The sequence below is a fragment of the Amphibalanus amphitrite genome, unplaced genomic scaffold (assembly GCF_019059575.1).
Source record: "Amphibalanus amphitrite isolate SeventyFive unplaced genomic scaffold, NRLGWU_Aamphi_draft 000837F_arrow, whole genome shotgun sequence".
NCBI classification, from domain to species: Eukaryota; Metazoa; Arthropoda; class Thecostraca; order Balanomorpha; family Balanidae; genus Amphibalanus; species Amphibalanus amphitrite.
Window position 1 is genome coordinate 1 of NW_024882331.1, and position 53,656 is coordinate 53,656.

The 53,656-nt window shown below is 49.0% G+C and overlaps 3 protein-coding genes across 3 annotated transcripts; 1 reads left to right on the forward strand and 2 right to left on the reverse strand.

The window, feature by feature from the left end:
* Positions 1-17,900: 17,900 nt before the first annotated feature.
* Positions 17,901-19,337, reverse strand: LOC122366888 (skin secretory protein xP2-like). Its single transcript, XM_043339541.1, has 2 exons — positions 19,099-19,337; positions 17,901-18,234 (listed from the first exon to the last, which is right to left on the reverse strand). Exons 1-2 carry the CDS (start codon positions 19,335-19,337, stop codon positions 17,901-17,903), a joined length of 573 nt encoding a protein of 190 aa, XP_043195476.1.
* An 834-nt stretch (positions 19,338-20,171) lies between these two features.
* On the reverse strand, positions 20,172-21,044 carry LOC122366889. The gene has a single exon (XM_043339542.1). It carries the CDS (start codon positions 21,042-21,044, stop codon positions 20,172-20,174), a length of 873 nt encoding a protein of 290 aa, XP_043195477.1.
* A 3,814-nt stretch (positions 21,045-24,858) lies between these two features.
* On the forward strand, positions 24,859-42,732 carry LOC122366894 (facilitated trehalose transporter Tret1-2 homolog). Its single transcript, XM_043339548.1, has 7 exons — positions 24,859-24,993; positions 30,418-30,599; positions 33,849-34,001; positions 38,782-38,931; positions 39,491-39,708; positions 41,943-42,092; positions 42,541-42,732. Exons 3-7 carry the CDS (start codon positions 33,942-33,944, stop codon positions 42,629-42,631), a joined length of 669 nt encoding a protein of 222 aa, XP_043195483.1. The 5' UTR covers positions 24,859-24,993; positions 30,418-30,599; positions 33,849-33,941; the 3' UTR covers positions 42,632-42,732.
* Positions 42,733-53,656: the final 10,924 nt, after the last annotated feature.

Here is a 53,656-nt window from a genome sequence, read left to right on the forward strand (position 1 = left end):
TTATGATGGTTCCATGACATTATGTAACTTGATTTGTGGAACTCCAGTAATATTGCGGGTGATTTTCGGATGTAAACAAAAACACACTTGAAGGCTCCGTCTTGGTAATGAAAATTATTAAGATGTCACGCATGTGGTGTATTTGTATTTTGTATTTATTTGCGTACGGTCTCCATGTGATGGCTTTTCAGACCGCGCATGTACGGATTTGTAAACACAAATACTACATTTAACATTGCCCATTACACATCATGAATGCATACATGCATAGTCATTAGTCACACACGGCTACCCGTTACGACTGGCGTTCCAGTGGGCCGTTGCACGGTAGTTGAAGAAACGCTTTGCGAGTTCCGTACGCACGCGGGGCAATTGTAGAAGGCCAGCTGAAGTAGAACGGGTACCTCTATCAGATACATCGTGCCGGTAAACAAGCGACTCTTGTAGGATCTGTGGTGCATGTTGGTGGCTCATCAGTCTGCTGATGAACGACATGTCTCTCTTGCTTATCAAATCGTCAATGGTGGACCAACCAAGCGATGCCAGGAGTGGTGAGACATGCTCTGACTTCCGGCTGCAGAAGATGATACGGGCACAATGATTAATCACACGCTGAATGCGACGCTTCTGGGTGATACCACATCCACCCCAGACGCTCAAACAGTATAAAATGTGCGGAAAAATAAGCGCCTCTATCAGAAATGTTTTAACTTCAGCTGATAGACCACGACAGAATTTTGATAGCCCATGAAGTGTTGCATAGCACCGTTTCACTACAAGAGAAACTTGCGCTTTCCATGATAAGTGTTCGTCAATGTCCAACCCTAGAATTCTTGCTGAAGGGGAAGGACGCAAGATAACACTGTCTAAGTCAACAGAGAACTCTTCAATCTGACGACGCTGGCGTGTCTTAAACAATATGATTTCTGTTTTCTTCGGATTAATTTTAAGACTATTGTTGACGAACCAGGACTGCGCTTCACTGAGGGTGTTCGCCACCCGCGCCTGCAGAGTAGCTAGGTCGGCACTGGAGTGAGCATGCAGAAACTGGACGTCATCTGCGTACATGACGACTTCAGCATCGCTTATGTACTCTGCAAAGTCATTTGCGTACAGCAAGTAGAGTACAGGTCCGAGCAAGGACCCTTGCACCACACCGTGGGTTACATGGGCAAGAGAACCTTCATGAACTCTCTGTTTGCGACCGCTTAACCAATCTTGAAACCAATGCGTGTCAACCCCATACCAGCCAAGCTTATTTAGGAGACGGTGATGGGGGACGCTATCAAAGGCTTTGGACGTATCTACTGTCGCCAAGCAAGTGACTTGTTTCAAATCTAAGCTTTGAACAATAAAGCTGACAGTATGCATCATTGCGCACTCTGTTGAGTGTCCTGGGCGAAAACCATACTGGCGGTCACTGAGAATGTGGTGAGCCATTAAATAGTCCATGAGTTGATTGCACACCACTCTCTCAGTCAGCTTCGCTACAGTGGGTAGTATTGATATTGGTCTGTAATTATTTGGATCGGAGCGTGATCCTGACTTGTGGAGTGGTAGAACTCTTGCGATTTTCCAGACAGCAGGCAGCAAACCGGATCCGAGTGAAGAATTGACAACATGCAGCAGTATGAGACCAATCACCGAAAAAGTCATACGAATCATCTGGATAGTAATTCCATCATCCCCAGATGCCTTTGAATCAGACATTTGTCTCAGTGCAGTGCTTAGCTCAGTTAGTGTTGCTGGACGCACACGGAAGGCTCCACTCGGCCCCCAGTCAATGGCATTGGTAGCTTCACGCTCTGGTGACGTAAGCAGAGCGTGAAGGTTTTTTTATTTTCCCTTCACTAGTGCTTTACCTATGGGAGATACCGATTTCGAAGGCAAAACTAAAAGTCGATTTTTTAACTTATTAGTCGAGATACGTATAAACCGAGTGTACCATACGACAGCCTGATCTTTCTTCTATCGATACCCGCATCCACTTTGGCGATGGTACATACATAAAACGCTGAAATTTGGCGATAGGCGGGAAGGTGCAATCCTAAACGGTATCATTCAATTACATCTTGATGGTTGCTTTTTCTAATGCTCGGAACATACCGAGTGGTGATGAACCTGACCTTTGATTCAAGCCGGATCTTGCAATACCAGCAGCTTTTTCAGGTCAGGTCAGGTCACTGACCTTTGACGTCATAAGTGAACCTCTGCACGGTCCTCAGATACCGCAAGTTCGCAACGCCCTCAGTGTCAGAGCAGATTTCACAAGGAGATGAAACTTGCAGGACCTAGTATCCTCCAGAAGTCTCACAACGTGTATATCTCGCTTTTTTATTCAAGGTCACATGAGGTCAGGCCGGTCATATGAAGTCACCATTATAAGCCAATGGGGGAAACTTATAAACAGCTATTTTGGAGCCCAGAACGATCTCAGACTAGCTGTAACACACGCAACCGTGATTATTTCATGCACTCTTTACAAGGTTCGATGCTTCATTTTTGCACCAAGAGCTTGCATGACGTCATTGATGACGTCACTAGTGTCATAAGTTTTTCGACAATAACTTCTGATCAAATTGAGCTAGCGAGTCGGGAAAGCCACCAATAGACTCGGGAAGACCTGCCAAATCGAATGATATGTGACATGACCTCATTCGACCAAGTTCGTGCCCTTGGGATCTCTGACCTCACCGTGACCCGGGGTCAACACCCAAAGTTGGCCTCACCCAAATGAAAAAGAATACCATTCGACGCGCCTGAGCAGGGCGAATACGATGCTGTCAAAATCGCGGCTCTGCAATCATTTTTTTTTTTTGTGAAGTTATTCGCCAAAACCGAACCCGTACCTTGGGCCACTTAACCTGACCTCAGAGGTCACCGGTTGACCTGAGACCTTAAAATCGGGTACAAAACGCTTCATCTCGTAACGACACACACGCTCGTCTTTTCTGCGACGTTCTAGCTCCATTAGGGGCGAAACGGCGAGATGGGGTCGTACCTCCCGCCCCCCCCCCCACACCCCGGCCCCCGGCCGGCGCGTATGTAGAAAACCAATAAGTCCGGCGAGGGTTAAGCGGGTTCCACTGTGCACAAACAGCTAAGGGTTGTGCATTTAGTATGGTCATTAGAGAATCCTGTTTGATTTGGGCTTATAATACAATGCATGATCACTTCTTGTTCATAAGTTTAATTGATTTTCTTCTTCCCAAAAACAAACAATAAATGCTCTTCTTCATATTCCCCTTCACTCAACAACTTTTGATCACTTTTCCCTAAAGGCCTAAGGTAAAACTAAACCTAAGGTAAAACTAAACCTAAGGTAGTGTCATCAGTTTTTCGACAATAACTTCTGATCAAATTGGTAAAAACACAAATGGATGGCTCATCTCAATAGTCAATACTTCTGTCTCCTAATGCTCCTAATGCCTTTGATCATGGTGGCAATGCAATGTGATGATGACAGCATTCCATTTATCACCACTGAAATACAACTTAGCTCAAAAACACTCATATACATTATAATGGCATTATATACATAAATTTATTTATCTCCATTTGTGCAGAATTACTTATCACATTCTTTGACTATTGCTTCAGAAAGACATATCAGACCATAATATTGTGTGAAACAAGAAAAGATTATCAGGCAATAGAGTTGATATATGTGTAGATGAAGTCCAGATTGTAGACTTGAGTTTGGTAGGTTGTAGGAGTTAGGTTGTAGGTTTTAGGCTGGTGGGTTCATAGGTAGTATATTGGTAGGTTTAAAGCTTTGAGTTAGAAGGTAAGGTTAGGTCAGGTTAGATGTTCAAAACCTTCACTGGACTTCATCTTCACATTTACCACAGAGTTGACACTTGACAAGCTGTGCCAGCCAATCTAGCAACTAAGTATTCCGCACTAGCACGCACATAGGCTGGAAATGTGCACAATCACATGAAAAAAGGCTGCAAGTTTGAGAACTCTGCACTTATATGGAAACTACACTAATATTCAATGATGTCTCATTTGCCTTCTGAAAATTTCTTAGATAGCATTGCATCAACACTCAACAGTGTCAGCTCATATCACAGCACAGCCATTCGGCATGACATTTACCACATCATGGCACGCATTGTGCACTGATGAACACAAAATTCACACCACAATTAATCTGCACTGCATTTTGCATTGGCTAAGTGCCTCTGCCTGCACATACATCTTGCTGAACTGCCATTCTTAGCAATATAATGTTGCAGCCGCAGGCATTGTAAGCATCAGAAGAGAGCCTGATGTTCTGGAGCAGGGGGATGTCACTACTTTGCTTCGCCATAGGTCCAGTACTGATATCGTCGGTTTCGATCCCGGTGACGTCAGTGCTGACTACATCCGGGAACTTATTGCATTTGGTTCTCATTAGAGGTGGCCTTATTGATTTGTCTCGTGACGACACATTTGCGTCATCGGGATCGAAACTGGCTGTAAACAAATCGCTCAGTGTCGCTACCTACTATATATGGCCTTGTTCTGGAGATAAACGGAGCAGTTTGAACATGCTTGCAAATCTGATGTTATTCATAGGTCTAAGCCTGACTTCGAGGAAATTTGAAGAATAATTTGAAACCAGTTGCAATACTGTTATTCCAGCCGTTTCAGCGAGGTTGTGCAGGGCCATAACAAGGCCTTCTTCACCTCAAATAATAATTGCCATTGCAAATCAGAGGCAGAACTGAATACCACAATTATTGAAGAAAATTCTAAAAGTGAAAATCACTGCGACGAAAAAGTACTGACGGCAGGAGACGCGATTTCAATAATAGAAATAGCATATCACCCAAAGCTACCTATACTGTAATTTGTTTACCTCGGCCGCCGAAAACACGTGGTTTTTCCGACCGACTGCATTCGCCGACTCGCGGCCCCAGATGACGTAATCAACAAATAATTGGCCAATAGAGATAATAAAAATGATCATTGGAACAATATAAGAAAAAAACAGGTAACACAACATAATTTTGTTATTTAATAATGTCAAAAATTCGTCTTACCGACCTTAGATCGGGACTTTTTACTTCATGACGTCATGTGTGCCAACAGTTTTCAAGAGGAAGTATAATAGTGGAATAAACCTACCTCTATTTGTAACTCGTTCGCCATTTCTGTCGACATTTGACTGCTACCATATCCCAAACTCTGACTGTACCCGGTGTTCTATATACTCTGGCTCCACTCACGACACACCGTGGGCGGGGTTCATCTGGGGTGCGTCCCTCTCTCTGAGTCTCTGTCTCAGCGGCCACCCGAGGGCCGCAGCTGGCGAAGTGGTTGTTCAGCTGGTCTGCCATCTCGTGGCTGGTGGTGTCCACGGGATCGGCGTTCTTCTTTGATGAGAGGAAAAACTGTTGCAGACCCTTCCATGCTGAGCCTCGTGAGTCTGTTAGGGAGCTTGCGAAGAAAGACGAGCGTGCTTGCTGGAAATCTTTCTTAACAGCGTTTCTTCTGTCTCGAAATGCCGCTTGGTTCTGTGGCGATGGGTCTCGTTGATAGGCCGCTCGCGCCTCGTCTCGAGCACGCATTGAGTCGCGCAGCTGTGCGTTGTTGACAAGCCAAGGACAGGGGGAGTGACGAGGTCTTACTTCGGTCACCGGCATGTGCTTGTCAATTATAGGAGACCAAATTGACAGCCACTCGGACCACTTCTCATTCATGTCTGAGGCGTAAAACACACCACTCCAGTCGGCCGACATCAGCTCAAGGCAGAGATCGTCAACTGACAGAGATCTCGTTGAACGGATGGTGACCGCGGGTCGCGGTTGCTTCTGACGGTCAGTTGAAATCTGAGTAATGATTAGATTATGGTCGCTACAGCTGTTTGGAATCACCATGGCAGTCGGAGTCCCATCCTCTGTAGCTGGTACCAAGATGTGGTCGATCAGAGTTCCCGGACTGCCGTTCTCCGTCTGGCAAGGTCTTGTCGGCCGCGTTACTATTTGCTTGAGGCCAAAATCGTGTAGCATTTGCTTATAATGCTCCACTCCAGGCTTCTGCGGACTCAGTAAGTCAAAGTTCATGTCGCCAAGAACAAAAATCTTCCGTCCCAAGCTGTGCAGGTGAAGCAGTTGATCGTGCAGGTCGTCGGTGGCGGCAGCGGGGGCGGCTGGAGGCCGATAAACAGCACCGATCACCACCGAATGGCCGCCGCCCAGGCTCAGCCATAGGCTCTCCAGCGGCGAGCCGGCTGACGGCACGTTCAGCGTCTCCGCGCGCAGATTGGACCTGTACAAAATGCAGATACCGCCACCTCGCACGCTCCGGCCATCAGCAGCCGGACGGTCAGCTCTGGCTACCTTGTATCCGGGGAAGATCAGGAATCGGGAGTCAAAATCTGGCTGTAGCCATGATTCTGTGACGCACATTATATCAATGCCATTATCCATTAGTAAAATGTTGACGTCGTCTAATGATGGCACAAGTGACCGGACATTTAAATGTGCCAGTCTGAGCTTCTTGCCAGCTGAAAGCTTCGATCTACAGGTTTGCTTTGCATTCGATTCCGACGGGGCCAAGTTCTGTGCAGCTAACGAAAGATCACGAGCGACTAATCTAAAAAACCGTCCACTTCGCTGAGGAGCAGTTGTGCCACGTTTCTGGCTCCTTCCCAGGTGTATTGCACTCCGGTCCTGTTGATCCCGTTGTGCATGCACTCACTCAGCCGATACCGGAGGTCTAAAAATCTTGCTCCATTGGCGTCACACAGCGCTTGAAGTCGGTCGTTCACGAAGCGTGCTGTATCTGCCGCCTGCTGGCCTGCATCACGCCTTTCAGCGACGGAGCAGACAACCACATCACGTGTGTTCGGCTGCATCTTGGCCACACTGATTGTCTGGACAAATCCTACCAGGACATTGTCTACAGTGGAGTTCAGTATGTCCTTGTAGATCCTGTAGATCCTGTACGTGTAGATCCTGAGCTGTGCAAATAACCTAGATTTCTATTGGCTATCTCGGCAAAACGCACGCCTGCAAGTTGCAGGACTATTGCAGTCATGCGCCGTTGTTTGTAATTACTGTTATACTAATAACCACGGTAACAACCCCTCGACGCTTGGGTAGGTCTGAGTTGTTTCATTTGTGTTAGCACTGGCCTCGGTTGACTGAGCAAACCCAGCAATAAATTCGTGTCTTGCACCCTCCCTTGACCTACCACGGTATGGTCAGTTCTGTTGAATCATCAAGTCATTCACCTGGATAAGTAAATTACTATTTCCTTAGCCTTCCACTTTCGCTTCCATGAAGTGTGAAATTGCTTCATGATAAGAGCTTACTAGAGCTTTTCTTCACGAATAATTTCCACGGATCCTGCAATGATCCGACATTAGCGCTACCTTGGAAGTCATTTTGCCGTTCAATGACGTATGATCACGACTTACGATTAGTCGGTGACCTTAAAGCCGCGATTTTCCGGCCGGACGGGTGGCCACGCCCGCCGTGGCCACGTCACGTGGTCAGCCAGCCGTGGGTATAACGCTCGAACATGCCGTGTCACGTGACCTTGCGCTAGGGTAGCTACTGCAACGGGAAGGGGAGCCCATGGACCAAGCCAGGTATGCAGTGAATGTTGGAACAAGAGGGCTCCAGCTAGCCGTGTAGTGAATACCGCTGAAGTACGGCAAGACGGAACACAGACGCCTCGGACAGTCACATGGCTTTTGGCAGCGGACTGGCTAGCCAGCTGACTGTCGGCGGTTTTGGCCACGGTTCGGGGTTACGTCAATGTTTGACGCGCAATGCATGGGACCGATATACTCCAGAAGAAATGCTATCCGCAGTTCTTAATCAACCTGTGAGCCGTTTTATCACATGCAGCAAGCATCGAGAGCACACTGTACTAATAAAGGACTTTTAGGCAGCATGCACAGTGCACAATGCACATTGCACATTTTCCATCACAAAGTAGGTATCTATTGGAAACGACAAAGTTTCATGAAAATGCATGTCAGCCAAATCAGCAAAGGAACTGATCGTTAATTTCCTACAAAAAAAGCATAGTTACGGAGCGAGCGAAGCGAGCGGAGTCTTACGTAGAATAAAGGAAATTTCTGAGTATGAGCGGCCGGCCGGCCGCCCGGCCGTGGTCTCGCTTTTGCGACGCTTTTATCTCAGCAACCACTTGACCGATTTACATGCGGTAATTTTTGTAGGGTAGTTTCATTCCTTCTACCAAGTATTGGACTATTCCCGATGCATGTGGGTGACCCCTTATGCACGTGCCACGTGCAAAACGAAGAGGTGTCAGTTTTGTAACAATTGCGATATCTCGGTAACTACTGGGCCGATTGCGCTGAAACTTGGCATGTAGGTAGGCACCCACTAGGCAATGCATTTGCATGTGCCACAGTTGGGGTGCTGCTGCACGTGCGCACGTGCAGGGGTCGATTCCAGATCTCGAGAACGGCTGGACCGATTGCGCTCAAATTTGGTACGCGGTTAGGGACCGGTTAGTAGGGTGCCGTGCAAAAGTCAGTTGTGACCCAATTTGCACGTGCGCACGTGCAGGGTGCCGCTTCCAGATCTCGAAAACGGCTGGGCCGATTGTGCTCAAATTTGGCACATCGCTAGAGACCGGTTAGTAGGGTGCTGTGCACAAGTCAGTTGGAGGTACCCCTCGAGATTTCGCACGTGCAAGGCCCACCCTCTCGCTCGCTCCGTTAGTCGCCCCAAAAGGCGTTATACTGGTTATCATGTCCTGAACAGATAGAAATATGAACAGTCCTATACCACACTGAACGAGGCCGGTGTAAGTACATTTTCAAGACCGAGGTCCTTACTGGATTTTGAATGAAGCCAAAGGCCAAGTTAAAAAATTAGTGAGGACTGAGGTCTTGAAAATTATCACCGCCCGAGTTTGGTAAGTGTTTTACTGTATGCCAACTATAAGTTAAAGGTAGACTATGACCTTGTTCCACAAAATCTGAGTTAGGACCATTTTCTGATAAAACACAACAAATTATTATGTAAATTAAAACCATTTTACTCCAATCAGTACCTAACCGCCAATAACTCATCTTGAGGCCTGTTTCACTAAAAACTTGCAATTACAAGTGTTTGAACGTTACAGTTCATAAGTATTTTTACAAACCAGTAAAACGCCTTTTAGGGCGACAAACGGAGCGAGCGAGAGGGTGGGACTTGCACGTGCAAAATTGTGAGGGGGTACCTCCAACTGACTTGTGCACGGCACCCTACTAACCGGTATCTAGCAGTGTGCCAAATTTGAGCGCAATCGGCCCAGCCGTTCTCGAGATTTGGAAGCGGCACCATGCACGTGCGCACGTGCAAGTTGGGCCCCAACTTACTCTTGCACGGCACCCTACTAACCGGTCCCTAACCGGTTACCAAATTTGAGCGCAATCGGTCCAGCCGTTCTCAAGATCTGGAATCGACCCCTGCACGTGCGCACGTGCAGTTGCACCCCAACTGTGGAACATGAAAATGCATTGCCTAGTGGGTGCCTGTCTACATGCAAAGTTTCAGCGCAATCGGCCCAGTAACTACCGATATATTGCAATTGTTACAAAACTGAAACCTCTTCGTTTTGCACGTGGCACGTGCATAAGGGGTCACCGACATGCATCGAAAATAGTCCAATACTTGGTAGACGGAATCAAGCTACCCTACAAAAATTACCGCAAGTAAATCGGCCCAGCGGTTGCTGAGTCTCTCAGCAGCGTCAGAGTCTCTAAGCATCTCAAAAGCGTGACGGCCGGGCCGGGCCGCTCATACTGAGATTTTTCCGTTATATGAAAAGACTTCGCTCGTTTCGCTCGCTCCGTAACTATGTAAAATCAGATGTCACTAAACTTCACCACCACTTCCGATAACAAAAGTTTGTAAATAAGCTTGTAGACAGAAAAATTGTTTTCATTCAAGAACTATAGCATAAGTATGTAACTGTTATCGATGTTGCATCTTTTTATCACATTATGTCTAGTTTTAATGTCAGCAATTACTCATTTAAATTATAAATAATGATGCTGTTGCAAAATAATATAAATGATTGTTTACAATATCTTATTATTGAAAGAAATTAGCATGCAAAACATTTGACAGCAGAAAACTGTTAGATGCAATGATGGCGCGCGAATGACAAAACATGACGATATCTAAATATTGAATATCTTGCTTCATAGGGAATGTGCTAAGTAAAAACAAGCATAAAACGACTCAGCATAGCATATTTGCTCGAAATGCTCCATTGTTTTGAATTATTACACAAACAGTAACAGAATTCCAAACGTCAGGACCACTGGAATTTCAGGTTTGTAATTACAACGTTTTCTTTCAAGATTCTGGTCTCTGTGAAACATAAAGTTTTGCGATTTCGATGTTTTTTCACAAATTTGTTCTTTGTAAAAAAAAAGTAAAATGTAAACCCAAAATTCATGCTCGGAGGTTTCGTGAGATCGAAATATCAAATGTTGGTAATTATTTCTTGAAAACTCAAGTTTTTTCTTTGTAATTACACACTTTATTTGTTAGTGAAACAGGCCTTTAAAGTCACGTAAGCGGTGAGCGCTGAAAATGACCGTTGAGCAAGCATTTATATCACTTTTTGGTACTTAAATGAAATTCTCTGAAACGAGCGTATTCCTGACCTTTGAGCTACATCACGTCTAGTTAACCCTCGCCGGCCGAGGGGGGGGGGAGCGAGTGCCGCCCCCCCCCCATAGGGTTTTTTCGGGATAGCTCCGAACACGCCGAAGATAGAGAGCTGAAACTTGGCATACCTGACCTTTGATTCAAGCCGGATCTTTTGACACCAACCGCATTTTCGGGTCAGGTCAGGTCACTGACCTATGACGTCATAAGTGAACCTCTGCACGGTCCTCAGATGTCGCAACTTCGCAACGCCGTCACTGCCAGAGGAGCTTTCACAGGGAAATGAAACTTGCAGGAACTAGTATCCATGAGAAGTCCCACAACTTGTATATCTCGGATTTTTCCTAAAGGTCATATGAGGTCAGGTCATTTTCGTGACCTCACCATTATAAGTAAATGGGGAAAAACGAAAACTGCTATTCTGGCGGCGGGAACGATCTCCAACTATCTCAAGCACACAGAATCGTGATTTCATGCACTCCTTGCAAGGTTCCATGCGTCACTTTTGCAATGTTGACCTTGCGTGACGTCATTTATGACGTCATTAGGGTCATATTAGTTTTTCGTCAATAACTTCCGATCAAATTGAGCTAGCGAGTCGGGAAAGCCACCAATGGACTCAAGAAGACCTGCCGAATCGAATGATATGCGATATGACCTCCTTCGACCAACTCCGTGACCTGGGGGCGCTGACCTGACCGTGACCTGAGGTCAACACCCTAAGTTGACCTCACCCAAACAAAAAGTATATCATTCGACGCGCCTGAGCAAGGCGAACACGATGCTGCCAAAATCGCGGCTCTGCGGCCGTTTTTTGCGAAGTTATTCACCAAAAACCGAACCGTACCTTGGGGCACTTGACCTGACCTCAGAGGTCACCGGTTGACCTAGGACCTTAAAATCGGGTATCAATCTCTGCGGCTTGAAACGGCGCACACGCTCGTTTTTTCCGCGACGCGCTAGCTCCACCAGGGGCGAAACGGCGAGGGGGGGGGTCGTACCCGCCCCCCCCCCCCCTCGGCCGGCGCGTATGTAGAAAACCAATAGGTCCGGCGAGGGTTAATTACCAGTCGTCTAAAGTGCCTACAAATGATGTTCCTTGTTAGGAAGTGTTTTATGCCTAAATTTACGCAATTATTTCCCTTTTTAAGAATGTCCTGCCATACGCGGCTATTTTAGTAGCAACGACTCAATTTTGAATCGGTTCCGCCGACTGCACAATCATAGAAGATGGATAGGTACAGCACTTTCGCAGCATAACTGAAAACAAGTGCAATACTGTCATCAAACTTTTAATAACATGGTTCGGCAAACCTAAGGTGTTTTGGAAATAGAGATGATTGCATTTTTCGCTTGAAGCTGTAAGTCTGGCATACTGAATTTCGTAGTCGCGATCGAAAATTTCACCTCGTTTTCTGGCGCATGCCATTGCCGTTATATAGGTTATATGGCTGTTATATATCAATATTATTGCTGTTAACCCGGCAGTTGCTGGGGTATTTCGCCACCCACCGTTTGCTGGGGGGGGGGGGGGCGTTAAACGCCCCCAGCCGATAACTCGAGAACCAATAGGCGCAGCGAAACGCACGAGGCGGCAAACGAAAGAGCGCGACGAGACACTTCAGATGAGTATTTAAAAGTTGAATTTTGAGGTCACAGGTCGGGTCAAGGTCAGGTCAAACACCTGAAATCGGGCTTTCAGTAGCATGGACTTCAGGACTTCGCAATGGGCGCCTCTCGTCATAAACTCTGTCAAAACGGTGCACAATCCATCATATAGGGCCTACAAGAGTGTCAGCTCCATGTAGGGGTCAGTCAAGCATAGGTCAGGGTCAAGGTCAGGTCAACCGGGTAGGCACATATCCCAGAAAATCAAAACTGATATTCGCAGCCTGTGACACATGTTTTATAGGTAATTTGGGGCGTAGAACACGATGGAGACATTCATTTTATCATATGTGTACGTGTTTGGCTCAAAAAGTTCAATTTAAGATATGCATGTATCATGGTCGTGAAGTAGTCACGAAAAATTGCCAAGATTCAGTTCAAAATTATGGAAAATGCGGAACGATAATCAATAATCAAAGATAACCATTTGATTGATCATGGTATTGGCCATCTAATGGCGTTTACGGCATGTCTGTATGTCTGTTCTGTGATTTTATATGATTTTTTGAACATATGCCGTTTTTGGTCGAAAACTCAGAAATCATGACGTCACTAAAACCTCGATATCTCAAAAATTTTCCGATTGATTTTTTTGAAACTTTGTCACAATAAACTTCAATCAATTCCCTACAGGTACTCAAAATTTGGCGCGCCTGCGGCGCGCCGTTTTTATGCTATGGCCCGGCGAAAAAAGTGGGGGCGTTTAACGCCCCCCCCCAGCAACTCGCGGGTTAAGCCCTTTAGCCTCGCAAGGGGTGATAAACAAAAAACAAAGCGTCCTTATTTGTAACAAAAGCGCCATAAAATGCAACTTTTTAATAGAGAAGTACAAAGTACTTTCCATAGGTGCAACAAGTACCGCTTCTCTCTTGCTAAAAAAAATGCGATTTGACAAACGGAAATGTGTGTTTTTGATCATATTTTATCCCGCGCCGGGCCGGGGGGTGTTTGAACACCCCTGCTGCCGCCGTTTTTGGCACACCTGTTTGTGCATCTTTTCCGCACATGTTGTAAAAATTTCAGACCCAGGTCACCGAAGGTCAGGTCACCAGGTCACGCCAAGTGACCTCACCTCTGAAAAATAGGAATGCTCGTCATAGCTACACCAACTGAACGATTGCCTTGAAACTTTCAGCGATTGATAAGAGTAACAGTATCTATAAAACGTATATCTCGGAATTTTGATACCGGTGACCTAAGGTCAGGTCAATTTTGCGGACTCTCCATTTTAAGTCAATGGGAGAAAATTGAAAAGCGTCTGTTTTGCACGAACGCCATTCTAGACACTCTCAAACATCGAGATGCAGATAAAATTGACACACTGAACCGGAAAATGGCAACTGTGACCTCTCGTTATGTCCCCGAGGTCATCTCAGGTCACGAATAGTTTTTAACCGGTTTTCGCTAATAATTTCTGATAGAGGCATGCTAGAGCGATGAAAACGCCTTATAGATGTGTTTGGCTCGACGTTGCGGATCGACTGATATGCAACATGACCTTTTCCGGCCAAGTCATGACCTTAACCCTCACCCTGGCAGGGCATTTTTCATAACACGGCCTGGCAGGGGGGGGGGGTCGATGCGACCCCTCTCGCGATTGGCTCCTATGGCACCTAGAAACACCAAATTTGGTAGTAGGTGGGCCCCCTTGAGTTCTCGCTCCTGTGCAAATTTGGTTGCTCTAGGTCAACATTTAGGGGGGGGGTTGGGGGTTATAAATGTAAAAAATTTGCTAAAACAGGCCAAAAGTTTGTCGCTTATTATTTTTTATCTAATTAAGATAGAGCAAAAACAAAAGCACCAGTGAACTCAGCACGTCAAGGCGCGTCGCATGATATACTTGTTTGCTTGCTTAAGTGTACTTTCAAAGTTAAGCACGTCTTAAGTACATCTTAAGACTTAAGAATGGTCTAAATGCTTAATGTTGCATATCATTCGACTCGGCTGTTTAAGAGGAACAGAATGATGCCATTTTGAAAGCTTTATCTTTATTATGTGACAAATTATTGGCACAAACGTCATTTGACCTCAGTTGACCTCATTTGACCTGACCCATGGATAAGTATACCAAACAAAGAAGCACGAAGTGACATAATGTTAAGTACTGTGGTTTCAAAGCACAAAAGTGCTAGAACGAAGCGGATATCTCCAGTAGTTTCCGAATTGAATATTTTCCCATAGGCTTAATATTACGATGTAATGACCTCTAACCAGACATGTGCTTGGATCCGGGAAAATGGATCTGAGATCCGATCCCATGGATCCCGATCCGAGATCTATTCGGATCATAGATCCAACCCCTCAATTTTGTCGAGAGATCTACTGGGATCATAGATCTGACCCTTCCATTTTGTCGATAGATCCACTCGGATCATAGATCTGGCTCCCCAATTTTGTCGACAGATCCACTGGGATCATAGCTCATAGGTGCTCAAAATGTTTACAACTTTCTTGCATAAGAAGTTATGAATACCAAGGTATGGTTAGAAACAAACAATCTTATACAAAGGCCATATTAGTAAAGGGCATCCAGTTACATTATACAGAATATAAAATAAAGGAGGCTCATGACAGTCACAACTCACAGCTTAAGTGAATTGAGTGACGTGCAGATTGTTAACATAACAACAGAAAAGTTTGCATTAACAAATAGGTAGGTAAGTAATGACTAATGAACAATACATTACTAGCTACCACATCAACATCACAATTCATGATAGAATCTACATAAGACAATCTTGCATTAGACAACCATGAAGCTTTCCAGCTATCAATTGATTGATAAACAATAAAAGATGACATTGGCACCTGTGGCTTGGCTAGGTAAAGGTATCAATTGAAACAAATATTTGATATAATAAACTGAGATATAAACAAAAGTATCAGTCTTGGTCTGGGGAAGCGAAATATCAATTGTAATGGCCTTGGATATATACCGTGATGATTATTCAGTCTCTAAATAAGACTGGTGACGTCATTTCGAATAACTAATGAGCCAAGTGCTCTACCTTCAAGTATACCTAATGAAAATAAAAAAAATCAAACTGGAAATTCATAAATCTGGAAGTACTTCAAAGGGAAGTTCGTTTTTCTCCGCCTCACACAATTTTACGATACGGTTGTTCGTGAATATCATCTTTGTAGCGTTGAATTTAATGACGTCTCCGCAAGCTGAAATGGTATTACATGACTCTGAGCCGCGTGTATATCAAATGTGAGACAATGTATTAGTGCAAATGACTTTAAAAAAATTACAATATCTTACGTCATTAGTCCAAAGGGCTTACAACGAGGAACCTTCTGGAATCAATATGGCATGAGTCAAAATAAGCTTTTTCATTGGTCAAACGATAATGACGTAATAAAACATGTGAGCTGTGAATTTCGTTTGTCTTTTTTGGGAGGCCCTGGCACCGTCATGGCACAATGCCAAAAGTAATCTGAAGTAGTTGATGCCTCTTTTTGAACTTGAAATTTTATTATGAAAGTATTAGAAGTTGGTTGCTATTCTTACTAAATCAAAATTGTGTTGCGCGTACCAATAGCTGATACGAACATTCTGGATTGGGTTTTCTTACCTGGTAGAATTAGTGGATTGCTGGATTATTTTGAGCAAAACTGACTTATTAGGCTTCCAGGTGAGGTTTGATTTCCCAACATCTGTCAGTACTGTTTGTTCATTGAATTAAAGTGGCTGTAGCTTGTTAATAAGATTGTCATCAGTGCTGTCATGTAAAAGTTATAATTGGTCACACAAAGTTGCAATGTGGACATGTTCTTGGTTTATTTTAAATGTACCTACGTACAAATGTTTGGAAGTTGTAAAGCATGCATCACACTTCTTTTTGCAACCAAGGAGAGGCGCTACACCCAGAGATGCTTTATCAAACCAAACCAAACCAAACCTAACCTTACCTACAACCTAAAACCTAGCATCTAAAACCTACAACCTACAACCTAACCTACAGCACCTCTCCTTGGTTGTAATAACAAGTGTGACACCTGGTTTACTACAACCAAATGTTCTTGATTCAAAATCAAATTTATTGATAATAATGATTACAACTGGTGTTAACCATGCCCACAAGTGACAATTCACAATTGTATTGCACTGTAAGGTGTAAAATTTTGTAGGATGGTTCCATTGGCTACATCTTGTCGTGAGATCCATACAGATCATAGGTCCTCCACAAATTTTTGCCCGCCGGATCCACAGAGATCATAGATCCGACCCCTACATTTTGTCCAGAGATCCATTCAGATCATAGATCCGACCCCTGAATTTTGTCGTGAGATCCACTTGGATCATAGATCCGACCCCTCCATTTTGTCGAGAGATCCGCTGAGATCATAGATCCAGCTCTCGGATCCATGCACATGTCTGCCTCTAACTGACCTCAGGTAAGTGACATGAAAAAACGAACTATATGTTATACAACTCGGTGAACTTAGCACATCCTGAAAGTTTGAAGGAAATCAGTCCAAAACTGTGAGTGGCACAGGTGCATAAAGAAAATTGAAATTTGACCATTACCTTGTACCAGTTTTTCTGACCTGGTGACCTGACCCAAGGTCACCCGGACCTGAAATTTTGAGGTCATATGTAAAAAGGTTGTCTCATAGGCTGTGCAAAATTTGGCGGCGCTGCGCGCCGCCGTTTTAACGCTATCTTTGAAAAACCTTGGGGGGGGGGGGGGAGAGGTCGCAACGACCTGCCAGGGCGAGGGTTAACCTGAGGTCAAATTTTAAAGTTGACCTTTCAAGGTCAAATTATAGTTCATTCGAAGCAACTCGACGAGAGGAACACGATGCTGGCAAAAGAAATGTCGTGGCTCTTTTGAGTCAAAAGTTATTGCCGAAAAACACTTTTCGTAAAAACGGCTACTTTTGGAGTTTTTGCCCTCTGGGGGCTAAACCGTTGACCTGAGGTCAAATCTGGGGACATATTATCGAAAGAGCGTTAAAAGAGCTATCAAATGCGCTTTTCTGCGGCGCTGTAGCTCTATTGGTTCCCGAGTTAGCCATTGGCAGTTTCCAAAATGTTGAAATAGCCAACATTTTACCTTTGGTGACCTCTGGTGACCTGACTTTTGACCTGACCTAAAAAATGGCTAGAGTGTTTTCGTCCTGATTTTGGTCATTCTTTCGAATGCCACTTACCGCGTGTCGCTACGTTTTCCAGGAGCCGAGTTAGAAGGGGGGTGTTCAGACCCCCCCCCCCCGGCCCGGCGCGGAAGTCGCGGAGCACCGGCCCGGCGCGGGTTATAGAAGCTACAGTAAAAATAGCATAACGCTTCATTAATTTTTTCTTTAAGAAATAAGAAAGGTAATATTCTCTCTTTAATTTTCTAGCCCGAAGCTCAGAGCCGATTTTTCAACGAGGTCATCCCAAAATAAGGGCTGAGTGCAAACTGGCGTAACATTTTTGACCGTCGTGAGCTTGTTTACACCAGTTCACACCGCACCTCTCCGGCTAATGTGTTTGAACAGGCCAGGCATACAGTAAGTAGTATAGCAGTGTTTGCAGGGGGCCTCGGCACGATGGAGCAGCGCGCGCACCTGACCCTAAAGCCGGGCGCTGTGCCGCGGCGGCTACCACCGCGACCCGTACCGTGTGCGCTGCTGCCGCAAGTGGAGAACGATGGAGCCGGTGGGCGCCTGGACGCCAGCGGAGTGAGCAGCGGGCGCCAGGACGCCGGTGATGAGGGCGGGCGCCGGAGCCCGGAGGCAGGCGGGCGCCGGGGCGCCGGCAGGCTCCGGACCGATGAAGTCTGTGGGCGCCGGGATGCGGCTGGGCGCGGGCGCCGTGACACCTACGGAGGAGGCGGACGCCGGGTCGCTGGCGAGCGCCGGGACGCTGGCGGAAACAGCGGACGCCGGGACACGGCAGTCTGTGGGTACCGGGTCGCTGGCGAGCGCCGGGACGCTGGCGGGAACAGCGGACGCCGGGACACGGCAGTCTGCGGGTACCGGGTCGCTGGCGAGCGCTGGGACGCTGGGGGGCGCCGGCGCGCTGGTAGGCGGCGGGACGCCAGCGGCGCCGGGAGGTCAGGACGGCGGGACGCCAGCGGCGCCGGGAGGTCAGGCCGGCGGGACGCCAGCTGCGCCGGAAGGTCAGGCCGGCGGGACACAAGCGGCGCCGGGAGGTCAGGCCGGCGGGACGCCAGCGGCGCCGGGAGGTCAGGCCGGCGGGACGCCAGCGGCGCCGGGAGGTCAGGCCGGCGGGACGCCAGCGGCGCCGGGAGGTCAGGCCGGCGGGACGCCAGCTGCGCCGGAAGGTCAGGCCGGCGGGACACAAGCGGCGCCGGGAGGTCAGACAGGCGGAACGCCGGCGGCGCCGGGAGGTCAGGCCGGCGGGACGCCAGCGGCGCCGGGAGGTCAGACAGGCGGGACGCCATCGGCGCCGGGAGACCAGTCCGGTGGGACTGCGGCGGCGCCGGGAGCCGGGTCCGTCGGGACCGCGGCGGCGCTGGGAGCCGGGTCCGTTGGGACTGCGGCGGCGCCGGGAGCCGGATCCGTCGGGACGGTGGCGGCGCTGGGAGCCGGGTCCGTCGGGACTGCGGCGGCGCCGGGAGCCGGATCCGTCGGGACGGTGGCGGCGCTGGGAGCCGGGTCCGTTGGGACTGCGGCGGCGCCGGGAGCCGGATCCGTCGGGACGGTGGCGGCGCTAGGAGCCGGGTCCGTCGGGACTGCGGCGGCGCCGGGAGCGGAGGCTGCAGCGGCTCAGATCGGACTGATCCGACGGAGCAGGTCCGGAATCAGCGGGAGGCGGCCGCTGGGACGGTCATGCCGGCGGCGCTCGGCGAGGCCGGTGCTGGCGCCAGCGGTGGTGCGAGGACGGCCGTGCGGGTGTCGCCCGGCGGTGCCGGCGGGGTCTCTAGCGAAGGCGCTAGGACGGCTGTACCGGTGGCGCTCGGCGGGGTCGGTGCCGGCGCCAGCGGAGGCGACGGAGAAGACAGCCGAGCGGTGACAGTCCTCGGGAGCAGTCAGACAGTCACCGAGTGCAGCGGCGGCACAGCGGACTGGCATCGGAACGACCGTACTCGTACGGGCGGCGGAGCGGTTGCGAGCAGTGCCGATAGGGCAGGTGAGGTGCGCGGCGACGCAGCGGACCGGTATCGGGCTGGTCGCCCTCGTGCGAGCGGTGGAGAGACGGTGAGCGAGGCCGAAGGAACAGGTCGCGCGCGGTGGCGCTACTGACGGACCGCCGGCAGCGGTGAGCGGTGCTGGTGGGACCGGCGGCGCACGCGGTAGCAAGCCTAACGCTTCGCCGGGAGTGGTGAGCGGCGCCGGTGGGACAGGACATGGCGCGCGCGGCGGCGATTGTAAAGGACCGCCGGCAGAGGTGCGGCGGCGGTTGTCCGTGCGTCACTCTCAGCCACCGAGGAGGTGGATAACTGAGATGTGATCGGGTGGGAAAATACGTGATTTTACGGAGATGTGATCGGGCGGAAGGATCGAGCGGAAGAATATGTGATTCCGTGTGTCAATAGGTGCCATCGATAAGGTGGATAACAGATGTGATTGGCCAGGGAAAGTGTGGGTCAATTTGTACCGCCGAGAAGGGTGATGACTGATTAGTTATTATCGTTTGGAAGTACAGATTGATAAGCAGTGTAAGGGCAGACGTGCGCGACTCTAAAGTCAGTGAATTTGTAGTTATGTTCGTATCGCACGGATGTGAGCGATGTCAGTGATCGCACTAAAATAGGCGGCAGTGTTGACGCTGTAAGTGACCGGACTGGATTTGACTAGTTTCTGGTGGCTCGCAGGTTGAGTAAGTTATGTTTGATAGTTCGATGTTCGAACTCAAATCCAGGGGGGCAGGGTGTTGTATCGTGAGCCTGGCTACGCGTAGTTCAGTTAGCGACCGCCAGGTGGAAACCGGCACCTCCTCTTCTCGAGCGGTCCGCCGCGTCTGCTGTCTCGCCGACCGCCGTCTGCCGGGCCGGGCGGGCGAGACACTCCGCGCTGCTGCACCGCTCCTGCCGCCGGAGGGCGCGCCCTCTCCGGCGCCGAGTCCGCCCTGTACGTCGGACAGTCCCGCCGCCAGTGTCCCCGGCCTCCGCAGCCGAAGCACGAGCCCGGTCCCGGGCGCTCGGCCGGCCTGGCCGTCTCCGCCCGCCGCTGGCGTCTCACCACCTGGACTGCCTCCCCGTCCGTCGCAGCCGGCACCGGCGCCCCTGACAACCGAGTCGTCAGGTCCATGACGTCCCGGTGGGCGCGTGCCGTCCGCCGGACATCCTCCAGGTTGAGTTCGTCGCCCTTCAGTGCCGCTTCCCTCACCAGCTTCCGCTGCAGCTCGCCTCGGCTGCCCAGGACGCAGCGGTCTCGCAGCTCCCGGTTCACCTGCGCCGGCTCGTAGCCGCAGCGCAGGATTTGGGTCCGTAGCCTGGCCAGGAAGTCCTCCAGGCTTTCCTCCGGCTCCATTGTCATTCCTTGGAATTTCCCTCGTTCAGCCACGACGTTATTCCTTGGCACCAGGTACCGTACCAACTTCCTTTTTAGCCGGGTGAACTCGTCTTCCTCCGGTCCTTCTGCCTCCTCTTCCGGCAGGGAGTCGCTGACATCGGCTATGTCAGGCCCCACCAGGTGTAGCAGCACGGCGCACCGTCTGGTAGGCCCTTGGATGTCCATAGCGACCATGTAGCGCTCCAACGCTCGCAGCCATTTCTCGAAGTCCGTGCCTGCCCGGTACGGCCCCGCAGACACCAGCTGCATGCCCGTTGGATCCATCACGCTGCCGTGCTCTCACCAGCGCGTCGTTCCTCCGGCCGGCCCGCCGCCGCTCCACCGGTCGGCCCGCCGCCGCTCCACCGGTCGGCTCGCCGCCGCTCCACCGGTCGGCCCGCCGCCGCTCCACCGGTCGGCCCGCCGCCGCTCCACCGGTCGGCCCGCCGCCGCTCCCCGGTCGGCCCGCCGCCGCTCCACCGGTCGGCCCGCCGCCGCTCCACCGGTCGGCCCGCCGCCGCTCCACCGGTCGGCCCGCCGCCGCTCCACCGGTCGGCCCGCCGCCGCTCCACCGGTCGGCCCGCCGCCGCTCCACCGGTCGGCCCGCCGCCGCTCCACCGGTCGGCCCGCCGCCGCTCCACCGGTCGGCCCGCCGCCGCTTCACCGTCGGCTCGCTCCGGGCGTCACCGCTCACACCGGCCGGTCACCGCACACGCCGGTCGGCCACCGCTCACGCCGGTCGGCCACCGCTCACGCCGACCGTCACCGCTCACCGCGCCGCCTTGCGCCCGTCTTGGCGCTGCCGGCTGCGGTTTCCCGCGCTTTACTCGACGGGGGCGTCACGTGGTAGTGACGTCACACACACGTCACCGCGCGCGCATGCGCACTCGTCCCGAACCGCCCGGCCGCGCGCCAGCTTCCCGCCGAATTATCCGCTTGGGGACCAGGCACCTCAAACCGCATTGAGGCCCTCTCCGCCGCACCAATCGGCCAATCACACGCGCTGCCACAGCTGCGCGTCACCCCCGGCCGACCAATCAGCGTGCAGCACGCCGACGCATGCGCCACGCACACCACACTGCCGAGGCATCATGGCCGCCACAAATGGCGATCACATGGAAATCCTGCCACGACCACGGCCGCCGCGCGACAGGCAGACTACCAGCAGCAGCGCGAAGATAAAAATACTATTACTGAACGGCTCTGGGAAAGAAAAATGGAAACCTAAGTTAAGACCAAGGTTTCCATTTTTTTCTTCCAGTGCAAGTTCAGTAAGATCCCTATACGTCACTATAGTAAGTTCCCTATACGTCGTTTAAAGGAAACGTTCACTTTTAACATGGGTTTTGAACTGAAATAGCAGTTTTGTGGCTTGCGCTGAGACTAGCACAAATCATAAGCTTTTACGGCCCAATGATCACCCTAAGCAAAGATATTCAATTTTCCGTTCCAAAAAGACTGTCTTATGCAGGAATGTGCTGTCTTATAAAGGAATGCAGTCACGTTATCATCAGCCAATCAGCATGCTCCTTACAGCCAATGCAGCATGCGTAGGTTTGAATTACGCAATGTGATTGGTCAACGCGTAATAAGCTTCCGCGTCAAAACATCATTCTACATAGAATATAGTTCTTCCTATAATAAAACATAGAAAATAATTGTTTTTACAGAAAGGTTTTATTTTATTTTCTGATCATTTTGAGCATAAGAAATCATAAATCCATAGCAAAATACTAATTTCAGGAAAGTGAACTATTTCCTTTAACCGACGTATGGGAAATACTTGGGAAATACGCCAAAACTGTAGTTCGTTGACCTGCATTTTATTAAAAAATCACCAGAACTGTAGGTCATCAACCCGTGCCGGAAAACAGTGCAGGAAACATCACGTGCGATGTTTACCGCACGGCTTGGATAATGCTAAAAGGATATCTCGGCTTATGGGAATATATATTACTGAACGGCTCTGGGAAAGAAAAATGGAAACCGAGGTCTTTAAAAAATTGTAGGCACGAGGCGTAGCCGAGTGCCGGAGATTTTTTGAAGACCGAGGCATGGATGAGATAATAATGGATTGGTGTCTTCGCAGTTTTTGGCGACATTGAGCTCAGGCCTGCCATCTAGCGGGAGAATTATCGTAAGTTAGGAGCAAGCCGAGTGAACGCCGCTGATTAGCATTGTGAGACACGGGAGTGTGGTGTAGTAGCAGGCTTGATGTGCAATTTTTCAAAAGCTTATGTCTTAATATGTCAACAAAAGCGAAGAAATTAATAAATTTATGTGCAAGGTCAGTAATAATATAAGCGGTTCCCTGTTATTTCCTCTTTAAATCGTGAAACAGGGAGTTATTGGAGACTTCGCCACCACGTGTCGTTTTTGCTATTTTCCACATGAGTCTTTACTTGGCCTAAATCAAACAAATTGTTCGATCAAAGAACAAAACGAACTTAAGTACTAATCTATAAGCCTAATGAAAAAGTTAAACGGAATTGCTAACGTCATTGTCGCTCAATATGTCATTCAAGACGCTCTATGAAAAGGACCCAACCAGTGCTGCGTAGTCGATGAAATTTCAGTGACTTTGGCTCCAACTCCAATTCCGGTATCCAAATATCGACTCCGACTCCTCCGGGCAGAACTGTCGATTCACAGACTCCGACTCTGACTCCAACTCTGCAGCCCTGGTAAGTCTGTGGAGTCGATGACTTTTCGGTGACGTTCGACTCACACTCCGACTACAGCTTTAAAAAATCAAGCGACCCTCGAGTCGGAACAGAACCGCTGGCTCTGACTACAACTCCGCAGCCCTGGCCCAAGATAGCGGCCTAAAACAACTTTGATGTGTGATCTTCTTCGTACATTGCTAATGTTATTTTAAACAAGGAGTGAAAAAGGGAGACGAAGATTTCACAAAGAAGGATCTCCTGTTGCGGATCAATCAGCTGCTGGAACAGAAAGGCATAAACACCACGCATCTCATTTCATCGTTTTCCTAACGACTCTGCACCAATGTAAGCACTGATCAATTCAGTGCGAGCATCGATGTGACATTTGTGTGCCAAGTTTGGGTGTTATCCGCCCAGCCGTTCTTGAGATATGCGGCACCCCGCACGTGCGCACGTGCAGTAGCACCCCCATGGTGACACATGGAAATGCATTGGCCACTGAGGGCAAACTATTGACGAATTTTTACTGTAATGGGCCCAGCCATTGCGGAGTTACTTTATGTGGAAAAATTTCGACACCCCTAAGTTGGCACGTGGCACGTGCGGTAACATTAACTAAGATGAAGAAAATCGGGCGAAATTCGGAGAAGAAGGAATAAGCCTACCAAATATGTATGACATACTGTCAAACTTGTGTACCATTGTGAGTAAATGACCATATAAAAGGTCGTATAAGCCGATGGGACTGGGCGTTTCAATACACACCGTCTTACCCATTTTATTTTCGTTATTACCTAAAGGCTGCTTGATGTTTTTGGCTTCAAAGCATTTAAGACATTCTTTGTCGTCTCAGGTCCAGTAAGAATACCTCCAACTCGTGGGAATATGCACTTCAAGCCAACTAACACACCACACCCACGTGTGTCATAATGCTGAGAGATGGCGTTCACTCGGCTTGCTCCTAACTTACGATAATTCTCTCGCTAGATGGCAGGCCTGATCCCAATGTCGCGGATCCCAATGTTAATTTCCACGAGACACCAATCCAGTGTTATATCATCCATGACCGAGGTTTCCATTTTTCTTCCCAGAGCAAGTTCAGTAAGATATTTGCCATACGTCGTTTAATATCTATTCAGAAACTCACAATTTAATTATTGAAATCAACTTTTTTAAGATTTTTATCAAAAAATCACCAGAACTGTAGGTCATCAACCCGTGCCGGAAAACAGTGCAGGAAAGATCACGTGCAAATGTTTCCCGCACGGCTAGGATAATGCTAAAGGGATATCTCGGCGTATGGGAAAGAAAGGAACCACGGAATATATAGTCTACGACATATATTCGTAGACTATAGTCGTAGACTATATATTTCGTGAAGGAACATAACTGTGACGGTTGTGATATTGTGTATAGCCCACTGCAGTGACGTGTTTCCGCTAATTTCCGGCAGGTGGCAGCAGCGCTGGCCTTCTCGCAGACGCACTCGGTGATTGGAGCGGCCATCGCATTCATCAGTGTGTTCATCATCCAAGAATCGCAAACAGAGAACAGTCACCTGTCAGTCGGTAAGCTGAACCTGGACTCGTGCACACCTGAAGCAATCCAAATTAAGCATAAAAAGACAGTTAACAAAATGCGCACTAGATAAAATAAATGCCTGATTTGCCTGATTTCTTTCCGTTTGTGTGTTGTAAAAAAAAAGAAGAAAACAATATCATAATACAACGAATAGCCTAACTGGTTAGCCATCATACTGGCAAAAATTGTGATGCAGTCAAAACTTCCTATTACGCTCCTGATGGCAACTTTTGTCTACAACGTAGGCATTCATAGACACAATTATTTATTGCTCAAAATGCACGCGGAACATTAAAACACTCTGATGTCGTTTTTTTTTTTTTGCACGGCTAGCTTCGTTGTTAGGTTAGTCCTATGATGAGTTCACACCGTTTCGAAAGTATTTTATCTTTGCAATGCATTTTATTTCACTTGAAGCCAGCGCATAGACTTTTTCCGACACGTATCACATGTACGATTACAACATATACCTCGGCATCGCCTGAACAGCACGTCCAAACAACGGACTAGTAATATCGGCACTGAAAGCACCCGCCTCCTCAGAAGCCGAGGAATATCGGATCGAAGGCGGGTCGCGACCTCTCGGAGAAATCAGCGACCTTGCGGCACCCCAGCCCTCCGAGCGACGCGAACCCGCTGGCGCAGCGATGCTGGAAGATGGTCCGATGTCCCAGCGGGTCCGCCGTCATGGGTGGTGGTGCCTCCTCGGTGGGAAACAGGATGGCGTTGTTTTGCCTGGATGGGAGGATGCTCCTTATTGGTCTTGTGACATTAGCAGAGTTCACTGGCTTCACTGGAGCCGAGTAGACCTGACTGAAGACGGTCCACAGGATGACGCACATGAAGCAGACATGGCGCACGCCCATGCTGAAGCCGGTGCGGGAGAGGTCGCTGAATGAAGTGACGAATGAGCTCGGGTCAGCTCTCTTCAGATGCTGTCTTTCGCTGCTGGCGAGACGCGGCAGCAGTAAACTGTCGACCTGCTATCCGCTACGGTAGTGGCTGTCCCTGCTGTTGTAGAGGCGGATATACTGCCACTCAGGGAGGGGTGCTGGGGGGGGGGTAGGGGGCTGCTTCGTGCACTCGCTCGGCAACGTCAGATGTCAGGCCACTCCCAGGTGACACCGCTGTCAGCACAGACAGACACTGGAGCCGGTCAGCCTCCAATGTCTTCCCGACCTCGGCTCAGTATTGTTTAACACGTCACTGGATCGATTTCGTTAGAAGTCACTGGCTACTGCCAGCACTGTCTGTAACGTCACTGGAGCGCAGTTGCCAGCACTGAATATGACGTCAACGCAGCGCTACTGTCAGCACTGTCTGCTACGTCACTGGAGCACTGCTATCGACACCGTGTATGGCGTCACTGGGGCGCCCCTCTGAACCTCTGAAGTCAGTGGCCGATCAGGTGTCGTGCAGGTCGGTTACTGTTCTGCAGTCTGCTCGCAACCTTCACGCTGTTTTCACGCTGCGGTTCTGAGTGCCGACTGAACGCACCTGTCACCTGCCGGTAGCGATAACGATTACACCACTTCCGAGAGTTATGAGTCGTGAACTTCAGGGAACACGGTCGTCTTCTCGGTGATGGGGAACAGTGACAATGGTGTGGCACGATCAAAATCAAAGCTAGGTGACACCGGACACACAACACGTCACTAAACTTAGCGACTCTCAGACTTCACTGTCAGATCAGCACACACACACTCACGATTCTCACTTCTCCGCGCAGTCACCGAACTGTATCTCGTGCTAGAACCCTTCGCTAACTGGAAGCCAAAAGGATGACGCCCAGCGCTGGACCCTGGGGTACGCCGTCTGCAGGTGGCTCGTTCTGGCATCGGCAGCCGTCCGTGGCCCTGCCGAGGTCAGGGGGGCTCCGAGTGCCAACTGCGCTATGGCTGCGGAACTGGCGACTGACACGGCGCGGCGCAGCTCCCGGCTCCGACTGTTTATCGGTATCGGACATTTCCGTCGGAGATCGGCGAGAGCACGTCCTGTGCGCCCCGGAGGCGCCGAATTTGGCATGTTTTTATCTCGGGAGGGAAACTGAGTCCAGGGAGCAGTGGAGAAGCGCCTGGCAGTCAGTCTATATTTAGAAGCAGTAGTCCATAACTCAGGGAGCTTTATATGAGAGGCCTTGGCTCCTATAACGGGCACGCATGTATAAATGACGCTTCCGCTCCCCTCCTCCGCCCGCAAAGTACAGAACGCTTACGCTGTTCTCTGTTCAATGTTCAATGTGCAGCTGAGAAGACAGCTATTTCGAGTCACCACATTCCTTTCGCCGTTGCCCTGGCAGAGACGGGAGACCCCGTGCTGACACTCTGGGTCTGTTTTCTTGTCCCAACCACGCCGCCGCCACAGATGACTAGCGAAGAGCTGCAGACTGCCACAGAAGCAAATGCGTGGTCTTTACTTCTCTGGCTTTCACTGCTTCGCAAAGCCACGCACATCTGATTGACACAAGGCTGCGTTAACCTGCGCCCCGTAGGGGGGGGGCCGAAACGGCCCCCCCCCCCTGTCCTTTTCCGTCGATATCTCCTAAACGGCTGGAGATACCGCCACCAAATTTCAGGACCCCTCCGGGCATCACTTTTACACATTGTGACCAAAAAATTTTCCAGAGGCTATGATAGGTTGGCCACAAATGACGTCAGAATGACGTCATGTTCTGCCATTTTCGACCGAAAAAAGACCTTCGCGAGAAGAGCTGTCAGGCTTACAGCTTTGAAGATACAGAAAAATGATCAAGACATAAAAGGTGTAGAATTGACAGGGCTACAAAACTGCTATCTCGGATTTTAGAAGTTTTTGAGTTTTGACCCCCAAAAATCAAAAATGCAATTTTTTGGACATATTAGCCAAAAAATCCAAAAAGTTTTTTGAGTTTCGAAAAACCCGGAATATATGTAGTAGTACCTACCGTCTTCTATCCACATACCAAATTTCAGATCGATATCTCGTTTTTTTGCCAAGTTATAGCGAAAGAACTGTTCAAAAATGATGACGTCAAATTTTCAAACTCAATTTTTGGCAATTCTAGACCACGTAGGGTACAACAAAGACCACCATTGGACTCCCCGTGACGAGCTGCATCAAATCGATACCCATTTTATGCAAAAATATCAACTTTGAAATTTGACCTAATTTGACCTGACCTTGACCTGACCTTCACCAAAACGTGACCTAAGCTGGCCCCAGAGGCTGCCTGACCCACATAATCGCATTTGTCATGTAAAACGGACCATAAAACATGCATCACACGACACTTTCATATTGTGACCCCCAGTGACCTGACCTCTGTGACCTGACCTGGTATCAGTGACCTCAGATAGCGAAGTATGTGTTTGACGAACAATGTACCATCGATGGTTTACAATAACTTACCAATTTACTCGATTTCACAACACATTTCTTGAAATGCCTGTGAACGGTAAAAATCCGACCTTTGACCTGACCTGTGACGTCATCGGTTTGACCTAGGTCAATGCAATTTGGTCACAAGGTAGTTCCCCGGAGGGGCTATCGAACGCCGTTTGAATTTTGAAAATCGGCCGGTAAATTTCCGAGATCTTAGGGGGGGGCCGAAACGGCCCCCCCCCCCTACGGGTGGTAGGGTCCGCCGGTAGCCCTACGGGGCGCGGGTTAAGGATACTGCAACTCTTATGCAAACTTGCATGGTTTTCGTGCATAAATCATGTTTTCCGTGCCTAAGTATGTCTCGTGTATACAATCTGTACCTACATCTGTAGTACCTTTTCAATATTTAGGTACTGATATTCAATATTTAGCTACTGATAGTTTCAACAGCAAGTTAACCTAATTTTAGACAATGACGGAACTGTTCACTTTGACTGACAAAATCTTACGGGCAACGAACTCCAATCCTTGCGGAAGTGTTTCATGGGTCTCATGGGCCTCCGTAAAGCATCGCGTGTGTTTGCGTACACGTTTTACCTCAGTGTCGATCTAATGTGATTTTTCATGCTGATTCATAATACGTAAGAAAAATACAACTTGGTCGATATAACTCAATAGTTCAAATATTTCCTATAAATAAATATATTTTTATGTATTGGTTACAATATTTTTTTATAAATTGTATTTTTATATATTGGTTACAATACATTCCTTTACTTTTTTCCCTTCTTTACTTCCTTCCTTTACTTTTTATTTTACATTTTTAACAATAGCGGTTTTCATGACGGGTTATCTGGCAAATGCACCAAACTTGACCAAATTTGCACCAAATTACAACAATGTCATGAATTGTTGTCTTGTCAATGTCTTGATGTCATGAATTTATTTTATTATTTTTATCGAACATAATGACTGATAATTTGACATATCGGGGACATAAGCATTAAACAGCTGTGCAACCCAAGCTGCTAACTACTAAGAAAAACAATGAACCTAATTTGACCAAACCTGCCTCAAATCTGCATCAAATCTGCACCAAATATGAATCTAATGTGTACTAGATAGCCGTTGTGAAAACGGCTCATATAAATGCGTTTATGTAAAAGGTAAAACGTATCCCATTTATCTATGAGGTAGTGGCGGATCCAAGGGGGGGGTCATATGGGTCATGGCCCCCCTTGGGGCCCTTGTGGTGCCCCACGGGGGCACCACAGGCCTGCCAGGGCCACCACCGGCCTATCAATTCCCAGGGGCACCACAGGCCTGACAGGGGCACCACAGGCCCGCCAGAGGCACCTCCGGCCTCGCAGGGGCCAGGGACACCCCCGGCCTCACAGGGGCACCACCGGCCTCGCAGGGGCACCACCGACTTCGCAGGGCCCAGGGGCACCTTGGGCTTATCAGGGGCACTTCAGGTTTGTCAAGGGCACCACAGTCCTGCCAGGGCCGGGGGGCACCAGCGGCCTAGCAGGGGCACCACAGGCCCGCTAGGGGCACCACAGGCCTAGCAAGGGCACCGCGGGCCTGTCAGGGGCACCACGTGCCTGTCAGGGGCACCTCAGGCTTGTCAGGGCCCAGGGGCACCACAGTCCTTTCAGGGGCACCACAGGCCTGTCAGGGGCACCAGAGGTCTAGGAGGGGGACCACAGGCCAGCCAGGGGCACCACCGGCCTCGCAGGGGCACCGTGGGCCTGTCAGGGGCACCACTTGCCTGTCAGGGACACTTCAGGCTTGTCAGGGGGACCACAGTTCTGTCAAGGCCCAGGGGGGCAGGGGAAAAATAAAAAACATAAAAAAAACAGGAAAAAAAAAACTAAAAATAGGGCCCCACCAAAATTAAGTTGCCGAAATCCGTTGAGTTTTTAATTTTGGGTATAGGTAGGGGGCCCCACTTCGATTCATGACCCCCCCCCTTGGAGTTTTTCTGGATCCGCCCCTGCGACGAGGTATTTCCGTTTACCACCTGGCCTCCATTATGCCCCGCGCAACAGGCGAGGTCACGTGGGTGGTGTCGGGCCTGCCGATTGGTCTGGTGGTCGGAAACCTGCTGTCGACGGTGCTGACACCTATACTGGGCTACCGGCGCCTGGTTCAACTGGCCGCGCCCGTCAGCATCTGCAGCTGGCTGACGCTGGCGCTCAGCTTCGAGTTCCCGCTGCTTCTTGTCTCCAGGGTCAGTGGCATGGGGTCAGTGACCTGGTGAGGTCAGGTCAGTGACCTAGGGACAGAGACTTGGGGTGCACACATCAGGGTGTCCCAGAATTGATGGCGGTCTTCGAAAAGTTCGTTGACCTGAAGTTTGAATATTTTGCAGTGATGTATTTTTCAAAAAATAATGTGCAGTGGCATGCGTGCTTATTGTTGCACGTGCTGACCTACTTTCTAGCATATAAAAACTCGTCGAAATGTCTCTATTAAGCATTTCTAAAAATCAATGTCGCAAAGCCCTGAAGAGGTGTCCAGCATGCGCCGGGAGCACTCTTTGGCAGTGCGCTCCCGGGCCGTCGGCATGGTTATCGGCGGCATGAAGCCAGGGCAAGTCGCTCAAGACCTGGAGATTCCAAAGCGGTCGCTGGAACGTTGGCTTGCCCTTCGCCGTGCTGGCAAAAGGCTTGAGAACCAGGAAGGACGTGGTCGCAAGTCCACCATCACACGCATCGCCAAAATCGTCATCGCAAAGTCCGCCTTCAAGCGGGGGCACTCAACCAGAAAACTGTCCAACAAGCTTTCACAGCGAGGTCATCCGGTATCAAAGTCCTCTGTACACCGTTATTTGAGGACCTGTCTTGGTCTCAAGCCGCAGCTGCAGCCTAAGCTGTCCCCGGAACAGAGGCCCCGACGTCTGGAGTTCGCCAAACAGCACTCCAGCTGGACCATTGACGACTGGAGACGGGTCATTTTCAGCGACGAGTCGCCCTACCAGCTACACCACCCACCCAACCGCCAAAACGACCGAGTTTGGGCCCATGGCTCTTTTGACGTCATCCCAACGGAAACTGTCAGGCATCCGACCAAGGTCATGGTGTGGGGGCGCGATGAGCTTCCGGGGGCTGTCTGATCTGCACGTGGTCCCCCGCGACCAGACTGTCACCGCCAGCTACTACCAGGACAACATCCTTGAGACGGCTCTGAAGTCGGCGCTGAGCAGAACCCGTGAGAACGGCCCTCCGACAAAGGTCAAACTCCACCCTGACATGTCCAAGGTCATCTTCCAGCAAGACGGCGCCCCGGCTCACACCGCCGGCACGAGCCAGAAGTGATGCGAGGAGCACCTCCCGGACTTCTGGCGGAAGGAAGTGTGGCCACCCAACAGCCCGGACCTGTCTCCTATCGAAACCTCTGGGCCATCGTCCAGAACAAGATGGACGAGATACCAGCTGCGACCTCCAGGGACGGCCTGGTAGACAGCCTCAAGCTCGCCTGGAGGAAGATCCCGCGCGAGACGCTGGAACACCTGATCAGTGGCATGCCTGAGCGCATGTAGGCGTGTGTGAAGGAGAGGGGCGGATACATTGGTAAATAAACCGTGCCACCATGCCGACTGGTTTTTGCCACAGGGGCGATGATTTAGACCGCCATCAATTTGGGACACCCTGTTAGGGTACCTACAATGACCTGGGCGAAATTAGCTGGGAGTCAGTGACCTGGGGACCGCGTGGCGTGGCCTTGGGGTCAGAGACCTGGAGTCAGTGACTTTGAGGTGTCAGTGACCTGAAAGGATCAGTGAGCTGGGGATCATTGACCTTGAGATTTCAGTGAGTTGAAATGAAGCGGTCAGTAACCATTAGAGAACGGGGTTGGTCATTAGCTTTGCTCAAGTACCTAATTTCTCCCCAGATCGTCACTTATCTGTTCCCGTGTGAATTTCTCTGACCCTCCTGTAACCCGTGTGACTTGCTGTGACCCCGTGGGACTCGTGTGACCCTGTGACCAGTGTGACTCCGTGTGACCAGGTGACCCTGTGACCACGGTTCGTCGGAAACTCATCTCATCCACAAAAGAAACGAAATATACCATTTGAAAGCTGACGGTGAGCTGATTCCAAAAATGTATTTTTTATCGAAATCGTTCGATGGCCTTTTTCAAAAATTGCGTTTTTCTAAAAACGTAATAATTTTTATTCAACGAGCTGTCCAGGACAGTCTTGAAATCATAGGCATGTTTTTTCGTTTTCCAGTGAAAGCTGAATACCAAAGGAACAATATGCACCAATAAAATATTCTCAAATATTAATATGCGCCTCTCACAGCTGGCAACAAGGCGTAATCACACAACTGAGCGTCACGATGGATCAAGCTCAGCCACACAGAAGCGTGAAATGACCCTTATCGACTCGTAGACCTGGCGCTAGGCCCGTCTGACCGGCCAAGGAAGAAACGTCCGAGTCTCGTCCTGCTAAACAAGTGTTATATTTGTTTGTTTAACGATCCATATCGCTATCAAAGTTATTCAGGATATCTGTGAAGACAGTTCAATGTTCTGCTAGATTTACAACATGCTTTAATTTACATTTTCTTATACAGGTTTTGCTCCGTCCCGCTGCGCTCAATGCCTGCGCAGGGAAAGTTAGCGGGGTTTCACTGTCAGAGGCCGTACTAGTGACAGCTGTTCGGCCCTGCGACCGGTCAAAAGCTTGCCCCGCCCCGCCGGGCGCTACCCCCACTCCAGGCCAGCTGAGGCCGGTGCAACCTCTGACAGCTCAGCGCGGTCAGCTTTCCTGATGCCTAGCTGAGTTGAGCAAAGTAGACATAAACAAATGCAAATTCATACATGATGTGAAAATGACAGAGCAATGAATCTTGCTCTCAGGTATCCTGAACAACTGAAGTACCGATTTGAATCGTTAAACTAACAAATATGGCGTCCGTTTCGCAAGGCGACAGCCGAACGTCTCTTCCGTGGCCGGTCAGACGGGCCTAGCGCTGGGTCTGCGAGTCGATAAGGGTCATTTCACGCTTTTGTGTGACTTACTTTGATCCATCATGACACTGAGTTGTGTGATTGCGCCTTGTTGCCGGCTGTGAGAGACACATATTAATATTTGAGAATATTTTTTCGCTACATATTGTTCTTTCGGCATTCAGCTTTCACTGGAAAACGAAAAAACATGCCTATGATTTCAAGAATGTCCTGGACAGCTCGGTGAATAAAAAATTATCACGCTTTTACAAAAACGCAATTTCTGAAAAAAGGCCATCGAACGATATCGGTAAAAAAAAAACACATTTTTGGAATCAGCTCACCGTCAGCTTTCGAATGGTATATTTCGTTTCTTTTGTGGATGAAATAACTTTCTGACGAACCGTGTGACGTGTGTGCTCCGTGTGACCCGTGTTCAGGTGGTTCTCGGCGTGGCGCTCGGCGTCACTGACGGCCCGCTGTGCCCCGTGTGACCCGTGTGCCCCGTGTGACCCGTGTGCAGGTGGTTCTCGGCGTGGCGCTCGGCGTCACTGACGGCCCGGTGAGGGCCTACATCAGTGAGGTGACGTCCGAGCGCCTCCGGGGCCCGCTGGGCATGCTGCCCCACATCTGCATCACCATCAACATGCTGGTGGTCTACGGCGTCAGCTCCCAGGTCAGCCTGGGACAAGGGGGGCAGGATCAGCCTGATCCGGGGGAGAGGAGACAGAAGGGACGGGAGGGCGGTGGGAACTGTGTGAGAGTATGGGATGTAGGAAATGGAGATGATTATGCAAGAGGAGAGTTGAAAAATGGTCAATCAGATTGTCATAGTTCTGTTTTAACCCGCGCCCTGCTGGGGGGGGGGGTGTTTGAACACCCCCCCCCCTGTGGTTTTTCGCGGATATCTCAAAAACGGCGGCGCGGAGCGCCGCCGTTTTTGGTACACCTTATCACACATCAATTCCACACATAGTCTGAAAATTTCAGACCAAGGTCATTCAAGGTCAGGTCACCAGGTCACTTGAACTGACCTCACCTCATAAAAAGTTTCAATGTCTGCCATAGCTACACCGAGTGACCGATCGCTTTGAAACTTTCAGTGATTGCTAAGAGCAATAGCATGTACAAAATGTATATCTCAGAATTTTGATATCGATGACCTAAGGTCAGGTCAATTTTGCGACCTCCCCATTATAAGTCAATAGGAGAAAATTGAAAGGCGCTTTTTTGGATGAAAGCCATTATAAACACTCCTAAACACTGAATAACAAGTAACTAAGACACACTGAACATGAAATGGTATATGTGACCCCTGTTTATGCCCCTGAGGTCATCTCAGGTCACGGATGGTATCTAACAGTTTTTTCGCAAATAACTTTTGATAGAGGCATGCTAGAGCGATGAAAACGCCTTGGATGTGTTCAGCTCGACGATACGGATCGACTGATATGCAACATGACCCTTTCCGGTCAGGTCATGACCTTGACCTGAGGTCAAATTTTCAAGTTGACCTTTCAAGGTCAAGTTACAGTTCATTCGATGCGTCTTGCGGAGAGGAACACGATGCAGGTAAAAGTAGGCTCGTGCAAGGCTTGGGTCAAAAGTTATTGCAGAAAAACTGTTTTCGAAAAAAATCGGCTATTTTGGCAGTTTTTGCCCCCTGCAGGCAAAACCGTTGACGATAGGTCAAATCTGAGAGGATTACTTAGAAAGGGCGTTAATAGGGCTATCGAATGCGCTTTTCTGCGGTGCTGTAGCTCTATTGGTTCCCGAGTTATGCGTTGGCTTCTTGGAAATTGTCGACATTCGACCTGAAAATCGGCGAAATTTTGCCTTCAATGACCTCTGGTGACCTGACCTTTGACCTGACCAAAAAAGTCACCGAAGTGATTTCGTCATTATTTTTGGCGTTTTTTTTTCGAACGCCGCCTTCCGCGTATCGCTACGTGGCCCAGGAGCCGAGTTAGAAGGGGGGGGTGTTCAAACACCCCCCCCCAGCAGGGCGTGGAAATCCAGGACCCCCAGCCGGGCGCGGGTTAACATTTAACCCGCCCACCGACGGGGGTCTGCGCCAACTTCGCACCGACGGGGGGGGGGGGCGGATGACCGCCCCCCCCCCCTGAGATCTCGAGAACGAAGCAAGATAGCGACAAGCGGTAAACGGCATCGGATACGCACGGACAAGGTCTACAATTTTTACTTAGGTCATTTTCAGGTCAGGTCAAATATGACGTCACAGGGTTCGAAAAAGTCAAAATGGCGGCGCTAGATACGGAGAGAGTTTTTCTCGAATAACTTTCTAATTAGTCAAGATAGGAACAAACTAAGGGCATCATCGTGATCCTCTCGTCATTCCGCATCGAATGATATATATGTTGACCTCGAAAGGTCAAGATCAAAGGTTGACCTCAGGTCACGTGACCTCGAGGTCATCATGTATATCATTCGATGCGTCTTGACGAGCTGAACACAATGAGACCATCCGCGCGGCTGTATCTTGTTCCTGTACGGAGTTATTGGCAAAAAACCTTTGGTGACCTTTGATGACGTCACATGACCTTACAGCTGCCCAACAGCAAAACAGACCTCAAGGTAGTGAAGGTTGATCGTATATGAAGTCATGTATGGTATATGGGGCCATTCCGACCCGTTTTAGTGGTAAAAACAGGGAGTTGATTTTTCCCCCATTGACTTATAATGGGGAGGGCGCGAAATTGACCTGACCTTAGGTCACCGACATCAAAATTCCGAGATATACAAATTGTAGCTACTAATGACCTAATAACGTCCTGCGACTTTCAAAGGCCTCCGACATCTACTGTAGCTCTGGCACGGTGACAATGTTGCAAAAAAGTGACTTGAGGTTGGGTCATTCAAAGTGACCTGGTGACCTGACCTTAAAAGTTAGGAGGTTCAACCTTGCACACCATGTGTAAAATTAATGAGAGAATAGTCGTACCAAATTTCGCGGCGCTTCGCGCCGCGGTTTTCCCGCTATTTGCGAAAAACCTCAGGGGGGGGGCGGATATCCGCGCCCCCCCCCCCCGTCGGTGCGCGGGTTAACACAAAAACGTTGAAGTTAAATTTTGGAGCATGGATAATTAAATATTGGTGGAGCCTATCATCCAGTCCATACTGCGTTTCCTGTAGAAAAATGGACACAAGTTTGATGCCCGCTATCCTACTGCAAGGCAGTGCGTCAGCCCCTTACATTGACCGGTGCCTTATTACAGACCTCTTGGCGTAACGCAGTTCTGTTCTGCGGTATCGCGCCGTCAGTGCCGCAGTTTTTAGCCACACTAGTGCTGCCAGATGCTGCCAAATGGCTGCTGGCTCACGGCTACCCGGCAGAAGACGCCAGAAAATCTATACTCTTCTTTCGGTATGTGTCCATACTGTTTGCCAATATGAAGTTCTTTGTATTCAAACTTCGATCTTTAGAGCTTTTAGAGAATTTTCGTTTCATAGTGTAATGTCAAGAAGCCTTATATGATTGCAACAATATCCAACGTTTATCGACTGATTTTATTTCTTGTTAAAAATAAAAACTATAAGGAATGTCAAAACCAATCTGCATATTTCCTGCTATTTATCATCAAACGCTCGACCCTGAGCGTCATTTAGCGGCCTGCCGTCAGTAACAGACCAACTGTTTGCAGCGGCCATCCCGAGACGGCTGACCTCGAGGTCAAGGCCATCCTCTCCTCGCTGAAGGGCGACGTCAGCTCGCGCAGCCCGGTGCTAGTGCGCATGCGCGCTGTGCTGACTCAGAGTCGTCACCGGCGGCCATTCCTGCTGCTGCTCGTTCAGCTGTTTCTGTTTGTGTTCAACTCGGGAGAGGCTATCGCCAACTTCACAACGGTGAGCATGTGGGAATCGCTGTGTTGTTCTGCTTGCACGACTTTTTAGCAATTTACTTACGAAATATATTACATTACTTATACGGTATGCATGCATTCTGATTCATCTTGAGTTGCCTATATGTAAATGCTCTTCTGCGACACCGTCAAGTTGTATATATCTCTGATATCATATCTTAACCCGCGCCCGGCTGGGGGTCCTGGATTTCCACGCCCTGCTGGGGGGGGGGTGTTTGAACACCCCCCCCCCCTTCTAACTCGGCTCCTGGGCCACGTAGCGATACGCGGAAGGCGGCGTTCGAAAGAGCGTCAAAAATAATGACAAAATCACTTCGGTCAATTTTTTGGTCAGGTCAAAGGTCAGGTCACCAGAGGTCATTGAAGGCAAAATTTCGCCGATTTCCAGGTCGAATGTCAACAATTTCCAAGAAGCCAACGCATAACTCGGGAACCAATAGAGCTACAGCGCCGCGGAAAAGCGCATTCGATAGCCCTATTAACGCCCTTTCTGAATAATTCTCTCAGATTTGACCTAACGTCAACGGTTTTGCCTGCAGGGGGCAAAAACTGCAAAAATAGCCGATTTTTTTTCGGAAACAGTTTTTCTGCAATACCTTTTGACCAAAGCGTTGTACGAGCTTACTTTTACCGGCATCGTGTTCCTCTCGTCAAGACGCATCGAATGAACTATAACTTGACCTTGAAAGGTCAACATGAAAATTTGACCTCAGGTCAAGGTCATGACCTGACCGGAAAGGGTCATGTTGCATATCAGTCGATCCGTATCGTCGAGCTGAACACATCTAAGGCGTTTGCATCGCTCTAGCATGCCGGCTCTAATAAAAGTTATTTGCGAAAAACTGTTAAATACCATTCGTGACCTAAGATGACCTCAGGGCATAAACAGGGGTCACGGACACCATTTTCATGTTCAGTGTGTCTAAACCACTTGTAATTCAGTGTTTGGGAGTGTTTATAATGTCTTTCGTCCAAAGGAGGCGCATTTCAATTTTCTCCCATTGACTTATAATGGGGAGGTCGCAAAATTGACCTGACCTTAGGTCATCGATATCAAAATTTTGAGATATACATTTTGTACATGCTATTGCTCTTAGCCATCGCTGAAAGTTTCAAAGCGATCGGTCACTCGGTGTAGCTATGACAGACATTGAAACTTTTTATGAGGTGAGGTCACTTCAAGTGACCTGGTGACCTGACCTTGAATGACCTTGGTCTGAAATTTTCACAACATGTGTAGAATTGATATATGATAAGATGTACAAAAAACGGCGGCGCTCCGCGCCGCCGTTTTTGAGATATTCGCGAAAAACCACAAGGGGGGTGTTCAAACACCCCCCCCCCCCAGCAGGGCGCGGGTTAATTAAAAACTAGCTTGTGTCAGTGTGAAATGTATGTAGCCGATGCAATGAAATGTTTTGTTCTTGCTGAACAATTTCGTCTCCATAGAATTAGGTGGCTGGTTTATTTAAATTTATTATCGTCTAAAACGGCGGCGCACCAAGATTAGCTGAAGAGTTGTGCCGCAAATGCCTATACGCCGTGATGTTGTGACTCGTACGGCCCATTTTGCAGGTGATTTTCGCGGCGGCCACCAGCGACAGTAACCCGTACTACAGTACCATCTGGGTGGTGCTGGCCCGCCTGCTGGGCTTCTTTCTCTCCGCCTGGCTGATCGAGCGGATCGGCAGGGTGCGCCTTCTGCAGGCGTCAGCGGGGGTGCAGGTGAGGACTGGGTGTTTCAGAGGGGGTGCTGGTGAGGACTGGATGTTCCAGGGGGAGGGGTACAGGTGAGGGCTGGGCGCATCAGAGGGCTGCTGGTGAGGACTGGGTGTTTCAGAAGGGGGTGCAGGTGGGGACTGGGTGCTCCTGCTGCAGGGGTCGGCCGGGATGCAGGTTAGTATCAGCGTCAGAGAGGGGGGGGGGGTGCGGGCAGAGACTGGGTGTGTCAGCGAGGTGAAGGGATGGAACTTTGATTAGTGAAGAAAGGAGAGGAGAAATGGTTTGATCAGTTGACTTTTAGGCAGTTGAGATATGACATAAGCGCTATTATTAATCGAAGCGCCGCTCTAGTTCAATATATCATTAGGACCTTCATTTTCTAGCTTCATCAGACGGATTCATTCCCAGTCTACCAATGCAATTCAAATTGCAGGTGTCTTAGACTAAATATTCCTCTAATGTATCCATTTTAGTCTAATTTAAGGCGAAGTCCAGACTTTTGAAGATAGTGAGCACACGGTTGTTAGTCTACGTCATTATCTATCCTCCCCTCGTTGGTCAGCTGTTGGGCAGCGTGCTGGTGGGTTTCTTCTTCTACTACCGCCCCTCGCTGGCGGCGCACGGCTGGCTGGTGCTGGTCGGCGCGCTCATCATCTTCTTCACCTACGGCGTGGGCATAGCGCCGGTGACGTGGGTGTACTTCTCGGAGCTGACCGCCAGCGCGGTCCGCTCAGTCAGCCTCAACATCCTGCTCGTCTGCTTCGGACTGATGATGTTCAGGTCAGCGCAGTGTCCCACCGCCGCAGATTGGCTGTGTCTTTGATGGTGCAATTTAATTAAACGGGTCCGTCCCTGTCTCTTTTACCCCTTCTGTCTCTTGTGTACGCCTGGATAGACTATTGATAAAAAACCTTTCGCTGATGAAAGCTGTTTTTTGATTACTAGTTATTTGGAAAAAAAATGAGTTAATCTTATACTCGAAATAACATCTTGTATATAATCTAAAAAAAAGTAGCAATCGCATGCTATTCCACACGGCTCCTTACTTCAGCAGTTTAGCTGCACGTGACCACCTCATGCTCCCACTGATGATATTCACAATGAGTCCAATGACTTACTCGTACACAACCCACTGTAAACACTGTCATCAGTGCACCAAATGACTGCTGCTTGTACCACCACAGACAGGTCACCGGCAAAACGCAAGTCAGATCATCATATGAACATGACCAGTATACCCAGACGTAACACAGATCTGCCAACTGTTTCACGTCAGCTTGATGTACCCATTGACCTTTTCAATAGCATTGCAAATGTTTTGGCATTGGAAATTGCTTTGTAACTTCCCTGGCGAAACTAAAAAGCATGAATGTTTGTCGGCCAAATACCTTACCATTATTTTAGGTGGATTTACAGCATTTATAATTCGTTTCTTTTTATTATTGTCAATTGCATTTTTATTAAATTACAATATGCCACCATCCGACGTTTCCAGACCTTTAGCCCGCGCCCCGTAGGGCTACCGGCGGACCCTACCACCCGTAGGGGGGGGGGGGCCGTTTCGGCCCCCCCCTAAGATCTCGGAAAGTTACCGGCCGATTTTCAAAATTCAAACGGCGTTTGATAGCCCTACCCGGGAACTACCTTGTGACCAAATTTCATTGACCTAGGTCAAACCGATGACGTCACAGGTCAGGTCAAAGGTCAGATTTTCACCGTTCACAGGCAATTCAAGAAATGTGCTGTGAAATCGAGTAAATTGGTAATTTATTGAAAACCATCGATGGTATATTGTTCGTCAAACACATACTTTGCTATCTGAGGTCACTGATACCAGGTCAGGTCACAGCGAGGTCAGGTCACCGGGGGTCACAATATGAATGTGTCGTGTGATACATGTTTTATGGTCCATTTTACATGACAAATGCGATTATGTGGGTTAGGCAGCCTTTGGGGCCAGCCTAGGTCACGTTTTGGTGAAGGTCAGGTCAAGGTCAGGTCAAATTAGGTCAAATTTCAAAGTTGATATTTTTGCATAAAATGGGTATTCATTCGATGCAGCTTGTCACGGGGAGTCTAATGGTGGCCTTTGTTTTGCTCTACGAGTTCTAGAATTGCCAAAAATTGAGTTTGAAAATTTGACGTCATCATTTTTGAACAGTTTTTTCGCTATAACTTGGCCAAAAAACGAGGTATCGATCTGAAATTTGGTATGTAGATAGAAGACGGTAGGTACTATCACATATATTCCGGTTTTTTCGAAACTCAAAAAACTTTTTGGATTTTTTGGCTAATATATCCAAAAAAATGCTTTTTTGATTTTTGGGGATCAAAACTCAAAAATTTCAAAAATCCGAGATAGCAGTTTTGTAGCCCTGTCAATTCTACACCTTTTATGTCTTGATCATTTTTCTGTATCTTCAAAGCTGTAGGCCTGACAGGTCTTCTCGCGAAGGTCTTTTTTCGGTCGAAAATGACAGAACCTGACGTCACTCTGACGTCATTTGTGGCCAACCTATCACAGCCTCTGGAAAAATTTTTTTGTCACAATGTGTAAAATTGATGCCCGGAGGGGTCCTGAAAGTTTGGTGGCGATATCTCCAGCCGTTTAGGAGATATCGACCGAAACGGACAGGGGGGGGCCGTTTCGGCCCCCCCCCCCCTACGGGGCGCGGGTTAAGTAAAATTAACGCCTACAATGCCAGTGTATGTGTAGTCGACTACTTAGGTACAGAATGATGTTCCACTTTTCACAGGCAATTATTTGCCTGGAGTGGTAGGCTGCGCCGCATCACACGGGCTGAGTTCACAAATTATAGCTTCGTCCCAATGCTCACAATCGACTCGCTTAATTGCGTGATAAATGACACAACTTAGCGCTCCGGTCAACTGATAGCTTCTGAGGAGTGGAACATCATTCTGTAGTCGACTATACATACGTACGTCGACTATCTGAAGAAGTCGTCGAAGTCGTCGCTGTCTATTTCTCTGACGTTCTGCGTCCTTTTCCCCAGTTTCGTGCACTCGTACGTCTGGCTAGAGTCCGTGCTGGGAATACACGGCGTGTTCTGGGCGCTGTCAGTGCTGAGCGTCGTTCAGATCGTGTTCGCTCAGATCTGGCTGCCCGAGACTCGTGGACTCACCCTGGAACAGATCCAGAGCAGGTAAAACCCCAATTCTAAACCTGGACAGGTAAAATTGCCAATAGATCACCAGCACTGACACCTGGGACTCACCCTGGAACAGATCCAGAGCAGGTAAAACCCCAATACTAAACCTGGATAGGTAAAACTGCCAATAGATCACCAGCTCTTAGAACCGGGGACTCACCTTGGAACAGATCCAGAGCAGGTAAAACCCCAATACTAAACTGGGCAGGTAAAACTCCAATAGATCACCAGCTCTGAGAACTGGGGACTCACCCGAGAACATGTTGAGAGCACATAAACCTGATAACTTCTCTCTTAGACCTGGGGACTCACGCTAGAGCAGATCTAGATAACGTCTCACTCTGTTTGAATTTTGTCATCTCTTGTAAGTAAATAACGGGCTCATTGCCAATATATTTTCTTGTGAATTCGAGGGCTCATTTTGTGTGTCTTTTGCGTCCAGGTATTTTGAAGGAGCCCAGGACGAGAGTGACAGCGAGTCAGAGAAGGCACATGAGATGCAGCGCGATCCAGCTCAACAGAATGCAGTGTGAAGCATGAGGTCTGTGTAGAGGCGTCCTTTGCGTGTCATCGATCTTCGGAGGCTGCCCTTGTGCTCTGTTAGCGCTTCTCCATATACATCATATCCGCTTACTTTTAGCCTTCGCCCTGGTGGGGGGGGGGCCATTTTGGCCCCCCCCCTGTGGTTTTTCAGCGATAACTCAGAAACCACTTGAGTTAGCGCCCTGAAACTTTGTATAGCTGTTTATTCAACATTTTTACATCATGTCCTTTTTTGGAGGGTTCGGGTCAGGTCAGGTCAGGTCACAAGGTCACCAAAACTGACACCACCTCTAAAAAAGTTCAAAGCTCTCTCAAAGGCACAGCTTTTATCCGATCGATGTAAAATTTACAGTACTTGAAGATGTCACTCAGCTCTACAAAATGGCTATCTCGGATTTTTTATAAATGTGACCTAAGGTCAGGTCAGGTCATCGCTGCTCCCCATTATAAGTCAATGGGAGAATCGAAAAGTAGTTGTTTTTCAGCTAAATCGGGCGTGATTGTTCCTATATTTCGTTATTGAAGTGTCTTGGGTCAGCAAATCACAGCCCATGTGAAACCATTTGCTTGTGACCTCGCTGAGGTCACGCTAGGTCATCTCCCTGGTCACCAGAGGTCACCAGCGGTTTTTCTGCACTTACTTGTTATTGAATAGAGATAGAGACTCCGTTCGACGTTTATCGTGTTTGTCTCGTCAATGCGGATCGAATGATATGCAGCATGACCTATTTCGGTAAGGTCATGACCTTGACCTGAGGTCAAATTTTCAAAATGACCTTTCGAGGTCAAACTATATATCATTCGACGCGTCTCGACGAGCCAAGCACGATGGTGCATGAATCGTTTCTCTATTTTCTCGTGAATGCATGCTATAGTTAAAAACATTTTCAACGAAATTTGCCAAGTTGACCTTGCATGACCTCTGTAGGCCAAACCGTTGAGCTGAGGTCAAATCTTACGAACCTTGGCGAAAGAGCTTGAAAAGAGCTATCGATTGCTTTTTTCCGCGGCTCTCTAGCTCTTCTAGTTTCCGAGCTACAGCGGAATATGTCCGGCAACACCGAAAACACTGAAATTTGACCTATGATGACCTCTAGCGACCTCAATATTGACCTTAGCGAAAAAATGACCGAAATACTTTCGAACGTACTTGTTATGGGCTTTCGTTTGCTTTTTTCCGCGTCTTCCTAGCCCTCTTCGTTTTCGAGTTAGACGGGGGGGGTCATTTTGGCCCCCCCCCCACCAGGGCGAAGGTGGCTCAGACCCACACCAGGGCGCGGGTTAGTTTGTTTTAGCCTATAAGACACGTCAGTATTACCCATACCCAAAGTGGTGACACGAACGACATTGTCCACGATTAATGTGGATCACTTAGGGACCGTCTCAGAACATTTTTTTTTCGCTGGCAAAATAAGGATATAAAGGGATCCCCTGCTTATATGTGGAGATATCTATAACTTGAGTTGCCATACCGTAGCGGCAGTTTTCAGATGCAGGACGCCAGGACGCACAGGCGATCTATAGAATCTCTGCGATATCAGGCGCGAGTACGAGCTGTGTAAGCTGTGATGACCCCGCACGGTGAAACGTCTGGCTGTTCGCGGACCTTTGGTGGCTGCCTGGTGGGGGGCAGCGTCCGCTGGGTGCGGTGTATTTGTCTGTTTAGGTCACCAGTGGATGAGTGAAGTGTTGATGTTTTGGTACCGCGTGGCGAATACCTGCTGTGACCGCAAACATGACATTGTGCAACGAATAAAGGTTAAGTGAACAACGTAGCTGTTATTGGGTCTAGAAACGATTGTAAACATACACATGGCTACTTTTAGACCTTCATGTGAAGCTAGGACATTCGTCATGTCAAGAAAAATGTCCAACTCTGTAACACTTCAAAATGTATGCACCACCGTGCCCGCAATCTCCGATTCACGCCGCATGGCCACTTTTCGTGGGCTGAACCAGCTCTGCGTAGTGGTCATTGGGCTTGCAGCCTCTAGATATGCCGGCTTTCTTTCCGATGAAGCGTAGCTGCGTGCTGCATCGGGAAATGAAGTGAACAGACCAGATTGTTTTGTTCTTTTATTACAGCGAGGAGGAAGGTGTCCGTATAATATTTACAGCTCACGTGGATGGAAATTGGACGAGCAAACAAGCCCATGGACGTTGAACACAACGAATAGCAATCGATAGGTTTGACAAAGCTATTTAGCGGCTTTCTTTCTCGTAATTATTGCGGTTATATAGCTAGGAGAAAGGTTCATATCCTAGTGTCCGTATCCGGATCCCTGGCCGGATCCACCGTGTCCGCCTCCATAGCCGGATCCGCCGTGTCCACCCCCATAGCCGGATCCGCCGGATCCACCGTCAGAGGTGCACAAACCTTCCTACTTGCCTACAATGTAGGAGACAGGAAAGAGCCGAAGAGGGTAGCCGCGAGACAGATTTCAGTTTGTGTTTTCTGTACAAAAATGACTATAAAAACAGCTAACTGGTAGCAATTGGTCGGTACAATCAGCTGTCAACGGGATTTGGTCATTACATTTCTTTACGTGTCTTCAAAAACAGTTCCTACAATCTCCTCCATGAGACACCCACGAGACAGCTCCCATTGGATTAACATTGTGTCTCATGAGACACCGTGTAGGTAAAATGTAAGAAGAAAAACTGCGAAAGTGGTGGGCATGTTTCGAAAAACGGCGCACAAATTCTTTGGTCGCCTATCAGTTAAAACAAAACTCCTGTTCGAAAATGAGTTCTGTTAAGTTTCGTCAGCTGGTTTCCATAGCAACCGCCATTCGTGGGACAAGCTGACGCCATTTGCTAGCGCGTTGCGTGGTAACCAGCTATCGGTGTCAGTTGAATTTGAAAGATAATTGTAACAGTGAACAGCTCGCTTCAGTTGCTTGTACTGTGCTGTGGATGTGTGTCTTGTGCAGTGTAAGGAGTGTAAGCAAAGTGAAAGGACTTCACATTATATTTTGTGATGGTGTAGTAATATAAGGTTGTGAGCTCCAAGTGGAGTTAAGGAATTGCCAAAGAAATGAAAACTCTGCATGGGCCGGAAATCTGCAGCCTGCACTTCTAAACTCTTCATAAGAGGTTCGTGGCAGGAGGCATTTTGGGGAGCGATTATGTGGAGGTGCTGGTAAGTAGGTAGGTACCCAACCTAATTGGCTTGGTGAGAACTGAAACTGGGTATCCATGCTAAGAACTGAAAACTGGGTATCCATGCTAAAAATCGTGTGTCCTTATGTCACATATTCCTGAAGATATTAGATAAGCCAATTGATTCATTTATCTGCAGTTATATTGGAAAAAATAGTGTGACAAGCAATTGATTATTGAAGTGCCTTTCAGAAACAACTACAAAGGTGTGAAGGATGATTAACTGAATTGTGAAATTGCTTTACCTACCTATCCTATCTGATCACTTCAACTTTTTTAAGTTTCCATTCATTTTGATGATAAAGGACAACATGGAAAGATGCTAGCATGCAGGTAACTACCTATCTAGCTTTAATGTAAATAGGTAATAATTTCCTTCAAAAGAATATTGGCTCTTCAATGTACTGGAGTTTTAGTAATTGAAGGTATCTCACTTCATTTTGAACATTACCTAGGTATAACTTCTCTAAGCTGCATGACAAATTTTCAATTTCCTTGTTGTAACACCAATACCAAAAACATTCATCTGGGCACAAGGCTCACAACATCAAATTATTCATGTTTTATAGACAGGTACCTATACAGCAAAAAGGCAACAGAGATATGTGATTATTTTCAACATATGCTTTGTGTTCAGTTGTGTATGTAATAATTTTGTGGGTGGAAAATGTGTCATGAATTGTCTACAGGTCTGTGTAGAATTGTGAATGATATGATTATAGAAGAAGGTAAATGGCCAGTTAAGTAGTCAACATGTTTACTCAATATCAAGATATGATGGCATGGAGTTTGCTCATGAGTTTGCTCAAAAGCCTTTCAGTTAGTGTGGGAAGCAGCTATTTGAAGCACAAGCTTATAAAACTGATTTGTAATGGGGTTTGTGAAGTTCTCCATAAATTTCACACAGAGCAATGTACCAGTACCTAATGCATTGCATTTTTTTTTTTAATGAGGGAGACCATACTAAGTTGTCAGGTAGGCTTTGACATTGATTTCAAGATAAGACATGTAGGTGCTTTTTGCTTATAACTTGTCCTCATTCTCTGACTAAAGGAGTGGCAATACAATCTGAGTTGTTCTATTTTCCTCTTGCCTTGCCATTTTTGACATAATCCTTGCCCAGGCTATATGTAGGCATGATGAAGGTCAATCAGATGACATATTTCAAATATCACAGCCATAATTTCAGTTGAATTTGCCTAACTTTATTTAAACAATATAAGATTAGACATTGCATAGCTATAACAGGATATTTGAGCCACCACTGGCATAGAAATTAATAGATTACAAAACATTACTTAGCAAAACATTTATCAGTCATTGAGAGTGGAGGAAACACATCTAGACTTGACAACAAATTCTACCATTCATGTTGGCATAAGTAATAATTCAAATGGATACTTAGTGCATTTTTCTAAAGATTTTAAGCACTACATGAGATCCATCCAAAGGCACAGACCCAGAACAAAGGCTGTGTTATGAACAAGGACAATGCACCTTTTTTGGTATTTTAACATGTTGTTATATTCCGACATCCTAAGAAAAATAATATGGCCATCTGCCCTGCTTCATTTGATACGTATCGATGAGAAATTGGATGTTGCGGGAATGCAGTTAGCTTTCCGGCAGTTGTCTCCAGCAGCGACAAAATGGCCGCTTACTTTCTGTCAAACATTTGCTTTCATATGGCTAAGTACATTAATTTCACTCAGTCTAACTTTGTCTAGCAAATCTCCAGTTTTACCTCGGAAAAACCGGCAGCGTGTTCCACATTGGTGTCCCCGCCAGGCGAGGCATTTCCGTCGGCCGTCGATGTCCTTCGGTCATATATGATATAACCCCTCATAAAACTAGCGCGTCGAACGATCGGCAGCATGGATGGTCTCACACCATCCATGGCAGGGACCGACCTCACAGATCCGCGCAGAAAACAGCAATATCGGATTTATCTGCCTCTAAACTGTAAGGTATGAATGCGTCGTGAAAATTTTACATGACAGCTGAGGTTTGCTAAATAAAGAAATTATACCAGGATCTGTATTAGCGAAGAGATTAGCGATGCACGTGAAATGTGTATACATTGCACTATATATGTAGTCAGCGATGGATTATAAAAGGATGCTTCTTAAAGCCTACAGTCAAAACGTTTTCTGAAAGTTTGTGGTCCTTCTCAATATGATAGGTATTCCATCGCAATTTAATGGGCTTCGTTCCATTAGCAAATATTGCAAAATCGTCCTCAAATGTTTTCTTACCTAAATGAAGTAATGTTGATCCAGGAAAAAAACTTGTTACACATTCCTTAAAGTTTCAGATTCCTAAACAGAAACACTGATGTGCACCGCACACTGCAGCGTTAGGTCACTTCACCTTCAGCCCGCCAAGTAGTAACTGCCCCACTAAACGGGAGAGGGACGCTATGGGACGGCAGATGGACGCCCGTCTGGTCCATGTGGAACTGAACCCTCATTGGATGAGAGGAATTAATTGGGCGTCCCTATGGTTTTATGAGGGTAGTTCTTGACTTTCCAAGTGTTTCCAGACACAGCCAACAACTAGACCGCCTCACTCTAGTCTATTTATACACCACCAGTATGCATTTCAGGTGGAGGTGTACATACCTGCCTCGCACTTTGCCCAAAGCAGTGCATAACCGTATGTCTGTCGGCTTCTTAAAAAATGACGATATATCTGCGGATAGCTTCAGAAAGAAACACACTTCAGGAATAGCGTTTACGTCCTGTAAATATGAATAACTGTAATGTAATATAACCAGCTTTACTTGAAAGCACAGATATGCTTGGATATACCTAAAGATGATCGGTGAGACAAACCGGAGCCATCGGAGACCGTGTAGGAGACAGGCTGGGCTTTTTGTGCACCTCTGTCCACCGTGTCCGACATCAGCGCTGTACTTGTAGGAATATCCACCGCCGGATCCACCGTGTCCACCGCCGTATCCACCGCCGTATCCACCGTGTCCACCACCGTATCCACCGTGTCCACCACCGTATCCGCCGTGTCCACCACCGTATCCGGATCCACCAGAGCCGTGTCCTTCGGCGTAGATCTGTGCGTTTCCGCCGGCAAATTTGCTGTATCCCCCGCCGTAACCCTTTCCACCGCCGTGCCCGCCTCTGGAGAAAAAGATTAACATTTGTGTAGCGCTAATGCTATACAGTCAAACTATATAGCCCGGGCATACAGCCAAACTATATTTCATGATTCTGACCCTGACTCTTATCTACTATACGTCTTTTGTGTATATAAATCATCATTTTTCCCGCTTTTTTTGTAATTTGCTTGCTTCAAGACAACACCACTAGCAACATTTTTATACTCTACCAGCAAAGTCATAGATACATAAACCAAAATGATAACGACCAATACGAAGAGAATATATAGAATTAATGGCAACCAGCTATGTGGTACATGTGTGTGTCATTTTTGAACTACTCGTTACTTACACGTTCACAGCGTGTCGATTTTTCACACCGTATTTAGCACCTCCCCACGCGTTGTAGCTGAAAATAAGATCAAAGAAACATGCTATTCGTACGCCATGGATAATTTGCATTTAAAGTTACCAACGCGGTGACGAAAAGTTAGCAAGACTACATTTTGATAGCAGCATGCAAAGGAGCATTTTAATTACAAACACAAAATTAACCCACGAGCCGCTGGGGGGGGGGGCATAAATGTTAGGGCCAAGTAAAGCTGCATATACCACGACACGGTGTATTGTGCTTCCAGCGACCGAAGACCAAGCACGGACACGGCGACCCGCCGACTGACCCAGTCCGGTCACGGTCGCGTCCTTATATAATCACGGCACAGAGCGCATGCGCGGTGACCGCGCGGCGGTCAGGCGGCTCGCCGGCCGACCGGCCGAGCCGCCGGCCCGGCCCGCGCCTCGGCCCCGCACGACCGGTCCGCGGTCACAATATCCCAACACTCCTCCCCCCATAAAAGAAACGTTTCCACTTGGTCAAGTAACAAAGAAACGCGACACACTACGCGACCGGAACGCGACCGGAAATACAAACTGATTCAGACACTGGTGATGCACATCGAGAGCATCCGAGGCCTAGGATTGAAAACGATCTGGGGGGAGCGACACTCTGCCAGACCTGGTCACATACGCGCCCCGCACAGATGTACTCCCATTCCCCACCTGATCTCGGGCCCGCCGGCAGAGGTAGTACAACGCCAGTGGATCCGGTCCAGTCTCCTCGGACCCCGTCTGCTTCCTGGGACGCGTTTCTGTGGCTGTGTCCGATGCGTCGTCCCTCCGGGTGCTTCCAGACGTTTCCTGTTTGTGGGACTCCCGTTCCACAGCTGGCTTTAGCTGGTTGAAGTGCAGAGCCTTTTCCTTGCCCTTGTCGTCACGGACGAGGTACGTTACTCCTCTCTCTCCTCCGAGGCGGCCGATGATGGTGCCCGGGCCTTTGTAGTACAGTCCCAGTTTCGGCTTCCCGCCGACCGAGACCCTATTATCTCGAATCCATACCCTGTCACCAGCCTCGAACCCTTTTCCGCTCGCGCGCCGGTTGAATCGGGTCGCAGTCTCCGTAGCACTGGCCCGGGTTTTCCTGATAGTCGTCTGATAAGCCTCTGAAATGGCCTTTAGACGGTCTTCAAGGTAGCACCGGATATTTACCGCCCGATCCGGAGGGTTGATGACCGCATCGAGTGGCGTTTTCGGGTGGAATCCGTGCAGCAGAAAGAACGGGGAATATCCGGTGACGCTGTGCACAGAGGTGTTGTAAGCCATGCAGTACGCCTTGATGTCAGCGTCCCAGTTCGTTCCCTGAGGGTCAACGTATTTGGCGACCATGTCCTTGAGTGTTCTCATAAAACGCTCTACCATACCATCACTCTCGGGGTGATAGGGCGTTGTACGCGTTTTCTGGATGCCCAGTCGCTTGCACATGCACTGGAACAACGCAGACTCAAATTGGCCTCCTTGGTCCGAGTGAATCCTGTCTGGCACCCCCATGTCGTAAACCCAATCCAACAGCACCGTGGTTACGGTTTCGGCATCCTGCCGTCTGACTGGGTACACTCGGACGTATTTAGAAAAGTAGTCCATGATGACTACTGCATATCGGTTGCCATTCTCCGACACCGGCATCTCAGTGATGTCAATCGCAATTCTGCGGAACGGCTGACTCGTGACCTCCGTCACCAGAGGAGCCCGTTTCTTCGGTGCAGGGCGATGGCGCCGTTGGCAAAGGTCACACGTGCTGCAGTACCGACGGATGTCCGCGAACATGCCGGGCCAGAGGAAGCGCTGTCGCACTCTTTCCGTTGTTCGACTCCGTCCCAAGTGTGCGGACGTCGGATGGTCATGGGCGAGCGTCATGATCCTTGATCGCATCGAATCGGGGACCAGGGCCCGGAAGCCCCACTTCGTCCTCACGCCGAGTACGCCCTCCCGCACTTCGAGCTGCGTCCAGCTCCCACGCAGTAGCTCCCACTCGGCGAGAGGGCGATCGTGCGGTGGTTCCCGACTGCCCAGACAGGCGTTCCGCATGACACTGAGGACCTCGTCCTCTTGTTGCGCCGTCTGCAACTCCGATTGTCCTGGTGCTTCAGTGATTAGGCGTCCCGCCCGGTCACCCTTCGCACTAGGTGGCGCAGTAGGCAGTGCGCAGACTTGGTCAAGTTCTGCTGCGCCTCGAGTCTTCCCCACACATTCCTCCTCTCCACCAGAAGCAGGTTCTTGGGCTCTTGTAGCTGCGGTATGCACGGGTGCTTGACCGGCTTCGGCGGGACAAGACTTGCTGCGCTTGCCCGTCCAGATATTGCCGTTGACTGGTCGCTGCCGGGACATCGCATCGGCATTGCCGTGATCACGGCCCGGCCGGACAACCACCCGGAACTGGTAAGAGCTCAGCTCGATGGCCCACCGGCCACGTCTTCCCGTCCCGTCCCGTTCCACATTGATGGACTCCGGTACACCCGTGAGTGGTTTGTGATCGGTCACGACTTCGAATTCTGCTCCAACTGTGTACTGGTTGAATCGCCGGGTGGCGTGAACGATGGCCCAGAGTTCTTTATCATATGTTGGCCATCTGCGCTGTTGCTTTGTCAGCACCTTACTGTCGTAGGCGATGACTCTCTCCGTGTCACCCACCCGCTCCGCAAGCACTGAACCGACTGCAGAGTCGGATGCATCCGTGTACAAGACGAATGTACCACGGAACGTAGGGAGGGCTAACACTGGAGGTGCAGTCAGCGCCTGCTTCAGACTCTCAAAAGCTGCTTCAGCTTCCGGCGTCCACGTCAGGTGGTCACCCACCACCTTGGCTTCCCTCAGCGGCTTCGTGAGATCCATGTATTGTGGGACAAAACGGCTGTAATATCCGCACAATCCGAGGAAGCTCTTCATGCCATCTTCCGTCTTCGGTGGAGCCCAGTCGAGTATCTTCTGGATGTTATGTGGGTCCGGTAGGAGTCCCTCCTTTGCGACCCGGTGACCGAGGAACGTAACTTCGCGTTTTGCGAGGCGGCACTTTTCTGGTTTGAGCTTCAGCTTCGCCGACCTCACTCGCTTGAAGACATCACGGAGCGTTGCGATGTGCTCGTCCTCGGATCTGCTTGATATGATGATGTCATCAAGGTAGACTAAACAGCGTTTCGAGTCCAGACCTGCAAGCACCAGTTCCATGAGTCGCTGGAATGTGGCTCCAGCATTTTTGAGACCCATGGCCATCACCCTGAACTGATGGAGTCCTTTGCCCGTGGAGAACGCCGTCTTTTCTCGGTCCTCTGTGGCCAGCGGGACCTGCCAGTAACCGGTCGCCATGTCGAGCGTCGTGTACCACGTCGCCCCCGCAAGGGTATCCAACGCCTCGTCGACCCTCGGCAGAGGATGCGCACATCCGCGAGTTCGGCTGTTGATCGCGCGGAGATCGACGCAGAAGCGGAAACTTCCATCTTTCTTTCTGGCCAGGACGACTGGGGAGCACCAAGGACTTGTACTCTCTTCAATTATTCCATCTTTCATCATCTGCGTCTTCTGCATCTCGACTTGCTCGCGGAGTTTAACTGGTACCCGCCGTGGTCTCTGCTTCACGGGAGCCTCCTCCCCTGTGTCGATGTGGTGTTCGAGCAAATCTGTCTTGCCGATATCACCCGCATACTGACTGAAGATGTCTGCATATTCGCTGAGAATGGTTCTGAGCTTCTCCTTTCCTTCCGCTGAGAAGTCAGATCCGTCCACATCAAGTACTTCTGTCACCGTCGTATTCTGACGCCTTTCTGTTCTGCAGCTCACATCATCAACGTCATCATCATCACTGTCCTCAACGCCTCCGTCTGCAGCCAGGCACAACTTGTACTCGCAGTCCTTCTCGTTTGTAGCATCATAAAATGTCCCTAGGTCACTGCCTCTGAGAACACGGACTTCTTCAGACCCAACATTTGTCAAAATGATCGAGACGCACCCGTCGTCGTCTGCAACGACCAGAGCCCTTGGAGTCAGGAGTCCCTCCCGCTCCGCTACGGTTGATGGCTCGAATATCCCGGCTGCACCCATTTCATCACTCTGCACGCCGTCCACTCTCTCCAGCTTACCGGCTACCACGCTCTCTGACCGTGCTGGAATGACGACGTTCGACAGTAATCGCACTCGCGCACGTCTTGGTCGAACCTGCTCCCGGCTCGGCAGGGGAACGCTCATGGTTCCAATCTTGAATGAGCCAGCGTCGTCGTCGATGACCGTGCGATGCATGCACGTGAAGTCGCGACCTAGTATCACGTCGTACACGAGGTCGTCTGCCACGGTCACTACCGGGCATCGGAAGCTGACTCCATCAATGCATAATGAGAGGTTTTCCAACTCACCA

Excerpts from the sequence above, each read along its gene's own strand:
- LOC122366888 (XM_043339541.1), bottom strand. The coding sequence starts at position 19,337 with ATGCCAGTCCGCTGTGCCGCCGCTGCACTCGGTGACTGTCTGACTGCT. Across the intron at positions 18,235-19,098 it reads GGCCTCGCCGAGCGCCGCCG|CGTCCCGGCGCTCGCCAGCG; the intron begins GCATGACCGTCC and ends TGTTCCCGCCAG.
- LOC122366889 (XM_043339542.1), bottom strand. The coding sequence starts at position 21,044 with ATGGATCCAACGGGCATGCAGCTGGTGTCTGCGGGGCCGTACCGGGCA.
- LOC122366894 (XM_043339548.1), top strand. The coding sequence starts at position 33,942 with ATGCTGCCCCACATCTGCATCACCATCAACATGCTGGTGGTCTACGGC. Across the intron at positions 39,709-41,942 it reads TTCGGACTGATGATGTTCAG|TTTCGTGCACTCGTACGTCT; the intron begins GTCAGCGCAGTG and ends CCTTTTCCCCAG. Across the intron at positions 42,093-42,540 it reads CTGGAACAGATCCAGAGCAG|GTATTTTGAAGGAGCCCAGG; the intron begins GTAAAACCCCAA and ends TTTTGCGTCCAG.